Below are 72,089 nucleotides of genomic sequence, written 5' to 3' on the forward strand. Positions count from 1 at the left end.
CTGAAGCGTCTTTGATGGCGGGCAACGTAGTTATCATAGATGTGTTAGGGTTAGCATAGCTCTTCGTATAAACATGCTTACGTAGTGCAACCCTCGCATGTCTAGCCGCCCTCACGCCTATCTCAGGCGTGGGGGCGGCACCCTGCTTGTTCATCATCTAGTAGATCTGATCCGTTACGATTGCTCCTTGCTCTGCAAGGATTAGTTTAATATCTGCAATAGTTAGGCCTTACGAAGGGGGGGAGGATCCAGCGGCACGTAGGGTGGCGTTCGCAAGTCCTAAACAGGATGTTCCGATGATCAACGTCACGTTGGTTGTGTGGCCTTGTTTAGGATCGGCTTACGAGCACCGTGCGTGGCCGCGAGGCCCAACTTGGAGTAGGATGATCCGATTATGCGGTGAAAACCCTAAATCGTCGTAGATCTCATTAGCTTTATCTTGATCAAGCAGGATCACCAAGTATTCGTGCACCCCGTACGGATCATGGGTGGATCGGCTCTTTGAGCCGATTCACAGGATAACCTGAGAGCCGATCGAGGCTCTTATTTAATGTTTACGTGTATGCCATGCAGGAACTAAGCGAGGCATCCCCATCACCTTCCTGACCAGGTATAGGTCAGGTGGCACGCCCTTGCACTTCGCATCGCCGCGTGTGACCAGAAGAGCATTGCGGGCCGTTGCTCGGAGGGGTCTCAGCCAGCCGCAGCTCTAGGCTCTTCCCGGCTCTACCGTGTTGACAGGCCGCTGCCCGCCGGTGGGTTTTGGCGATCAACAGGTTCCCAACGGACGTGTCAACTACACGCATCGAGCAAATTTCTAGCGCCGTTGCCGGGAAGATCAAGACACGCTGCAAGGGGAGTCTCCACTTCCCAATCTCTTTACTTTGTTTTAGTCTTGCTTTATTTTATTTACTACTTTGTTTGCTGCATTATATCAAAACACAAAAAAATTAGTTGCTAGCTTTACTTTATTTACTGTCTTGCACTCTATATCAAAAACACAAAAAAATTAGTTACTTGCATTTACTTTATCTAGTTTGCTTTATTTACTACTGCTAAAATGGCCACCCCTGAAAATACTAAGTTGTGTGATTTCACAACCACAAATAATAATGATTTCTTATGCACACCTATTGCTCCACCTGCTACTACAGCAGAATTCTTTGAAATTAAACCTGCTTTACTGAATTTTGTTATGCGAGAGCAATTTTCAGTGTTAGTTACGATGATGCTGCTGCCCATCTTAATAATTTTGTTGAACTATGTGAAATGCAAAAGTATAAGGATGTAGATGGTGATATTATTAAATTGAAATTGTTTCCTTTCTCATTAAGAGGAAGAGCTAAAGATTGGTTGCTATCTCTGCCTAAGAATAGTATTGATTCCTGGACTAAATGCAAGGATGCTTTTATTGGTAGATATTATTCCCCTGCTAAAATTATATCTTTGAGAAGTAGCATAATGAATTTTAAACAATTGGATAGTGAACATGTTGCTCAAGCTTGGGAAAGAATGAAATCTTTGGTTAAAAATTGCCAACACATGGACTGACTACTTGGATGATCATCCAAACCTTCTATGCAGGACTAAATTTTTCTTCGCGGAATTTATTGGATTCAGCTGCTGGAGGTACCTTTATGTCCATCACTCTTGGTGAAGCAACAAAGCTCCTTGATAATATGATGATTAATTACTCTGAATGGCACACGGAAAGAGCTCCACAAGTTAAGAAGGTAAATTCTGTTGAAAAATCCTCTTCCTTGAATGATAAGATTGATGCTATTATGTCTATGCTTGTGAATGATAGGACTAATGTTGATCCTAATAATGTTCCGTCAGCCTCATTGGTTGCTCAAAATTCTAGGCCATATCCTGCTAATGGTAACTCTTATGGTAGATATGTTTCACCTAATGAGGAAAAGATGTTAGAAATTGAAAGATCCACCAAGAGCTTTATGCAATCACAATATGAGCAAAATAAATTATTTACTAAAACTATGAATGAACAATCTACCTTGTTGAAGAATATAGGAAATCAACTTGAAAATCTGAATATGGAGATTTCTAGGTTGCAAACTAAACTTGCAAATGCTGAAAACCGAATCTCATACATGTCTGCGTCACAATCTTCTTTAATTAATAAAATGACTGCTAAACCTGAGGATATTGAAAATAAAATTGTTACTACAGCAAATGCCATCCAAGTTAGAATTAATGAGAATATAAGATTAATGGCTGAATTGCGTGCTAGGTGGGATAGAGAAGAAAATGAAAAACTAGCTAAAGAGAATAATGTAGCTAAAGTTTGGACTATTACCACCACAAGTAATGTTGATTCTTCACATGTTGCTGCACCTCCTACTATTAATGGTAAAATAATTGGTGTTGGCAATGTTTCTACTCCTAGTGCAAAACGCACAAAACTGCCTGAAATTGCTAAAACTGCTGAAATTGCTTGTGATAAAACTGCTGAAATTTTTTCCAACCTTGGGGATGATGATCCCATTGCTGTAGCTCATAATGATTTAGATTTTGATGATTGCCACATCTCTGAAGTTATAAAGTTCTTACAAAAACTTGCTAAGAGTCCCAATGATAGCGCTGTAAACTTGGCTTTCACAAAACATATTACGAATGCTCTCATAAAAGCTAGAGAAGAGAAACTAAAACTTGAAACTTCTATTTCTAGAAAGCTAGAGGATGGTTGGGAACCCATCATTAAAATGAGGGTCAATGATTTTAATTGTAATGCTTTATGTGATCTTGGTGCAAGTATTTCTGTTATGCCTAAGAAAGTCTATGATATGCTTGACTTGCCACCATTGAAAAATTGTTATTTGGATGTTAATCTCGCTGATAATGCTAAAAAGAAACCTTTGGGGAGAGTTGATAATGTTCATATTATGGTTAACAATAACCTTGTCCCCGTTGATTTTGTTGTCTTGGATATTGAATGCAATGCATCTTGCCCCATTATATTGGGAAGACCTTTTCTTCGAACCGTTGGTGCTACTATTGATATGAAGGAAGGTAATATTAAATATCAATTTCCTCTCAAGAAAGGTATGGAACACTTTCCTAGAAAGAGAATGAAGTTACCTTATGATTCTATTATTAGAACAAATTATGATGTTGATGCTTCGTCTCTTGATGTTACTTGATTTACACTTTCTGCGCCTAGCTGAAAGGCGTTAAAGAAAAGCGCTTATGGGAGACAACCCATGTTTTTACTACAGTATTTTTGTTTTATATTTGAGTGTTGGAAGTTGTTTACTACTGTAGCAACCTCTTCTTATCTTAGTTTTGTGTTTTGTTGTGCCAAGTAAAGTCTTTGATAGTAAAGTTCATACTAGATTTGGATTACTGCGCAGTTTCAGATTTTTCTTTGCTGTCACGAATTTCGACCTGCCTCCCTGTAGGTATCTCAGAAAATTAAGCCAATTTACGTGCGTGATCCTCAGATATGTACGCAACTTTCATTCAATTTGGGCATTTTCATTTGAGCAAGTCTGGTGCCTCAATAAAATCCATCTTTACGGACTGTTCTGTTTCGACAGATTCTGCCTTTTATTTCGCATTGCCTCTTTTGCTATGTTGGATGAATTTCTTTGATCCATTAATGTCCAGTAGCTTTATGCAATGTCCAGAAGTGTTAAGAATGATTGTGTCACCTCTGAACATGTTAATTTTTATTGTCCACTAACCCTCTAATGAGTTGTTTCGAGTTTGGTGTGGAGGAAGTTTTCAAGGATCAAGAGAGGAGTATGATGCAATATGATCAAGGAGAGTGAAAGCTCTAAGCTTGGGGATGCCCCGGTGGTTCACCCCTGCAAATTCTAAGAAGACTCAAGCATCTAAGCTTGGGGATGCCCAAGGCATCCCCTTCTTCATCGACAACATTATCAGGTTCCTCCCCTGAAACTATATTTTTATTCCGTCACATCTTATGTGCTTTGCTTGGAGCGTCGGTTTGTTTTTGTTTTTGTTTTTGCTTGAATAAATGGATCCTAGCATTCGCTGTATGGGAGAGAGACACGCTCCGCTGTTGCATATGGACAAGTATGTCCTTAGGCTTTACTCATAGTATTCATGGCGAAGTTTCTTCTTCGTTAAATTGTTATATGGTTGGAATTGGAAAATGCTACATGTAGTAATTCTAAAATGTCTTGAATAATTTGATACTTGGCAATTGTTGTGCTCATGATTAAGCTCTTGCATCATATACTTTGCACCCATTAATGAAGAAACACTTAGAGCTTGCTAATTTGGTTTGCATATTTGGTCTCTCTAAAGTCTAGATAATTTCTAGTATTGAGTTTTGAACAACAAGGAAGACGGTGTAGATTCTTATAATGTTTACAATATGTCTTTTATGTGAGTTTTGCTGCACCGTTCATCCTTGTGTTTGTTTCAAATAACCTTGCTAGCCTAAACCTTGTATCGAGAGGGAATACTTCTCATGCATCCAAAATCCTTGAGCCAACCACTATGCCATTTGTGTCCACCATACCTACCTACTACATGGTATTTCTCCGCCATTCCAAAGTAAATTGCTTGAGTGCTACCTTTAAAATTCCATCATTCGCCTTTGCAATATATAGCTCATGGGACAAATAGCTTAAAAACTATTGTGGTATTGAATATGTACTTATGCACTTTATCTCTTATTAAGTTGCTTGTTGTGCGATAACCATGTTTCTGGGGACGCCATCAACTATTCTTTGTTGAATATCATGTGAGTTGCTATGCATGTCCGTCTTGTCTGAAGTAAGAGAGATCTACCACCTTAATGGTTGGAGCATACATATTGTTAGAGAAGAACATTGGGCCGCTAACTAAAGCCATGATTCATGGTGAAAGTTTCAGTTTTGGATATATATCCTCAATCTCATATGAGAATAATAATTGTTGTCACATGCTTATGCATTAAAGAGGAGTCCATTATCTGTTGTCCATGTTGTCCCGGTATGGATGTCTAAGTTGAGAATAATCAAAAGCGAGAAATCCAAAATGCAAACTTTCTCCTTAGACCTTTGTACAGGCGGCATGGAGGTACCCCATTGTGACACTTGGTTAAAACATGTGTATTGCGATGATCCGGTAGTCCAAGCTAATTAGGACAAGATGCGGGCACTATTAGTATACTATGCATGAGGCTTGCAACTTGTAAGATATAATTTACATAACTCATATGCTTTATTACTACCGTTGATAAAATTGTTTCATGTTTTCAAAATAAAAGCTCTAGCACAAATATAGCAATCGATGCTTTCCTCTTTGAAGGACCATTCTTTTTACTTTTATGTTGAGTCAGTTCACCTATCTCTCTCCACCTCAAGAAGCAAACACTTGTGTGAACTGTGCATTGATTCCTACATACTTGCATATTGCACTTATTATATTACTCTATGTTGATAATTATCCATGAGATATACATGTTATAAGTTGAAAGCAACCGCTGAAACTTAATCTTCCTTTGTGTTGCTTCAATACCTTTACTTTGATTTATTGCTTTATGAGTTAACTCTTATGCAAGACTTATTGATGCTTGTCTTGAAGTGCTATTCATGAAAAGTCTTTGCTTTATGATTCACTTGTTTATTCATGTCATTACCATTGTTTTGATCGCTGCATTCATTACATATGTTTACAAATAGTATGATCAAGGTTATGATGGCATGTCACTCCAGAAATTATCTTTGTTATCGTTTTACCTGCTCGGGACGAGCAGAACTAAGCTTGGGGATGCTGATACGTCTCCGACGTATCGATAATTTCTTATGTACCATGCCACATTATTGATGATATCTACATGTTTTATGCACACTTTATGTCATATTCGTGCATTTTCTGGAACTAACCTATTAACAAGATGCCGAAGAGCCGATTCTTTGTTTCTGCTGTTTTTGGTTTCAGAAATCCTAGTAACGAAATATTCTCGGAATTGGACGAAATCAACGCCCAGGGTCCTATTTTGCCACGAAGCTTCCAGAAGACCGAATGAGAGTCGAAGTGGGGCCACGAGGTGGCCAGACACCAGGGCGGCGCGGCCTAGGCCCTGGCCGCGCCGGCCTATCGTCTGGGCCCCTCGTGCCGCCTCTTTACCTGCCCTTCCGCCTACAAATAGCCTCCGTCGTGAAACCCCCCGTACCGATAGCCACGATACGGAAAACCCATCGAGACGCCGCCGCCGCCAATCCCATCTCGGGGATTACGGAGATCTCCTCCGGCACCCTGCCGGAGAGGGGATTCATCTCCCGGAGGACTCTTCACCGCCATGGTCGCCTCCGGAGTGATGAGTGAGTAGTTCACCCCTGGACTATGGGTCCATAGCAGTAGCTAGATGGTTGTCTTCTCCTCATTGTGCTTCATTGTCGGATCTTGTGAGCTGCCTAACATGATCAAGATCATCTATCTGTAATACTATATGTTGTGTTTGTCGGGATCCGATGGATAGAGAATACTATGTCATGTTAATTATCAAGTTATTACCTATGTGTTGTTTATGATCTTGCATGCTCTCCGTTATTAGTAGAGGCTCTGGCCAAGTTTTTGCTCTTAACTCCAAGAGGGAGTATTTATGCTCGATAGTGGGTTCATGCCTCCATTGAATCTGGGACAGTGACAGAAAGTTCTAAGGTTGTGGATGTGCTGTTGCTACTAGGGATAAAACATTGATGCTATGTCTAAGGATGTAGTTATTGATTACATTACGCACCATACTTAATGCAATTGTCTGTTGTTTTGCAACTTAATACTGGAAGGGGTTCGGATGATAACCTGAAGGTGGACTTTTTAGGCATAGATGCATGCTGGATAGCGGTCTATGTACTTTGTCGTAATGCCCAATTAAATCTCACTATATTTATCATGACATGTATGTGCATTGTTATGCCCTCTCTATTTGTCAATTGCCCGACTGTAATTTGTTCACCCAACATGCTTTTATCTTATGGGAGAGACACCTCTAGTGAACTGTGGACCCCGGTCCTATTCTTTACATCGCATACAATCTACTGCAATACTTATTTTACTGTTTTCTGCAAATAATCATCTTCCACACAATACGGTTAATCCTTTGTTACAGCAAGCCGGTGAGATTGACAACCTCACTGTTTCGTTGGGGCAAAGTACTTTGGTTGTGTTGTGCAGGTTCCACGTTGGCACCGGAATCTCTGGTGTTGCGCCGCACTACATCCCGTCGCCATCAACCTTCAACGTGCTTCTTGACTCCTACTGGTTCGATTAAACCTTGGTTTCTTACTGAGGGAAACTTGCCGATGTGCGCATCACACCTTCCTCTTGGGGTTCCCAACGGACGTGTCAACTACACGCATCAGTGCCCAGATCCAAAATGACTTTTCGCATGCAAAAGACTGTAGATTCATGGTATAGAAGAGCAAAAGAAACCCATCACTCAATTTTCTTGTCAATGAATCTCCAAATATAAAAAATAAATTAACAAATTGATTTTTCCTCTGAATCCCAATCTGAGTAAACAAAAGCTTGATCAATTAACTTAGTAGGAAATTAGAAGGAAACTATGAATTAGATTTGTTTATGTGCTTCGTATGAATTGTATGAATAAGTAAAAAAATCAGATTTACACCAATAATGATACACTTACGGGTTGTTTCTACGGGATCCTACTTACGGGCATATGTGGAGGAACGTGGGGAGGTTTCAGTTTCTAATCTCACGTGATGAAAAAATCTCCTCCAACCGAATGATTCCACCTCATCCCATAAAAGAACCCCATAACAAAATTTGCGTAAGTGTAGCTTTATTGGATTTACACTATATAATTGGTGTATGATTCAAAAAACAATATCTCCATTGCATATACTAGACCCTCGCGGTGCCCCTGGTGGGCGGCAATTAGGTAGATCTTTTGCTGATACGGTCGATCAAAATGCACATTCTTTTAGAAAGGATGACGGTAAGCACATCATGAAGTTAACCGTGCATCGTGATACAGAAGAAGGACTTCGCAATCAGACTAATAAGAGAGTAGGCATAACACTATCTCAAGCTGCGACAGAGCACACACACGCGCGATATCACATACAATCAATATAACACGGTCCTACACTGTTATGGTTGAGCAGGTCTTAGAGGGAATCCTAAGGACGGGCGGTTCATTGTTTCTCTACTACTCAAAAAATACTAAACTGGTTCCCTATTCCCCCAATACGTTAAACCGTTTCGTCGTTTCCTTAGTCCAACATTAGTCACATGTCGCTTCGTTTAAAGTCTCTGCCCCACGGTCGTCTCTGCCATCTTTCCCATGAGCCTTCGTCCAACCTCTCACGACCCTAGCGCAATCTCCGCCCTGACCTCCTCCGCCATAAAATAAAACCATATCCATCCCTCCTCGCGCAGACTACGCGGCTCCCAGATCTCGTTTCATCTCCTACGAAGACGCCACCGTTGCCCCTCGCGCTTAAGGATGGACGTACGGGCCAAGTTTTTAGCTCAGCCTGAGCTTTTCCCGGCTCGCTCTGAGTTGAGCTCGGCACGATGTTGAAGGTGACCGAGTCGAGCCCAATAATCTGGACCGCCGCGAGCTCGTGGCTCGGCCAGCTAGGCTCGTTCCAGCCCAAAAGCTTGCCGTTTCTGTTCTCTGTCACCACGGTTCCCAGCAACCTTCAGCTTCTTATGACAAAATATTGCGCCATAGCATGTTCATAATAGTTTCAAATACGGGTGTGGTATTAGATTCAACAAATGATCAAGGTAAATATGTCGTTGTCTTCTTTCAATAGCTGCAGATAAACTGTTCGACGAAATGTTTTTCGTATCCCTGCTGCCATGCTTCTCACTGCCTCTGCACTCTCCCTGCTCAGGTGATGTGCTCGCACTCGACGTCCGGCCACCTCTGCCATGCTTCTCCGTTGTTGTAGATGGTGGAGCCCACATGGCAGTGACACAACTATGGTTGGCTCGCGAGCTTCTCTGAGCTCCACAGAGTTTGTGCAAGGATCGGGCCGAGCCCATTTTTCAGACCAAGAGGCAAACGAGCCACCCGGAGCCGAGTCAATTTGCGGCAAGCTAAACGCTGGCTCGCACCGATAACTCTTTGTTTTCTACAAGACATTTCTTTTAGGGACCCATTATGTATTTCGCACCAGGGCCCCAATTTTTTGGAGATGGCCCTGGAGGAGGAGCGGGCCTGCAGGTGGTGTACCAGAAGCGCTCCCTTTTCCGGTAGGCCAGTAGGCATTTCCTAGAATTGGTTGGAAGTTCATGCATATCCCAGCTGGAAGTTCACCATGCCACGCTCCCACTTCAAGCGCATACCCAAGCTAGTTAAATAGCAAGCACAATATTATATGGATTATCATGGTTGTTTTGTTCCCTACTAAAGTCTGTCATGAAATTAAATTCTTGAACATTTTCTCCGCTTTTCTGCTGGCACTACAACGATTGAGGTCAATGGTCACGCCGGAGCTGTGTTTGACCCACTTGCATGATTTTATCATGATTCCTCGGCGTCCGCCCTCTTGCTGGTGAGTCTATGAAGCCTAGCTCCATTCTTGTCCTTTTAGAATTGGATCTGACCCGGTCGCCTCCATCGATTTGTGACCTAGATCGCCGTGAGCGGATAAGCTCAACGGGGGGAAACGAGATGGAGCCTCGAGAGATTACTTCCAATAGGTAAATGCATCTCTTTTTTTACTAAATTTTATCACCATTTGGTTCTCATTCGATTCTAGTGGCTCACACTTCCCGCGCCATTCAACACAGGGGTGATTGTGAGCGGCAAAATTTACAATTCAATGTCAAGTTCTTTCCATCTAAAGCCAAACTAGGTGATGCTAGCGTGCGGAACATCGAGAGAGATACATTTGTGAGTTGTGAGGTTGAATTTGCAGAGATTGACCCACAAGAGCTGCAGAAAATGGGAGAAGAGGCCATGAAGAACGTGGTGGAGAAAATTGGGCAGTGTGTTCTTTGGGAGCCAGAGTAAAAAAATTGCATTGTTACGGTTTGAAAATTGGAAGGACGAGTGTTTGAAAATTGAGAATGGAGAATGGAGAATGGAGAAGAGTTGGTTGGAGAAATTGATCTCCAAGATGGTTGGAGAAGAAAAGAGGTTACTTTTCATGCGGAGCTCGTCGTCATAGCACCAGTGGTTGACACTATAATGGATAAATTTTGTGGCATTCCAGTAGATGATAGAGATAAAGAGAAGGCTGCTGAAGCTAATTTGGCTGATGTTGGTAACATACATTTTTCTGTTGGCTGATGTGGATAGAGAGATGATGGAAAATGTTGTAGACAATGTAGATGATGCACTGAGGAGTTAGTAACTGTATATTGATACAGCTACACACATTGTGATTAGATTGGTTTTTGTCGGCTGACATCCACGTCGAGTAGGCGCTACCTTATGACACACTAGGTGCAAAATATGTTCGAACAATATGGTGAAAATGGATTTGATTAACATTAGTGTTACTTTTATCATGTTGGCGTCTAGCTGAAATGTACAACTAGCAAGACTTGGCGTTCCCATCAAAACCTCTACAATAAGTCTACGTGGTCTTGGCACCAAACTTATTCTCGATCGCATATGTCTTAAAGCAAATCATAAGCTCCCGCCCATATTTGGAAACAACTTTCCTACCGCAGTAACATAGTTTTTCTTGTGATACGTACAGGCCGGTGCATGCGTGGATCGGCCATAGAAGTCTACCCCACGGTCATAGGCTGGTCGATCTGTTCGTACATATGTCGCTGGATCGATCAGCCAGTAATTTTTCTAGATGTGTCAGGAAGAAGTTCTAGAAGCTTGGCGATGGATAGATTTTTGAAACGGCAGCATGCAGCCGTGACTTGCACAAAAGAAAACCGAAGCGAATAGAGTAAATTACATAGTCATGAAACTTGTCTGGATTTGACCATTGTATTCAGAGGAACCTGAAATTACGAGCATTAATGTCGCACGAGTGTGTCACGTACGATCACCGCTGGCGCTAGCGTTACGAATTACATTACATCAAGCAGGATGGCTCACCTGGCAGGGAGTGGTGGTTCGAACCGGCATCATTTTTTCATAGTACCCCCTTGGATATGTTACTGCAGGGAGGAATGCGTGGCCATGTTTGCTTTGAAAAACGACATCAGTACATAATATTCAGTGTAACATAGGAGCAAATACAAATTGGACGAAAAAATGGAGAGAAAACTCACTTCTTTTTTGTCGACAATGAACGCTTTATTACTTGAAGTAAGCATTACACCCGGTCTCTGCATACGTCGGATGGATACAGCCATTCCAATCCACAAAAATCAGCCATAACTGAAGATCTCAAGAAGAACAAAAGATAAAAGTAAACACGCCTAAGGTGAAGGTGGGCCAATCCGTAGCTCACGCTGCCATCCATGTTGGAAAAAATATCCCTTGTCATATCCTCTAACCATGTAGAGAACTCCGTAAAGTGGTCGCGATGCTCCACACGCTGTAGAGGCGACCACATCGGAGAAAAGTTGTGCAACGGTAGATAACCTGCAAAAGAGAAAATAATTTATTATTAAAAACCTTGTCATTTCTACGTAGCCAAAGAGAACAAATAAGTAGTTTAAACCTAGGATCCACACCATTGCTCTCATCTTAATAAGTAGTTTAAACCTAAGATCCACACCATTGCTCTCGTCCTAATAAGTAGTTCAAACCTAGTATCCACACCATTCCTCTCATCCTAATAAGTAGTTTAAACCTAGGATCCACACCATTGAGCCAGTTGCCGAATATATTCGCAACACTTTAAGGTGGATATAAGGTAGAACCTATATGGATGGTGTTTTGCAAGGTTATCTTTTGTGCGAATAACCCCACGACGAAGATACCACACAAACACCTTAGTTTTAAGTGGTATCTTCATTTTCCAAGAAAAATTATTATTATCAACTAGAATATCGATCAGGCTGGATTAAAATACATTACATTGAAGCCACCGAGAAAACACCACTCTCAGTGAGATTCCAACGAAAAAGATCTTGCCCCTGAGTCAGATGGACTGAGTCCACACGATGTAACAAAGCATTCCACGATGCTTGTCTAGGCCCAATGAGACTTCATCTGAACGACACATTCGGTGACACAGTTTTCATCACCTTAACGAGTGAATTACTCTTATGCCGCACAATATTATACAATACCGGATATTGTTCTTGGAGCGTGATATTTCCCAACCATTTATCCTACCGGAATCTAATCTCCGTTCTATCTAATAGAGAAAAATCCATATGGGAAGAAGCTTCTTCGTCACCATAAGACCCACCCATAAATGAGAATCCCTAGGTTTTCAAGAAACTTGAGATAACGCATTTAAACCGATGTACTTTCTCTTAAAAAGAGTTTGCCAAATTCCATTCTCCCTAAGTAGCTTGAATAGCCATTTACCGAGGAGGGCCCTGTTTTTGAACTCAAGGTTTTGGATTCCAAGTAGATTAAAGATTAAGTGTCGACTACATGCATGAGGGAATTTATTTTCGTACAACCTTGATGCGATATATGAAACACCATTAATGCACTCAATCACGTGCGGTCCTTGTAGTCACAATAGATTGTCGACTAAGTACAACAGGATGTGTAAATACAGCTGAATAAAATGGAATAGTTCATCAAGCAGCATGGTCTACGCGAGCCACATTTGTCAAGATGATCTGGTTACCAAGTGGCGGGATACTCTGCTCGTTCCTGAAGTAGTCGTTGGGATCTATCTGAGCCTTCGCCATTGCCAGCCTCCTGAAGTTACCCTTGTAGTATTTCTCGCCCCACACCCTGCCCGCCTCGAAGCTCGTGACGTTGCCACCGCCGACGACGTTCGCGCCGAGCGAAAGGTCCTTGTAGTTCACGTACGCCTCTCTAGGGTTCTTGCTCACGTGCGGCGTCATGAACGCGTACAAGTCCCTGACCCATCCCGTCCGCGCCGCCTCCTCGCCGGCGCTTCCCCAGAAGTTCATGTATTGCACGTTGTACAGCACACCAGCGCGGTGCGGGAACGGCGTCTCCGATTCCGAGACGCTGGCGATCTTGCCACCGTAGGGGTCCAGGATCATCAGCCCGGCCGTTGGCCTCGCGAGCCAGCTGGTGAAGATCTGCAACCATATGTCCCTGGGGATGGCTTGTCGGACGTAGTCGGACGTGGCCTTGTTGAAGACGGTGTCCCCGGAAGCGGTCCGCTTCAGGAGGTCCTCCACGGTGGCGCCGCCGCCGAGGAAGATGTTGGCCACCGACTGTAGCCAGTTCATCTCCTTGCAGTGCGTCCGGTCCACACCGAGTTCCGGGAAACGGCTGCTCATCACCGGCAGCAGCGCGTCGCAGGTGCCCAGGTACAGGGACTGGAAGTTGGCCACCTGTCCCTGAGCGACCACCCTCACGAGCAGCTCGTCGGGGAGAGACGGGGCCACCTCTTGCCACTTGGCCAGGATATCGACGGCGCCCTGCTCGTCGGGGAGAGACGGGGCCACCTCTTGCCACTTGGCCAGGATATCGACGGCGCCCTGCTCGACGGACCTTTCAACGGTGAACACCGTCACTGTGGGCGGCACGGCCACGAGCTTCACCTGCCACGACAGCACGATCCCGAAGCTCCCGCCAACGCCCCCGCCGCGGATGGCCCAGAAGACGTCCCGCCCCATGGCCTTCCTGTCCAGGATCCGCCCCTTGGCGTCGACCAGCGTGGCGTCCATGACGTGGTCGGTGGCAAGGCCGTGCTTGCGCAGGAGCATGCCAAAGCCGCCACCGCTGAGGTGGCCGCCGACGCCGACCGTCGGGCACATTCCCGCCGGGAATGCGAGACGGCCGCTCACCTTTGCGATGGCATAATAAAGCTCCCCGAGTATCGCGCCGGAGTCCACCCACGCGGTGGCCTCTCGCCGGTTGACTCGAACGGAGCGGAAGCCTACGAGATCGACCACAGCGAACGGCTCCTCCGCGCGCGCCGACCTATACGAAAGGCCCTCGTAGTCGTGCCCACCGCTGCGCACACGGAGGCGCACGCCGTGGCGGCGGCCGCAGACGACGGCGGCCTGGACGTGGGATGCGTTCGTCGCCGTGACGATGCAGAGCGGCCTCACCGTGGCCGGCGTGAGGAACCTCGGGTTCCGTACGGATGACGCCAGGACCGACGCGATCGGCGGCGAGCTCCGGGTGAAGAGGAGCTGCTCGGGTATGGCCCTAGAGAGGCACAGGAGGAAGTTGTCTGAGGAAGCATGGGCAGAGATAATGAAGAAGCTCGAGATGGCGAGGAGCATTGCTAGCGCCATGGTTCCCCACGAGGACGCCGAGCTCAATCTGCATGCTCCGTGAACATTGCTAGTGGTGCACGTCGTGTACTTAGAGTAAGTACGTAGAGCCGGACGACTAAAATTTGAGCCTCCGTGGCTAATTAACAGCATTGTTTTATTTTTGGCGGGAAGTATAAGTATCTTTACCTACTAATAAAGGAAGTAAGGTTTCTCCCCTAATTTTCGTCCGTTTTTTGTTTGCCCATATTTTCAAATGAAAATTACGTTCAATGCCACCGCCTGAGTTAAAACGTCGGATGCAAAGGAGGGTACGATCAGAAAAAAAACACCCCCCCAAATCGATCGCTCGCTCACGCGAGCCCCCGATCCACCCCTGCGCACAGGGTTCCGCCGCCGCCTGCTTTGCTCGTGATACCGATGGAGACGCCGGCCCACGACCTGGTCCCTCCTCCGACGAGGCAGCTGCCTACCGCCGCTTCGATAGATCTTTTCCTCACGCAGTGAGAGGGCGGCAGAGTTGACCACCACTCCACGATCATTGTCCAGGGAGAGAAATCCAGATCTCGCGATTGGAGACGGAGGATGATGAGGCCACACCTCCCTCAATCCGGCCACCACAGTCGGTGGTGGCGTGGGTCAGGCAGGCCTACATCGTGGAGTTCATGCCCGCGGAAAATGATTCGGGGAGCGCGTTTCTTTTCTCTCCTTCGCAAGCTACATGATCTGGGAACTCATTGGGAGCTATTTTCTGTAGGAGGATTGATCGATTGCGTCGAACTGCTGCTCGGCTCGCCGGCCTGCCGGAACACGAAAAAACGATGCACGTTGCACGCTGCCGCTGTCTACTGGGCGTCGATTGGGAGCTATTTCTCTGAGAGGATTGATCGACCGGTTCTGTTTTTTTTTAGCTGATTGATCGGTTGTGTAATCTGGTTGTTGTGTGCGTGCGATGGATTGAAGCCCACAAAGAAACTGCGTTGGTATGATGTCTTTCTACTTTTACAGAGAGCCAGCTACTCCCTGAAATTCTCTTGTGCTACCAACAAGCGTCCGAGAAATCAAATCAGTTTTAAGCGTATCCACTTGCGCAGGGGTGACGTGCACCTACTGTCGGTTCTGAAGGTTTGAACATTGATGTTGATTTGAGGAGGCTATCCCTTTTTCATGTCAATGAGGCAGTGGTTTCTTGATTTCTATATACATCACATAAAGGTGAGAACGGTTTGAAGTGAAGATAAGGATGGTTTGAATTAAGCATATTTAGTATGTCAAAAGGATGAGGGGCTTCCTTAGTTGATTCTCGAGACCTCAACTCTGCCGACAGTGAGTATGGAAGGAGGGTTGTGTCAAAGTGGCGGAAGGAGGACAACAATGACACAAATCTGTTAGTGTGCATCTCTCCACGACTAGATCTAGCATCGAAGATGGCGAGGCATAATTTTGGAATAAGCTAGCCTCAGGTCAGCTGGATGCAGCTTTCTATGGTGTTCTAGATGGTGTTGGCTGAAGGGTGCCAACGAGGCCGCCTCGTCGGTCTTTTTGGTGCAAATATCTTGGCTGCAGGCCGTTCGTCCGATGTTGAGCGCCTCTTATGTGCTTCGTGACCCTTTGAGCATGAGTTTTCATCTAGCTCGGTTCATGGAAAGGTGAGCATATTTTTCTGCATTTCTGAAGAAAAAGATCGGTGGTGTTTCTCTATGAAGCAAACAAATACTATCAATTATTGCGTAGAAGCAAGCTGATCCTGTCATGATGATATGCTGGTCCCTACGTTCTAGGGACAGTGAATAATTCTGGCTACTATTTGCTAGACAATAGCTAGCAGCTGCTGCTAGATATATACATCAATTTTGACTGAATTTTTCTAGAGGATTGCTTGTACTGAATTTTGTTACACCATTGCTTGTGCTAAAATTTGTTAAACGATTCCTTGACCCACTCTTTTGTATGTAGCTTGATGCGCATGAGCATGTCATCTACCCGTTGCTAAACAGGAATGACAGCCTAACTAATCATGTTTAATGGATAAGAAAAGAGAAAGGAAATGCTACGATTTGACTAGGCCATAGCTTCTAGAGTGAGAGACAGCTACTGATTGTCATCAACTGATTTCCTACTGAGTGCTTGCATCTACTGATTTGGGTAAATAATGTGATTTTATATATTTCTTTGACTAGAGAAAATAAAAGAGATAGAGATGATTGCTATATATATATTTGTGTTGATTGTTTTCTGTTGATATATATATGCTCTGTTTTCTCTGCAAGGTACACCATTTTTTCTCCCAACCCCATGGACGCATGACACCTAATTGAGCAATTACCTTATTTAACTGCAGTCCATGATTACAATTGATTGTATGCACCTAGATAGGAATCATGGATTCTATTACGAAATCTATTTTGCCTACTACGTTGAACTCATGAGTTCTGTCATGTCGTTTGTATCAATCAAATAAGAATAATGCTTTCTCAGGCGTGACTTCAAATATTTGGAACTGTATTGTGTGTTTATGTATTATGGAAAGTGCAGTTCATCTCCCTAAACATGAGAAGTAGGGTACACTTTAGGGAGGACTTGAAATAACTGCACATGGTAAGAGAAATAGGGATGGGCAATTAATAGCAACAACAAAATAGCAAACTAGATCATGGGAAGTAACTCTTTACCGTACATGTGTTCTTAAAACAAAGACAATTCTATGTTCTCCGGTGTTTGTGTGTGATCATGGAGTAGATCATGTGTGTAGCAAGTCTTGCTGCTGAAGCTGAAGATAGATTTCAGGATACGGAGCATGCATGCTCTTCACTTTACCTCCAATGCGGTAAATTAGTATTTTTCAAAACTATACAACACATAACTGTAGTTTATTGATGGAGCTATATTACGTCATAACTCATAAGACTCCTTAAGATTGATTACGTGTTTGAGATGTTTTCCGCCGAGTGCAAGTATACTAGCTAGCTTTATTTTCAAATTCAGATGAAAGGCTGCTTATTTCAGAGCAATATAAAATACTTCACAACTATGAGTTGACTAAACTATGGATGAGATATATATACCTAAATTGTGGTGGTTGCATGATTGGAAAGTTGAGGGACATGCAAGAAGAGAATAAATTTTCAGAAGATAATTTTATATTTATTCGTGTCTATATATTTTTGCTCTTCCTGTGCAACGCACGGCGGTACCCCACTAGTCCAGCCTGTAGGATAACCTTGCCAACGGACGTTGTTGTGTCTAGCGTCAAAACTATTTTCTAAAATTCGTTGGATAGTTCTGATTAGCTCTGATTTTTCTCCTTATCTATATTCTTTCTCCTCTTACCTTTGCGCGTTTTGAGTCTTCTCTCTTATCTGAGTTTCTGAGTCTTAGGTTCCGACGCGGGTTGGACGATCTTTGCCCCTCACCTGTTAGGTCCGATCTTCGGAGGATCTCGACGAAAGCGTATCATCAACAACGGAACAACGAATTCTTGTTAGTGGTGTCGCCCAATCAGCATGGATCAAGAATTCTTGTTAGTGGTGTCGAGGAGATCGACACGTCGCCTGAAGACCCGATAGTTCACCTCTCTCCCCCGTACCTTGAGGTGGGATCTCGGGGCGCGATCCCTTGTTAGTGGTGTCGATTGTAACGGCCCAGGGTAGGACCCCTAATAGATAATTGTTTGTTCTTTTTCTTTATGCATCATCATGCATCCTGCATCATCACATCCATGTTTTTTTTAACAAATAAAAATTATTTTATAAACCCTAAACTATTTTCTTTTCATCTCATATGGTTTTAATAAAAACCTTCTCCCTTCTTTCATTTAAACAAAATCTCTAACCCCTTGGGCTGTGGCCTCTCTCTCTCTGTGGCCTCTCCCCTTGTGGCCCATCTCTACCTTTGCTCCCAGCAGCCCACCTCTGCAGCTCCTCAGCCCACCTAGTCTTTTCTTTCCTCTGGCCCGTACCCCTTGGAACACCCTTCTTTTCCTTGGTCGTTTTCTTCCAGCCGAGCGAGCACATGGATGGCGTGAGGCTGTGGTCCTCACCACCGCACCACCACCTGCTCCCTCCTCCCTCTATTAATCCATCCCCGAACCCTAGGGCTCTCCCCTTCCTTCCCCAATCTGGCCACATCCACCCCGTTCCCTCTCTCTGTCTTCTGTTATTTTATTTCGCAAATCTGTGTATTTCATATTTGTCAAAATCTAACTTGAAATAAAAATATTTTATATATAGAAGTTTATCTGAAAAATGTGTAGAGTTTGATTATGATTATGTCATCCATATTTTTGTTTGCATCTAGCATCATGTCTTGACGTTGTAGTTTGCATCACACATAATAACTAAACGCGGAGTATTTTGGAATTACATGATATGGTTCCTCGCTCCGATTAATATTGAAGTAGCGCACCCATGCCATATCTTTGCCATGCTAATCAACATTTAACTTTGTCGGTATAAAATGCAACTTCAACTCTAAATTGTTTGTCCGGAATTCCGATTCCGCTTAACCTTGAATAAGATGCATTGCACCATCGTTGCCATGTCATGCATATCATCTTGATCATGCCGATTCTTCTTCCGTAGTTGTAAGCTTTGCATCTGTTGTTTGTTGTAGCTTTTGCTTCTTCTCGGATAGGATCACGAAGTGGTGTTGTGAGTACGACGAGTTGTTCGACAAGTTCTTCTACAACTTTTCACAGGCGAGCCCACCCCTTCACCTATTTTACTTTTACATGCTCTTTTGATCTATTGCTATCCTTGTGTTGCGATTCTGTTGTGTCACGTGTCCTATCCACCTGTTACCTATATGTCCGAGATACACCTCCTCGCCCTACCTATTGTTTGTTGTTTGCCAGCTTTGCGAGTCGTAGGCGAGTTTAGGGTCTTGTTGATATCTCGAGATGTTCGGGATATCTTGTTGGGAGGGTATCACATGCTATATCAGTTGTTGGAGATACACATGCTTTACTTTATTGTTAACAACTAAAATTGTAAGCAGAGGCATCTGTGAGCCCCTTTGCGAAAGCATCGGAACTTTGACTCGCTAATGTCCCCTAGGATCCGAGTTCTTGTTATCTGTTCCGAGATTGAGCGCTCTACCCGTACGTGGGGGAGTGGGACCCCCATCACCCACTACCTTTCCTCGAGTCTGTTTATTGGGAGCCACAACCTTGGTTTTATTTGTTCATATGCACGATATGCACGATTTACTTCCTGTTGCCTTCGGGTGTTTATATTATGTACTGTACTCATAACGTGGAACGATTAGCGACAGCAGGTTGTTCACACTTAGCTTAGCCGTTGGCACAAACCTCTGGGTCCGTATCGGAGTACGGCCGAACTTCGTCACGGGTAGCTTAGTTGGGTGGCTCCCATTAAACTTTCTCTTGCATTGGGAACGGTCTTGATGTGAGACTCCACCTGTAGTAAGTGGGTTCGAGCATGCGTATGGTTACATTTGGGCAACCCCTGCAGGGTGTACATCTTATCGATAAGCCGTGTCCGCGGTTATGGACGACTTGGAATTGTATGGCTTGATCATAGAACAACTTACACCTTATACTTGTTGTTAATAATCTGATAATAACTTGTGTAGTAATATAGCATTACCACAACCGATACCTAATAAAATTTGTCCACCGTTGAGTGCCTTTTACATTGCCTCTTCGCTTTGTTGAAGGGGATATGTGTAATCGGCTGGGTTATGTTTGTGTAGTATTTATCTGTTACCTTGTGCGCTCTCTTATCTTCTCTGAGTAGACGGATGTTGTAGCGTGTCTCTATTGGATAGTAGCTTTGCTGCCGCTAAACTCCACATATAGCCGGGTGAAGTTTATACCGCCCACCAGCGAGCATAGCTGGTCTTGTCTCGCAAGTACGTGCCAATGGTACTTACCCTCGCCTTTCTTTTCTTTTTGTCTCCTCCCCCTTTTGTCGGCAACCGATGGCCCGACTTTGACAGGTACGAGACGACGACGTTAGCAAGGTTACCCTTCCGGCTTGGCCTGGGCAGGGTTATGGACGCCACTGGTTATCTTCAGGACTCTTAGTCCAATTTGTATCTTGTCCGTACTCGGACGTATTCGATCTTCTGTATGATTTGGATCTTTGTATTGTATATTTGTATCTTGACTCGTTGGAGTCATTGTTGTAATATATGAATCTTGTGGGCTCTATTGTAATCCTGTTGTAATGTTACCGCTCGTGTTAATTCCTCTGGCATCACGTGTGTGATTCATCGCGCACGTCGTGTCGGAGGGCGTCTCTGAATCGATATCATGCGGATTTCGGCGGGTTCGCTGGGATCCTCATGGTACCGGTTCCGGGGCGTCACAAGTTAAACAGAATTCCATAATCAAGAGATTGTTATAGAATTTTTCAATTTGAGTAAGAATCCCGTTGAAAAAATGGAATTCGATTTTCAGGTGAATTAAGTATGAGTACTTAATTTGAAGCCGATCTGTATCGATCTGACATCTCCATCGTGATCCCATGTGACATGTATATAAATCGTTGAATACATCCATCTCGATCGGATCAGAATACTGCTTTTTTTTTAAACACAGTACAACGCAGATGCTTACAAACATGTACGTATAAACATCCATATGAACGCACACACACCCTACCCTTATGACACCTTCGAGGGACTGACACTGGTGGAAAAACAGGCTTTGGTCGCGGTTGGCAACTGCCATTAGTCGCGGTGGCGCAACCGCGACCAAAGCAGCGCGACTAAAGGCCCCCCCCTTTAGTCGCGGTTCCTTACGAACCGCGACTAAAGGCCCGTCCACGTGGGCCGCAGGCGAGCGCCAGGGCGGAGGACCTTTAGTCGCGGTTCTTCTGGCCAACCGCGACTAAAGGCCTCCGCAGGGTTTAGGGTTTTAGCCCCCCTCCCCCTAAATCTGGTTTCTTTTTAATTTGTATTGTTTTATTTCTTTTGGGTTTTAATTTTGAAGGAGTTTCACATATTCTACGGTACTGTATACATACATGCATATGAATGTACAATTTCAAACAAATTTGAAATTAGAACCAAAAAGAATTCAAGAGGAATATACAATATATATTCAATATCGGATGACCATATACAATATATATTCAATATCGGATGACCATATACAATTTTGAACAAGTTAGTTACAAATTCTGGTGCATATAAAGTTCTACGTCATCGTAATAGTGTTCTCCTCTAGGATCGATGACTTCCCTCGCCAACCATCCAGCTAGTTCCTCTTGAAGTGGTCGGAAGCGAGCTTACGGACTAAGCGTCTTCCGGAGGTTATTCCTCGGGATGTTGTTCTCACACGTCCGGGTCCCGCTCATTGCGGTATCTCCGGATCCTCTCACAAACATAGTATCCACATAGATTGGTCCCCGGTGGCTGAATATCCCAGTCGTCCGCACCGCCATTTTAAAATGTAGCTCTTTTTTGAATTCACCGACCTTGGTATCTACGAACCGTCTCCAAACCCTACGAGGCAAAGAAAATTAAATAAACAAGAGAGTTATTAATTAGTTACTTGATATTAGGAAATGATGAACGAAATAGGCCGATCGATATAGAGCGCAAATGAATGAAAATAATTACTTTTGCATCATTTTTCTCATGTCGCCCCAAAGCGCCGGATCCATATTCAGAGAGTCGTGGACGAGAACCGAGGAGGTCTGAACTTTAATTACCATAAGAATCCGGTGGAACCTGCGGACACGATACATGCACGATCATGCATAACTCATCGATTAGCCACATACCATGCATGAAGTAAACAAAAGAGAATGTGCTCAAGACAGAAACACTCACCCAAAATGGTAAGGAAATAGAATATCACTTTTCTCATTGCTGTTTTTTCTAATAAACCGCCACAGGTCATCCTCCACGTCGGCGGGTGGTGTTCTAACACATGTGAATTAACGATGTGTGGGTCAATGAACCCAACATCATGGATGTTCCTTATTCGCATTTCCCGCTTCTTCATTCTGCATAATAGCGTACACAACAAGATAGTTAGGACAAGCAGGGCAATGAACGAGATGGGGTAGAAACTAATAAATCACTTACGTAACGTAGCAACCGATGATAGATTTGTCGAGGTCGCGCAGATTGAACAGCTGGAACAATTCACTCGGATGAATTTGTACCCAAGTAATGTTTGAAGTGATGCTCATATCTAACTTCCGCATAGATATAGTCTTTGGCGTTTTTATGTTTTATGTAACCCTTGTACCAAATTAGCGACCTTTCATTTGTCGAGGTAGATCCTCTTCTGCGCAGGCTCGACGAGAGGGCCATTCTTCACATATGTAAATACTACGTCCTTCATTGGCGCCTCATCAAGGCCTAGCGATTGCACGAAGAGTGATACCTAACTCGGCCGCTTGTTCTCTCGCACTCGTTACGGTCAATCCTGTCTTGCTGCCGCAGCTGCTATGATATCGGGGTCATCCGGATCGGCGGCTTTCACTATGAGCGGGGCGATCGATTGTTTACTTTGTTCCCCGAGCTGGGCAACTTCTTTCCCCTTTTCTAATTTTGACTCGGCCTCCTCCTCCAAGGCTTTCTTCTCCGCCAACTCTTGGTTCCTCTTGAACGCGAGTGCTTGCCTACGAAGTTCACGTAAATAGTCGTCAGGCAGATTCTTCGCGGCTTGGGACGGTGTGTTCAAAAATGACTTAGCCCTGCTTTTGCTTGTCGAATATGCCGGCTTGGGCTCGCCCTCTCTTTTATTCTTGCACACCTCCTTCCATTTCTCATGCAGAGCAGCCACTGCCGCTGCATATACCTCGACACTAAGATCCCAAGGCCTCGGGATGAGAGGCTTCAGTGATGGATCTGGTATCTTTTATTTCTTAGGTACATAAGGGTACGGGTTAATAACCCAGGACTGCTTCTGCTTCTTCGCCGGAGGTGGATTGGGGCGGTACCGGTGTCGATCACCCGCCGGACAAGGATCGGGGCGGCGTCGTCGGCTGACGTGAATGAGGTGTATTAGGTGAAGCACCACCGCCACCGTCACCGCCACCGCCACCGTCACCGCCACCGCCACCGTCACCGCCACCGCCACCGTCACCGCCACCGCCACCGCCACCGTCACCGCCACCGCCACCACCACCACCGTACGGGGGTGGACTTGTTGGCGCCTCGCCTGGAAACTTGATAAATTTCTTCTGCCATAGAATGAACTGGCACTTGACATCTCCAAGTCTTTTCACCCCTTCAGGTGTAGCAATGTCAATGTCCAGGTCCTCAAACCCTTGGACTATCTCCTCCACCGTCACACCAGCATAGCCATCTTGAATGGGGTTGTTGTGGTGGAGTGCTCCAGTGGTAAAGCATCGCCGATGGCTACCTTCATGGACATGTTCCCGATAGGATAATACAGGATGACATGCTTTCATCTCCTTTATATCGTCCACGGGGTAGCGAGGAGGCTCCGGTGCAGTAATTTCGACCACCAGAGGCTCCGGTGCAGTAATTTCTATCGTCGGTGCACCAGCCGGTGAGGCCTCCGTGGAAGCCACGCTGCTTCTTCTCCGCTGCTGGCTTCCGAGATCCATTGGATGATCTTCAGCATGCTGCGCCCGAGCTGCATCTCTTTCGGCGACTAGTACACTCACGGTTTTCTTCATCACATCCATTTCCGTTACCAACTTCGCCACAACATCTGCATCCCGATCCATCTTTCTCTTACGGCTTCTAACCGTACGGGTCATCGTTACGGGGAACCCTACTTTCCACGGAATGGGCCCCATGCCTCGTATACGTCCTCCGTGTTCGGGATTCCCGAGGGCTTTTGTCGGGCGTCGTTCTCTCTATTGAACCTGATCCTCCCTCTTGAGCCTCCTCATTGCCTCAATAAGCTTTTTGGTGGGTGTAATTATTTTGCCCTGGTAAACACACTCCCTGTCTCCGGGTTCAGCGATCCCCCATGCCGTACCACCAGCTTTTGGCCCTTGGGTCCCATCCCTCCGTACCTGGACGGATTCTCGCGCCCTCGGCTCGTTCTCCATCTTCTCCCACTTAGGCTGCCAAAAGCGATACCCTCCTGGCCCCATTTTATGATTGTACTCCTTCTTGGCCGCATTTTCCTTATTTTTTTTCGATAGTTCAAGGAACTGCTCCGATTTCTTTTGCTTCACAAATTCTGGCCAATCATGTTGCAGTTTCTCATATTGTCCTTTGAAATCCGGAGTCTTGCCCTGGTTGACAAAGTCATGGGCTAGATTTTGCTTGTATTTCCGGAATCGTTGGCCATCCTAGAAAGAGCGAACTGTTTGACTAGCTTGCGCCTCTCCTTGTTTTCCGCAATCTTGTTAGCCTCCTCATCGTATTTGCGGTATTAGGAGGTAGAACGAAATGTTCCATAAGCTTGTTGAAGCAATCTTTTTTGTTCTCTTATCGACAAAAGTGAAACCAACACGTGCCTTCTTTGGCTCATTCCACTCACGGCGGGTGATCGAGACGTTGTCTCTAACAACGGCTCCGCATTGGCTGACAAACTTGGTGGCGTTCTTCTTTGGGCTCCAGCGGCTGCCGGTTGCTTCGTCGACAACATCGATGGTGCATGTTTCTCCTGGTTTCATCGTCTTGGTTGCGCCACGCTTCGACGACGTACTCGATTTTTCGTCGATCCGGACGCGGGCTAAAATAAGAAAGAGAGTCGCGCGCGTTAGTACACACACATTTATTCAAATCAGTTAGTTTGTATCACCAGACGCTAGCTCAATATGTATATATATACCTCGGCGCCGGAGGTGGTTGCTACTTCCAATTGAAGATCGTCGTTTATCGTCGTTCCTTCGGCATCATCTGCTTGCTGACGGCGCCCTTCATCTTCACACTCAAGGTTCAGATAAGAAGAGATATCATCTTCTTCTTCTCCGGTCGGCACAAATGGAATATCGCCTTTTATGATGCCGAACATATGGTCTTCAGCGTCCGGATCATAGTTGTCGAGAATCGGGTCAGCTCTATCGTCCGCCATATGTCGGTCTGAAAACATGTAGTCAAAACAAATTAATTGTGTATATGCCAGCATTATCATATCTCTTCTACATATAAAGAGAGAGGGCGACGAGGGAGGCGAGAGGGGGACGATGATCGCGTGACCGAGAGAACGGTGGTGGTGGCGAAAGGGGGACGCATGACCGCGTGACCGAGAGACCGGTGGCGGTGGCGAAAGGGGACGCGAGAGACCGGTGTGGCGGTGACCGAGAGACCGGTGTTGTTCTACATTTTGGACGAAATTCACTACAGATGATGTGTGTAATTGTTGTGTATGAGATTAATTGTTGTGTATGCAAGATAACTGTGAGTAAATTAACAATGTTAACAATATAATGTAAAATCAATAAGTTTACAACATTAATTTGTTCTACATTTTGGAAAAAATACTACATATGATGTTGTTGTGTATGCAAGAGAACTACTGTAAGTAAAAATAACAATGTTAACAATGTAAAATTTATAAGTTTACAACATTAGTTTTTTTGTATTAATTAGCAACAAAAACAATTTTGTTAAGTTAAGTTAAATTTTTAGTTAAGTTAAAAAAACAAAATTAACAAAATTTAACAAAGTTTACGATTGTTAAATTTGTTAAATTTGTTAAATTTGAAAATTGTTAAATTTGTTAAATTTTGTTAACTTTGTTAAAGTTTACGATTGTTAACAATTGTTAAGTTAAGTTAAATTTTTAGTTAAGTTAAAAAAAAAAAAAAACAAAAAAAAAAGAGAGGCGGGGCGCCGGCCGTCTCTCTCTCTCTCCCCGCGCCCTCGATCTCTCTCTCTACGGCGCAGCGGGCGCGCGGCGGGCAAGCGGCGGGCAACAGCCGGCGGCGCTGCGAGTGGGGCGGCGCGCGGTGGCGCCGGCAACAGCGCGCGCGCGGCGGCGGTTGTGGATCGGCGCGACGGGCCGGGGGACGGCGAGATCGACGACGTACGGCGGCGGCTCGCGGGCGCGGCGACGGCGGCGTGACGACGACGGCGACAGCGGCAGGCGACGGCAGGGCTTCGGCAGCGGAGAAGGAGGCGACGGCAGGGCTTCGGCGAGGAGTTCGATCGTCTGTCGCGCGGAGAAGAAGATGGCGCGGCAGCGGTTCGACGCTGACATTTATAGTCCCCCCCCTTTAGTCGCGGTTGGGGAGGCGACCCGCGACTAAAGGGTACCCTTTAGTCGCGGTTGGCCTCGCCAACCGCGACTAAAGGTATTCAGCGGGTTTTCCCGTTCCGCAGCGCAGAGACCTTTAGTCGCGGTTGGGGAGGCGACCCGCGACTAAAGGTCTTTTTTCAAATTGCTTTTCTTTTTCAAAATCATAAAATACAAATAATATATCAAAAAATCAGAAAAATAAAACTAATTCAATTCAAAATTTTAAAAATACAAATTATATATCAAAAAAATCAGAAAAATAAAACTAATTCATTTCAATATGTTAAAAATACAAATTATATATCAAAAAATTAAGAAAAATAAAACTAATTCAATTCAATATGTTAAAAATACAAATTATATATCAAAAAATCAGAAAAATAAAACTAATTCATTTCAATATGTTAAAAATACAAATTATATATCAAAAAATTAAGAAAAATAAAACTAATTCAATTCAATATGTTAAAAATACAAATTATATATCAAAAAATTCATAAAAATAAAACTAATTCAATTCAAAATGTTAAAAATACATATAATATATCAAAAAATTCATAAAAATAAAACTAATTCAATTCAAAATCTTAAAAATACAAATAATATATCAAAAAATTCATAAAAATAAAACTAATTCAATTCAAAATCTTAAAAATACAAATAATATATCAAAAAATTCATAAAAATAAAACTAATTCAATTCAAAAATTTAAAAATACAAATTATCAAAAATTCATAAAAATAAAACTAATTCAATTCAAAAGTTCGTTGGCCCCCTCTTCCCGCCTCTTTCCGCCGACCCCTCTTCCCTCCTCGTCTTCCCGCCATTTCTTCCTCGTCTTCCCGCCTCTTTCTTCCCGCCAATTGTTTCCCGCCAATTTCTTCCGGCCTCTTTCTTCCCGCCAAATTTTTTCCCGCCAATTTCTTCCCGCCACTTTCTCCCGCCTCTTTCTTCCCGCCTCCTGTCTTCCCGCTCCCATTTTTCCCGCCATTTGTCACTACATATAGGTAGCCCGGCTTGGCCAAGATCACATCTCTACAATCTCTCATCACTCTCTCATGGCTTCCACCGCACCCACTCTAACCTACCAGCAGTGGAGGAGCTTTGCGCCTCGAACTACCCTTGCCCTCCGGCTACCGCGTCCCCGCCGGCCGGAGCCTAAGCGCCGGCGGCGTGCCGGTCCCTCCCGTCCCTCGTGTACCGCGCGCCGGCGGCCATCACGAACCACTACTACCTCGACCTCACGCCGGAGCAGCGGATGAATCCCCGCCGGCATCCCGATAACCAGCATACTTGGGACGCCTTCTTCATCAATCGGCGTGAGAGGGCGCTCGCTGTGTATGAGGAGGACGGTCCGCCTCCCGGAAACTTCCACGAGGCCGGCCGTCGGCTATGGTGGTACGGCCGGACTCGCAGAGCGTCATGGACTACATCACGGCCGGCGATATCCCCCGCTGCGCTACCCTCGATTCGAGCCACGAGCGCCGCCCGACGACAGCGACGACGCAGCCGACGACGACGCCAGCAACTTAGAAGGCGACGACTACCAGGACAACGGCGGCGGCTATGAAGACTACGAGTATGCATATTATACGCCTAGGCAGGAGTATGACTAAATCACTCCAAATTTCATGTATGCAGGAGTATGACTTAGTCACTCCAAATTTCCTATATGCAGGAGTATGACTTAGTCACTCCAAATTTCATGTATGCAGAGTATGACTTAGTCACTCCAAATTTCATGTATCATCAGTGCTATCTCGAGTCAATTGAATCATTCGAAAATGGACACCAAACACATCACGGGTAATATAATTCACATGATTCATTCAACAAAGTTTGGTACAATAAATTATTACACATCATTTCTTCCCTTGTGTCCTCGCTTGCTTACGATTGTGCCGTATCCATGGAGCATCCTCATCATTTAACTTAATGCTTGGGTCGGTGTTCACTTTGAAGGGCGGAATTTCAGCAAACATATTATAATCTTCTGACATGTCTGTCTTGTCCTCCACTCCCACGATGTTTCTTTTCCCTGAAAGAACAATGTGGCGCTTTGGATCATCGCATGATGTACTGATCGTTTTCTTATCTTTCCGTTTCCTCGGTTTGCTACTCATGTCCTTCACATAGAAAACCTGAGCGACATCTTTCGCTAGGACGAATGGTTCGTCAAGGTAACCAAGATTGTTGAAATCCACCATTGTCATTCCGTATTGCTGGTCCACCTTTACCCCACCTCCTGTTAGCTTGAACCATTTGCACCGGAACAAAGGGACCCTAAAGGAGGGTCCATAGTCAAGTTCCCATATCTCCTCTATGTAACCATAATATGTGACCTTTTGCCCATTCTCGGTTCTTTGCATCAAAGCGGACACCACTGTTTTGGTTGGTGCTCTTTTTATCTTGGGCGATCGTGTAAAATGTATTCCCATTTATCTCGTACTTTGGAAAGTCGTTATAGTCGAAGATGGTGTCTTGGCCAACATGTACGGTGATCTACAACCTTATTGTCACTCATTAAATGTTTTCTCAACCAAGCTGCCGAAAGTCTCCATGTGGACCTTCCTAATCCAGGATTCGGGCTTCCTGTGGTTGTCCGAGCGTAAAATATTCTTGTGTTTCTCAAAGTACGGAGCCACCAAGCTGGAATTGGTCGGAAGCTGTGTGGTGTGCTTGATCGAGAGAATGGCCGTCCATACATATCATTGATTTCCTTCCGATCGTGCCTTTTCCACTTAGTCTCCCCTCGTGCCACGATTGAGGAAGACCAATCGGCTTAAGGTCAGGAACAAAGTCAACACAAAACTCAATTACCTCCTCATTTCCATAGCCCTTGGCGATGCTTCCTTCTGGCCTAGCACGGTTACGAACATATTTCTTTAATATTCTCATGAACCTCTCGAAGGGGAACATATTGTGTAGAAATACAGGACCGAGAATGGAAATCTCATCGACTAGGTGAACCAGGAGGTGCGTCATAATATTGAAGAAGGATGGCGGGAACACCAACTCGAAAGCGACAAGACATTGGATCACATCGTTCAGAACCGTGGTAGAACTTACGGATTGATTACCTTCGAGAGATTGCATTGAGGAATGCACATAGCTTCACAATGGGCGATCGAACATTTTCCGGCAGGAGCCCCTCAAAGCAATCGGAAGCAATTGCGTCATAATCACATAGCGATCGTGAGACTTCAGGTTTTGGAACTTTTTCTCCGCCATGTTTATTATTCCCTTTATATTGGACGAGAATCTGACAGGACCTTCATACCGCTCAGGGCATTCAAAAAGATGACCTTCTCTTCTTTGGTCGTAGCGTAGCTGGCACGACCTTGAAACCGTTCAGGATGCCGGTCATCGTGGTCTTTCAAACTTTGCTGGTCTGCCGTGCTTCCTTTGTATCATTTGACTTCCCATACACACCCAAGAAGCTTAGGATGTTCACGCAAATATTCTTCGTAACGTGCATCACGTCGATTGCAGAGCGGACTTCTAGGACTTTCCAATATTCTAGCTCCCAGAATATAGATTTCTTCTTCCACATGGCTACGTGCCCGTCAGCTCCTTCGAATCGATTGTCCGCCAGGACCCTTTCCAAAGATGACTTTCAAACCCTTGACCATATCAAATACCTCAGCACCGGTGTGTTCCGCAGGCTTCGGCCGGTGATCTGCCTTGCCGTTGTAATGCTTGCCTTTCTTTCTTATCGGATGACCTTTCGGAAGAAATCGACGATGCCCAAGGTACACGTTCTTCTTACAATTTGGCAAATGTACACTTTCAGTCTCATGTAAGCGGTGCGTGCATGCATTGTATCCCTTATTTGACAGTCCCGAAAGGTTACTAAGAGCAGGCCAATCGTTGATGGTTACGAAAAGCAACGCTCGTAGGTCAAATTCCTCTTCTTTGTGCTCATCCCACACATGGACAACAGGTCTGCCCCACAGCTGTAAAAGTTCATCAAATAATGTCCTTAGGTACACATCGATGTAGTTGACGGGTTGATTCGGACCTTGGATGAGCACTCGGCATCATAATGAACTTCCGCTTCATGCACAACCAAGGAGGAAGGTTGTAGATGCATAGAGTCACGGGCCAGGTACTATGGCTGGAGCTACGCTCGCCAAAAGGATTCATGCCATCCGTACTTAGACCAAATCTTATGTTCCTTGCGTCGGCTGCAAAATCTTTGAACTCTCTGTCGATCTTTCTCCATTGCGTTCCATCTGCGGGGTGTCTCAACTCCCGTCCGACTTACGGTCCTCTTTGTGCAATCTCTACATCTTGGCATGCTCTTTGTTCCTGAACAGACGTTTCAACAGTGGTATTATAGGAGAATAACACATCACCTTGGCGGGAACCCTCTTCCCGGGTTTCTCGGCCCTCAACATCGTCACCAGGGTCATCGCCTCGATCTTATAACGCAATGCGGTGCATACCGGGCATTCATTCAAATTCTCGTATTCACCGCGGTAGAGGATGCGATCGTTGATGCATGCATGTATCTTGAACCTCTAAACCTAGAGGGCAGACAACCTTCTTTGCTTCGTACGTAGTGGCGGGCAACTCGTTATTCTTTGGAAACATATTCTTCAACATTTTCAGCAAGTTTTCAAATGCCGAGTCAGCTACACCTGCTCGTGCCTTCCATCTCAGCAAATCCAGTGTGCAGCTCAGCTTTTTCAGACCATCATCGCATCCGGGGTACAGCGCCTTCCTGTGATCCTCTAACATGCGATCCAAATTCTCCCTCTCTTTTTCAGTTTCAGCCGTCTCCGTGCATCAGCAATGGTCCGACCAAGATCATCAACGGGATCATCACGTGCCTCTTCTTCACCTTCCCCTTCACCTTCCCCTTCACCTTCAGCATCCTCCATGAAAGTATCACCGAAATGAGCAAGATAGCTTTCATCGATGAAATCATCCCCTTCTTCATCTTCTTCCATTATAACCCCTCTTTCTCCATGCTTGGTCCAACAATTATAGCTTGGCATGAAACCGTGCGAAGCAGGTGCATGTGAACATCTCTTGAGGAAGAGTAACCCTTCCGATTCTTACATTTAACACATGGACAGATAACAAAACCCCCGCTTGTTCGCATTAGCCACTACGAGGAAATCTTTCAAACCCGCACTGAACTCGCCGGAGAGTCGGTTACCGTACATCCATTGTCGATTCATCTGCATTATTATAATATAAAATATATAATTAACCATCATGCATTTGTTAAACTAACTAGCTACAAACAATATAAATTAAACAATGAACTACACACACATGCACATTTTATCAACGACACATCAAAGGTTCAAGTTGCTAACCGCGATCGAGGAGGAAAAAATAAATGAGAAAGCTCAAGTGTGGCTCCAACACTTCATATCATGTTTGTTTCATGCTCTTGGGGCATTTCATCAAACACCTTATGTGCATAAGAGGAACCAAAAGCAAACCTAACACCCACTTGTGAAGCTTGTGAAGAGAATGGCACCAAATGGCTAAGTGTTGGCTGCTGGGTGGGTATATATAGGGGAGGGGCTTTAGTCCCGGTTGGCCTGGCCAACCGCGACTAAAGGCCTTCGGGCACCTTTAGTCGCGGTTGGCCTGGCCAACCGCGACTAAAGACCCCCCACGTGCACCGGCTGGCCACCGAGCGCCCTGGGCCCAGGCCTTTGGTCGCGGTTCTCCTCCCGAACCGCGACTAAAGGTGCCATTAGTCGCGGCTCCTTTACCTTCGCGACTTATGGGGCTTCCCGGAAGCCTGTTTTTCCACCAGTGTGAGCCAGCATATCTTAAGGTTGACGAAGTCACCACTGGCGCCTCCATGTTGACAGGCACGCCACCTACCACTGAAAGCATAGTGCCGATTTAAATCCTGGAATAAATCCAGGATAATGCAAACACCCATGCCAAGTCGAGGACTTGAACCTGGGTGGGCTGGTTCCACCACAAGGGACCTAACCACCAGAGCCAAGCTCTGTTTGCAATAGTCCACGTACTGCTAGTGCACATTTAAACCATTTTCCCTTTTCTAATAGGCACAGTCGGTCCAAGAAGAGGCGGCCCATCTTCCTCCTTCTAGCCGCTACCGCCGTTGGGGTCGGCGGTGGCGGCCGCGTCCGGCTTCCAAAGGCAGGGGCGGTGGTGGCGCGTCCATGGACTACCCTTCGCGCGGAGGCGGGGTCTTCCGGGGGTGGCGATGGTGGACGGCGGGTCTGGTGGCGGTGGCCTTCGTCTACTTCACCTAGATCATAGCGGGAGACGCGGTGGTGTGGCGGAACTCGGCGGGAGAAGGACGGCAGTAGGATCACTACTAACTTCCACCGGTCGGGTTGGAGGAGGAAGATGGACCGCGGTTCCCAGCCATGGCGGCGGCGTGGGGGCCGGCCGTTCCGGCTTTCATGGTGGCGGTCCTAGGGTTCTTCTTTCGCGAAGATGGAGACGTTCCGGATGCTGATATTTCTTCATCTAGCCGGAGTGATGAGTTTCGGATGACTCTGACAATGAATAAAACAGTGCATCTTTTGCCTGGAGTTCGTAGGATCGGGTGGTATTCGGTCCCGCGCACCCATGCTTTTATTCCGACCGTTTGGTTCCGGAGGGGAGCGGCGCGAAGCTCTGTATTGTGTTGACACCAAGAGACTTTTGCTCTATGGTGAAGTCAGAAGCAGAGAATTTCATGAAGGTGGGATTGGAGGATTAGCTAAAGATGGTTCTAAGTCTCCGCGATGTTGAGGAACTTGCTTCGTGTTCCGGGATTCACAGCAGTGATATAAAAGTGGGGACGGCAGCACATATGAAGTTCAGAATCCTACCTTTCAAGGTGAAACCCCAAGGTCTAGCCTTAACTGATTGTGCCTGGCAATGACCTTGTTGGGGGCATTGTTTTAAGAGCGGGGACTATCTTCAGGGTGAAAACCTAAGATCTTTGATCGGGTGACGATGACGCTGGTGCACTGTTCCCTTCTTGGAGGCGTCGCTTTTGGAGAATGTATTTTAGGTGTTGTCTAGGGGTGGATGTATTACTGTTGTTAGGCCTGAGATAATATAACGGGACTTTTCTTTCTTAGTTTTCTTTTATGCTGTGTTTGGATGTCTAGAATTAGGCATGGAATCAGGGAATCTGGAATTTGGGGTCACTTTCCACCGTTTGGACTGGGCTCAGAATCAAGGCCTGGAAACTTGACCAAATTCCACGGCACCGCTTCGTCGCGTGTAAACGTCCCGGAAAACTTTCCGAGCTCCTCCCCTCTGAATCGCGTGGAATCAGGTCGCGAGGCTGCCCGCGTACCCCTTCGTCGCTCCAATCCTCGCTCCAGAAAAACAGAGCGAGCGCGCAGCTTCCTCCCGACGGAGCGCATGCTGGCCACCGACGGCGCGCAGGTTGGCCCCCTTCTCTTCTCCCTGCCTCGCCTCCCGCTGCACGGGCTTCCTCCTCCACGCGCCCCGCTCGTGGTCCTATGCCCCTGGCCGTCTCTCTCCCCTCCCATCCTAACCCTAGTCTGCGCCGTTGGAGGCAGACGGCGAGCACAGGTCAACGGCGGCGGAGGCGCTCGGCGTCAGCTCTTGGACAGCAGACGCAGCACTTGGCCCCTAGCAGGCACTCCGTCGGGATGAACCTGCAACGACACTTGGCTCAGGGAGGGCGGATCCAGGCGAGTACCGCACTACCGCGTCGGGGAGGGCGGATCCAGGCTAGTACCGCGTCGGGGAGGGCGGATCCAGGCGAGTCCCGCGTCGGAGACGGCGGCCGCCTCGCCGGCAAGTGTCGGCCGGAGCTGGGAACGATGGGGATGAGACCCTCTGCCCTCATCGTTGAATTCTTTATTCGATTTTTTTAATATGGGAACGATGGGTAGCTGTGGTCAATTTCTTTTGTACTGTGTGTGCTAAATAATATATATATATATACATTCTAATATATATTTTTACATGTACACAAATTTATTTATATTGTTCAAATTCAACAAAACACCAAATTCCAGGGTTTGTACATCCAAACAGGATTTGGAATTGAGTTCACCCTTCGATTTCAACATGAAATTCCGAGCACATCCAAACAACTGAATTCTATTTCAGAGCCAATTCATTTCCATCTTAGATTTGGAATCTGAAAGTCCAATTCAATTCCATAGAGGATTCTATGCATCCAAACACAGCATTATATTTTTTAGATGTGTGCATCCATACTGTTATTAGGGTGTTGTGTCATTGCAGAGGATGTGTGTAATTGGTATATCTTGATATTAATATATTTCCTTTATCAAAAAAAATAGGCACGGTCGATTTTTTCCTAAAAACCCGATTACATCATATAGTTTTTCGCTCCATTCCAGATTAATTTAGCTGGATACATCACACAAAATATTTTTCGTCCTATATCTGCAGATGGCTAGGGTGAGATGACAATTGCCGCCTTTGGAACCTCTCCTCTTGTCCCTCCTCATGATGTTGTTGGAGGACGCAGCCGGGCGAATCTCGCGTGACATCCGTGATCTATTCCAATTCTCGCAAGGCGATATGGCATGGATGGACATACCTTCGATTCGATGAGGACATTGTGGTGTCGGATTTCTTCTTTGGCATCGTCGTGTTTGGGGTGTGGCATGGTGGATTGGTGGCCCAACGTTGATCTAATTCGTCATATGCTATGTGAGACGTTTAATATTGTATCATCAAGCTATATATGTTACTAACGTTAATTCTGAACGTGCCCCTTTGTCACCACTTAAGGTGGATCGAAGGTGTGTGACGCTAACTTTCAGACAAATTAACAAAACACTTGAGTCATGCAACATTAAGATAGAAACGTTATCACCAACATATCACACCTTAACTACTCCCTCTGATCCGTTCCTATGTGTCTCTAGGTGGTCAGTTTGACCTATATAATATAAATTATATCACAAAAACTTATACCATTATAAATTATAAATTATAAAGTTTTGAATGATTTTTAAATAATATATACATCATATTTAGTTGGTAAATTGACAACCACATATATGCGAAGGACATACCGGACCGAGGGTGATTGGAAGGTAGAAACAATCCAGACGATTGCACACACCTCTTTGTTCACTGCAGATTCTCGCATCAGGTATGTGGAAGGTTTCGTACACGGACCAAGGCTAAGTCCCACATTCCTAGTGACAACTTCAGGAGCACAGAAGAGTGGTGGCTGGAAGCTAGAAAGGGGGCGCCAAAAAATCTGCGGCGAGACTTCGACACGATTACCATTTTGGTACATTGGAGGCTATGGAAGGAACACAATGCTCGTATTTTCCAACAAATGCTCAGCCAGTTGGACAAGGTGTTTGAGCTGATCGTCGAGGACCTTTGTGGAGGGCGGCTGGTTGCATTGTAAACTTCTAAGGGGTGCCTGACGTTGTACGAACCCTTCCTTGTGGTTTTAGAGTGCTGGTGGTCTTTTTGTCTGTTTTCCCCCTTTTCGGCCACCTCAGCCGATGTTGTATCAAGAACATTATCCTATCGCCACATCAATTATCCTACCGCCACGTCATTCAATTCTAGACATGTGTTCCACAATATAAAGCAGACTATATTTAAGATCACTAGTGTATTTTCTTTTTTAACAAGGGAAGGGACGCAAAGGTCTGAGATGTTGCATTAATTAAGAGAGGTGGGGATAATACCAAGTCCTCACATTCTACAGGCATGATACTAAAACAAAGATTAGAAACACAATCATGTCCTTCACCACCGATCTCGTGTCGAATCTTCTGGTCGTGGCTGCCAACTCTGTCGACGGGGACCACACAACTACGATACCACCAGAGAGCAACATGCTGGAGTTGAAGAGCATTCTGTTGGAATACCGGTTGAGAGGTTGAAGATGGGATGACGCTAGCCAAGAATCAAAAGATCAGCCACATTAGTGAGAGCTCCGAGTGGCCACCATTCGACCATAAAATCCTGTCGTTGGAGCACCGTCAAGGATCATATACAAATAATTTGTACAAATATTTTACTGCCAGTCAACGAAAGAATGCAACACAGATCTACAGTTCCCAACCACCATCTATAGTGACAGAATCATACTTGTGAAAACTGATTTGGTGTGACCAACTAGAACAATAAAATCATCACTTTCTTATTTGTTTGGATCTCACTTCTTATAGTGCCTCAAAAATGTGTGATGAATAACTAACTAAGTGACAAAGTGCAGGATCTTCGCCACCATATAAGAGCTTGTTAGAGTTCTTCCAGGAGGTGTGATAGTATGCCTCATTGTGTTAAATCTAAGATGTTAATAGTTGAGACATTGGAGAGAGCCAAACACTTCAATCATGGCCTGCGAATCATGAGGCGTCGGCCTCCATGCACGCCATGTCATAGTCAGCCGCTTCCCTAGTGGCTTTTTGGTGCAAGACAGTACCATAGTTGGTGCCCTCTGTCACTCACTCAACAGTGGAAAATAGGGCGATGATTTTTGTGTGTGTCGGTGTCTGGTGCCGTACTCGATACATGCTGCAGACACAGTCGACGCATCCGCACAACACACATTATGTGCATGTAACATCCTTTATGGTTCCTTCGGAAGTGGCTACTAACGCGATGACAAAGAGGTCGAGCACAAGCTTGGTGTAGATGGTTCACTGCAGGAGCTGCCATCGACATTTGGGATGGAACAAATGACCTACAAATAGATCAACCATGAGCCTTCGATGTGCTTGTAGCGTTCTGAATTCAATCACCGGGAGCGTGCCCTATGTCTGGCGAGGTACCAGTTGTGTGATTGTATAATCTCATCATGCTTGTTGAGATGTTGCCGTCATGATCTATCTCTGTTGCTTCCATACTAAAATTCAATGTAAAACTGCACTTGCTTGGTGTTCTAGGTTTAGCAGCAGTAGTATGCAAGTGAGGACGGTAGCACATGTGAAGTTCAAAGTCTTACCTTTCAAGGCGAAAATCCAAGGTCTAGTCTTAATTGATTGTGTCTAGCAATATACTTATTGAAAGCATTGTTTTGAGAGCGGAGACTATCTTCAGGGTGAAACCTAAGATCTTCGGATCAGGCAAGTGGAGGTGTCGCTTTTGGAGAGCCTGGAGTTCAGGTGTTGTCTTGGTAGTGGACGTATTGTTGCTACTAGGGATAGAATACCGTAGTGGGGCTTTTTGTTTCTTAGTTTTTTTTTTTTTTTTTGGATGTGTGCATCAGTACTACCATTATGGTATTGCGTTGTTGTAGAGGCATGATGTCATTTGTATCTCTCGATATTAATATACTTCCTTTATCTATAAAAGTTTTCACTGCGGTCTTTGATGATTGAGAATGTGCATGCACATGGATGTATGAGATACATTTTGAAGTGAATCGTCATGTACTAGTTTCTTGTTTGTAAGAATTGCTGCAAAAATGTGCGAGTCCGAGGTTAATTTGGCCAACTCTTGGGCAATGGCTTGCACTTTCTTCTCTTGCGACACATTAGCTTTGGTAGATTTAGAAAGAATGGGCTGAACATATGCAATATAGAATATGATAAATCATGCGATGATTTCTAAAAGGGGAAGATGAAGACAGAATACAAACAATGTGTACCTCTACTGCATTTCTCCAATCTGAGAACACTATTTCTGTGACCAAATAAGCAACATGGGTTTTTCTATATATCCATGGAGAAAAATTTCATGTACTATAATGAAAAGGGTCATTTTCAGTCTGATTGCCCGGATCCAAAGGGAGAGAGAAAATAAATCTTGCCAGAAAGGAAGAGGGAGATCCAGCCCTTTTTTTCCCAGAAGGGCAATTTTTCTCAATTTAGAGAAAGTGGTGCCAAATCTTACAAGTGACCGCGAGACATCGTGGTACTTGGATACATGAGATTGATCGAGCCATCAAGGTCAGAGTCCGTTTCGGAGATGGATCAGCAGTAGAGATTTGTGGGCGTGGCTCATTGCTATGTCAAAGCCACACCGAAGAGCACCGACTACTGTCGGATGTTCATTTCATTCCGAGGCTAATTAAGAGTAACATCATTAGAACTGGATGAAATCGGTTGCAAATACTCGGCAGAAGATGGAGTCATGGCTGTGCTGGATCAACATCGGAAGTTGTTAGTTAAAGTGAACAAAACAAGAAATAGGATGTACATTCTGAACATAAGCCATGTTGAACCAGTGCCTACTACGCACGCAAAGGAGACCTCTTAGCGCTGTGGCATATGAGGTATGATCATGTAAATTTTCGTTCACTCCGTTCACTCACTGGTGGAAAAAGGGCCTTTGGTCGCGGTTCGCAACTGCCATTAGTCGCGGTTGCGCAACCGCGACCAAAGTAGCGCGACTAAAGGCCCCCCCTTTAGTCGCGGTTCCTTACGAACCGCGACTAAAGGCCCGTCCACGTGGGCGGCTAGCGTGCGCCTGGGCGAAGGACCTTTAGTCGCGGTTGGTGTCCCCAACCGCGACTAAAGGCTATTTCGTTACATTTTTTTAATTTATTTGTGTTTCTAATTTTTTTTCACTCCGTTTTTTTTTCTATTTTTTTCAGAATTTCTATTATTTCAGTTATTTGCATAGCTGAGTCTCTATCTCTAACTACACTTATCTCTAGTCAAATTACTTACTCGTGGTCCCACTTCCCGCTCGGTCACCCATCCTCCCACTACTCCACCTCTAGCACGCTTAACTTCCGAGTTCCATTCCGTTCCGCATCCAAGTGCTTCGCGCGCATGTATGTGATAGTAGTATCATATCAATCCTATTAACATGTTGATCGATGTCACATTTCTTTATTGTTTGAATTTCAAATAATTCTTTTAATAAACAAAAGTAATGATGTAATAATAATCTTGAATGAATAAATAAACATTAACTTTTTAATTTGTATTATTTTTAATTTTATTAATTAATTAATTTTTTTTTTGCCAAACCTAGAATCTAAAAATTGGGTATAAATGATAGTAATCTTTATGCAGGATGAAATTATTAATTTTAGGTTTTAAAAAATTTTAAAAATATAAAATCCATAATTTATAGAAAAAACTAAATCTTCCTGCTTTTGTATTTCCATTTGGAATTTTGAGAATCTAAAAATTGGCTAACCGGGTAAACCCTGGTGAATTCGGATGTAACTTTTTCCCAGGATTTTTTTGATATATTATACGTTTTTTTCCGACGTCGTATGCAAAAGTTATTACGGTTTTACCATTTTTTAACTTTTTTTGCAAAAAAAGTGAAAATTCGAATTTCTTAATTTCTCCGAGTAGTAGGTTGCATAACATACAAGAATCTGAGAACAATTTTTTTTGAATTTTCTATCATTTTCTTTTGTATTTTACAAACCAAAAAAGGCGATCCACGGGGGGGGGTGCAGGTGCGTGGGAGTAAAAACTCGGAAAAAACCTTTAGTCGCGGTTGGGGACACCACCCGGGACTAAAGGGGTACCCTTTAGTCGCGGGTGGTGTCCCCAACCGCGACTAAAGGTTTTTCCGCCAGCCGCATCCCTCCATAGCCCTTTAGTCCCGGTTGGTGTTACCAACCGCGACTAAAGGGGTACCCTTTCATCGCGGATGGAGCATTTGTCGCGGGTCGCCTCCCGAACCGCGACTAAAGCCCCCTTTAGTCGCGGTTCGAATATTTCCGGGACTAATGGGGGTGGACGGAAGCCTCTTTTTCTACTAGTGACTACCAGCCGAAGGCTTGTTCAAGGGGAGGCCACTACGGGAGCAAGTGGATCAAATATGTGATGGTTGCATGTTGGCAAAGCAGCGTCGATTACCATTCCCAGCTGAATCAATGTTCGTCATGGTGTTGCTTGTTTGTCATGGTTTCACCTCAATGACACTACAAAAATAAGAAGTGAGCTAGGGGAGTGGATGTACAACCTAGCCACAAAGATTCAAGTCTCCAAATGACGTATATTTTGGGTTTTAATTATTTAAAATTAAAAAAATCGCTATAGGAGCTTTCCCTACTGCATTTCTTTCAAAAAAATGACACTATAAAATTTATAGTTTATAAAAGGATTATATATAAAAATAATAATGGTAGTTTTAACAACATCAATGGAAATATAAGGGTCACACTTAAGTTTGTTAGATAAAAAGTAGTAAATTGTTAATTACTGTGCATCAACTGGTAAATATGAGTGAAGGGCATACTTGGAGAACACTTATTTGATGTGACCGGACTAGAACAATGAAATCATCACTTTCTTATTTTTTTCCCTCTCACTTATATATAGTACCGTAAAAATGTGTGATGAAAACCTAATTAAGTGACAATGTGTATGACTGTGACACTATTTATAGCTTGTTTAGTTCTTTGAGGGAAACAGAAGTATGATAGCACGCCTCACTATTCTAGGACTTGAGACATTGGAGGTAGCCAAAGAACTCAACCATAGCCCATGGCTTCCCTAGTGGCTCGCCGGTGCAAGACATGCCAAGACTGGTGGCCTAGGGCCTAAGTCACTCAACCCATAAAGCGATCCACGATTGAGTAGATGCTGACCCTGGTGGCGGGAGCGGTGCAGACGACCGGCGCTCTCATTTGCCCTGTGCCCGTACCAGTGTTACTGGTTCCAGAAGTGGCTACAAAGGCGGGACTGTCGTTGCCGTTGTTTGGGGCCTGCCACTCATGTTTGGCCTAGAACAAGTGAGACATATCGATCGGTTGTAAGTGTAGCCGGTGCTAGGAAAGTGCCCATAGACTCATAGAGTCCCGAGCTCATTCACCAGGAGTGTGCACCCATGCGAGAGACGCGATTGGAAGTCGTCAGGACGAGGTACCAATTACGTGATCGTGATCGTGATCGTATACCGACGGCAGCTGTTCTGCCGTGGGCACCTGTCGGTCTTCTTTCTCCAGAGTCCAGACCCGTCCGGTTTTCACCTGATTCCTGTAGTGCTGCTTCTTCAGAATTGAAAACATCTCTAGCAGCCATCATGATATATCTATGTTGCTACCGTACGGGTCTGGAGAAAGAAGAAGAAAAAGGAAGAATAAGAAACATGGGCCGGGCGTTACCACAAAATAACTTTAGAGCATCTCTAACAGACACCTTAAACGGACGAAACTGAAAAACGGAAATTCAATCTCCTGAAAATCAAAAAATCAATTTTTAAGTGGATTCGGAGGTGGCGCAGAACAGCACCCGTATTCGGAACCGAAAAAAAACAAAGTTCAAATATGACGGTCAAACTGATCATCGCAAACAAGTTCAGACAAGTGAAATTCGAATTGCATAGTTGTGATCACAAAATACATTACATATAGATCAGCCTCCCCCGCGCTTAGATATTTATCGGCCCTACCGGGGCCTCTACGCGCGGCGGAGGATGCCGCCATCGGCGAGCTACTCGGAGTCGAGATTGACGACCTCCTGCTTCACATGGCGGATGGTGACCTCCTTCTGCACCGCCTCAGCTCGTACGCGCGCGCACCTGACGGACGGCGTCCGCCTCCTCGCGGCGGAAGCGTGCGCGCACCTCGGCTTCCGAAATGACGGTGACATGTTGGATCATCGTCGCCTCCTCCTCATCGTTGAAGACGTAGTCCGCCAAGGTAAAGACGGTGTGCGCCGGCGCCACCTCCTCCATGTTGCTCTCGTAGACGGGTAGCGCAAGGAAACGACCCCATGCGACGAAGGAAGAGCCCTCGCCGCTATTGGTGTAGTGGGCTAGCTTCCTCGACGGCGTCAGCCTCCAGTTTCTCCAGCGGCGCACGCTCCGCTTTCGCGCACCCACCGAGTGGTTCCATTTCCGCCGCCAATCCGACCGCCTCCCGTCCCGCCGTTGTCGGCGCCAATACTCGTATGAAAATATAGTTGAACACTTTGACAAGGAATACACAATTCAACGTGTGTATCCATATTGTGCGGAAGGTTTGAACGATGTGTCTATTATCAAGAATTAATGTGTCCTTCTTGTTTTGGATATCCACCGCACAATACTTGATGTTTTTTTTCATGAGAGATGATTGGATTGAAACCTCGTATAAAGATTTTTCTCCTCGTTGATGAAAAAAACCTATTTGCACGCGAGAGGGGAGAGACAACATGCCATCGTACATTAGTGTCGATGGGTGGCAGCCTGGTCACCGTCTGCCGATCTGTATGCAAAAACGGCTATCGACCGAACATGTTGTGCCGCCGGACAATGGCGGTGATGAGCGGCAGCATGGCCACCACCCGTCGATCTATATGCAAGATGGCGTTTGGCTGAACACGCAAGAACAAGGCTAGCTAGCTAGTAGAGTAGCAGGTGGATATATGCATCAATGGGTAGCTCGTTGTGCCCTTGGGCAGCTGGATAGATCGTATCTGATGCTTCATTACCAAGGCGAAATGTGCTACTCCAATAAAATCACCATGCCAACATGTTGATGGAGTATTTAATCTGTGGTGCTAGCTTACCCAACAACGATCAACTTAACCTATGAGATTGGCCAACAAAGAACACCCACGGCGCTATGTGCTAGGAGACCGGATGAATGGATTGGTTTATTTGGCTAACCGTGAGTGGATATACTGTCCACACCAGGTTATATTGGTGTTTTTTTCTTTGACACGTTAATGTCCGGCTATACATGTACATAAATTATGGTTTAATAAACTTAGGTAATTGCTCGCTAAATCACAGATCAAATCTCTAAAATAATAACGATGATGTGGTTTAGGTATAATTATGGGAAAAGTCGGTTGTGCATCTCTGTAAACTGATGTCTTGAAAAGAATGTAGTACATTTATATTAACGTTAAACTTAAGAAAAATAATATTTAAATTAGTCTAGTGCATGAATTGGAAATTAATTAGACTTAACGTTATTTTTGAAACATGAAAGTGCTACATGAAAAAAAGAAATAGAGCTAGAATCTAATAGAACTAATTACGTGCGTATAAAGTAATGCTTTTAGACTCCTTTTAGGATAGAGACATGTCCGTGTCAAACATGAGATACTGCGTAGGTCCAAAATATATGCTGGTATATGTTATGTAAGCTCTTTTAATTATAGATCTACAGTTAAAATAATTTTGATGATGTGGATTTACGTAGTGTCTCTAACAGTTAAAATAATTTTGCTAGAGAATTATATGTGGGTCAAATGCTATCCTGTTTATTTGATGATAAAATCTTAAAATATCACAGAATTGTACTTGGAACAGTGATTTGGTGTGACCAACTTGAACAATAATACCGGCACTTTCTTATTTGTTTGGTAAAGTGTACATAGCACTCGGAAGTCACACGCTCTGGGTAGTGCGCACCTTTGACTCTAGCTGCCGTCCCGGGACTCCCGAGACAACCTCAGTAATGCATCCAACAAGGGGATGACACCGAAGCGCCACCGGTGCCTGATCCAACAACTGCATCAAGGGTTTACACTGGTGTCCGGGATGGGGTGGAGCAAACAGGGACTCGACGACGCGTTCAAGAAGGTGACGACACCCGCGGGCTTCACCATCGTCCGCAACTATGCATGCTTTTTCCCAGCCCTAACTTAGACCCTGCAGCCCACCGAACGGAACAAAACAAGAGCCATCATAGGCAAAGACACATCTAAAAAAACACTTCATGAGTTTCATCGATCTCAGCCTTTAATGTGTTGAAAGTTTGGAGAGGAGGAGGTCGCATTGAAGCAAAAGTACTAAGTAAAACAAAGGATAATAAAAACTAATTATACTCCTTGGTAAACATATGCCAAAGCGTGCAATCAAGATGGCTGAATCTTCTAGCTCGTATAGATACATTGCCTAGTATTCTTGGGAGAATTGCAGGGCACTGCAGTGCCGCCGACACGACCGCCCTTGCAGTCCCACGCCCGTGACTCGGTGCAGCTTTCCCCGCGTTGCCAGTAGGAGCTGGTCTGGGTGTGCCATTTGAAGTCAAACACCGCTGCCTCCGCATCCAGCACGGGTGTCCCGGCCACCCAGGCTATGATGGGTAGCTCCGCCAGTTTCCGTGGCCTGGCGCACGTCTTTGGCATCTTGCCGGCCATTGGCGGACGCAGCGGGGGGGCCGGGGGGGCCGTGGCCCCACCCAGAAATTCGGCCCGCCAAGATTATATCCCATGGAAAAAAAAGGCCAATTAGCAAGGACCCTGGAAGAGATAGCGTCGAGGTGAGAGGTCACGCACATCCTGCGATTCCCCACGCCCCGAGCGGCCGATTCCCCGACCGCCGTCGCCCGCCGGCCTCGCCCGCTCCCCGCCGTCGCCGCGCCCGCCGGCCTCGCCGCCTCCCGCCGTCGCTCGCCGCTCAGGACTTCGCCCGCCCTCAACTTTTCTCTGCTTCGTTCGCCCGCTGTCGCCCGCCGGCCTCGCCTCGCCTCGCCCGCCCTCGCTTCGCTTCTGCCCGATCCGCTGTCCGCCCCTGTCCCCTGATGGCCTGATCTTCCCAAGACAGTAGGCCACGACCAGAACTCCAGAAGTGAGCCCCTGATCTGCATTTCTACCATTCACCATCAGGTGAATGATACCATTGTTGAAACTTTCATGGCAATGCGAAACCGTAGATTGAAGAAATGATGTAAGTTTCTAATTATGCTATATTCTACCATGTAAGACCCTTGTAATATTTTGAACTATTTGTATTGTAATCGTGCACATTTGGTATATGTATTGAACTCCAATGCAATGAATTTATCTTGTATATTGTTCATTACTTCATTATGCAAAGATTTTTCACAATTTGGGGGTGCGCAAAAAAAAATTTTTGAGGTGTGCCCCCCCTCCAATTCTTTCCTGCGTCCGCCACTGTTGCCGGCGTCGGTGGACGCGACCTGGACGCCACGGTAGAACACCTCCACGTACATGCCGGGGTAGATGCACGCCTTGGCGCCATGGCTTCGGGAAGCGACGACGAGGGTGAGGTTGAACGTCCTGTGGTCTAGAACCGAGGCCGAGTCTATGGCGACGGAGTACCGCTCGTCGGGCATGTAGTACAAGCACATGGCCATGATGCACGCAGCCGCGATCACGACGACAGAGACGAGGACCGACATGAACTTGATCTTTCTGGCTTGCCTCCTATCGTTGTCCCCTGTCTCCGTACCGGGACCATGACTCTCGACGTCGTCCACCATCCCGGTCATCGGCTGACTGCCCATGTGTGATTTTTTGTTTTCTCTAAGCTGATCGAGGAGGCCTGGTGTCCAGCTCGTTTGACGATCTTGGTCTGGCCTTGGCCGCTGCATCGTATATATCGGACAGGCAACCTCACCGGCTATCTTACGGAATCTCAGGAAAACATCTTCTGAAGAACCTGCCGGACAATTTCCCCTGACCACTCTCGTAAGGAACGTCAATTTATAGCTACTAGGAAAGTGTTTTTTTGGGACGTACATGAATAACGCGGAAACATAAAGGACTACATGCATATTAGTATTCAGTTTCCTAAAATTCAGTTATTCATGGCCCAGGAATATCAATTTCCAAAATATCAGTTTCCTAAAAATCGATTTTTTAATTAGTGTTTTGGGACGTACATAGACTAGCTAGGAAACAGATGAACCTGCGGTTATGGAAGCTCAAGATGATTCGTCGAGATTAGGTCATAGACTTTCAAGAGTCGGCGAGAACCAACCTGTGCTTGGATAGTTAAAAGGGCAGTGGCATCTCGTGCCCACCAGAGTTTAGAGCATCTCCAGCTGCGTCCCCCAAAGGGATTTGGGGCGCGTCAGACGAAATTTCATTTTAAGCCATGCGCCCCAAAGGCTCCTTCCGTCCGGGGCGACCCAATACGGACATACGGTGTCCGCGCCCCGAGCCCGTTCCTGCTTCATAGGGGACGCTCTAGGAACGCATGACACAACGAAAAGCGAGACGCGGAGATGCTGGACCGACGCGTCATCGACACATAAAAATTCGACCCCCTCTCCCGCCACATCACGCCTCTCCCGCCACATCACCCCTCTCCCGCCACATCCCGCCGTGCATTTCTTCCCTCCCAACAGATTTCGCCACCTATCCCGCCGATTCATTTCTCCCTCCATGGCGCTGCCGATAGGAACCAAAAAGTGGCCAAGAAAGCGGCCACCAAGCCGCCGGGCAATGAGACGAAAGGGCCAAAGGCGCCCTTCGCGAAGCCGCGGAAGGCGCCGGCTGCGAAGAAGAAGCCAGAAGGCTAGACCGACGATCAGTGGGACCAAGACTACCTGCGCCGCAAACTGTCGACGGCGGAAGGGGCGGCAGGCCGCGCAGCTGGAGAAGAAGTCGGTGGCGGCGCGTGCGCACAAGCACGCGCTAGCCGCGTGTATCACGGCTACCAACGCGAGCCCATGGAGTACGTTGGGGCCAGCGTACATTCCGGGAGTGGTATCCCCGTCGGCATCTGCCTTCTACAACTGAAAGGACACGGATGTCGCCTAGAGGGGGGTGAATAGGCGATTTAAACTTTTACGAGATGGGCTTAACAAATGCGGAATAAAACTAGCGTTTACTTTGGCAATCCCAAAGCCTATATACTAAGCAAAGGTTCACCTATGTGCACCAACAACTTATGTTAAGCAATACAAGCAACTTATGTGATAGCAAGATATATATAACTTCAAGCACGATGACTATCACAAGGTAAAGTGAATAAGTAAAGAGCTCGGGTATAGAGATAACCGAGGCACGCGGGAGATGAAGATTTATCCTGAAGTTCACACTCTTGCGAGTGCTAATCTCCGTTGGAGAGGTGCGGTGGCTTAGTGCTCCCGGACGCCACAAGAGGCTCACCTTGAGGTGTGGTTGCTCGATGCACACCAATGCCACAAAGGCCTCACCCCAAGATGCGGTACTCACAGCACACACCGAACGCCACGAAGGCGCCTCACCTAAATCTCCGGTGACCCTCGCCACAAAGGCCTAGGTCACGGTTCCACTAAGGGATTTCCTTCGAGGCGAAAACCGGACCTTACACAAAGATTGGGGCACACATCCACAACTTAATTGGAGGCTCCCAATAAATCGCCACAAAGGCCTAGAATCCGTCTAGGGTTTCAAGAACCCAAGAGTAACAACCTTCTTGTTTTCACCACCATGAATCACCGTGGAGAACTCAAACCGATGCACCAAATGCAATGGCAAGAACACCACAAAGATGCTCAAGTCCTTCTCTCTCAAATTCCAACAAAGCTACAAAAGCTATTGGGGGAATAAGAGAGGAAGAACAAAGGAATTCACAAAGAACACCAAGATCAATATCTAGAGGGTTCCACTCACAAAGAGATGGATTTGATTGGTAGAAATATAGATCTAGATCTCCTCTCTCTTTTCCCTCAAATGGGGGCAAGAATCATGGAGGGATTGAGAGAAAGAGCAAGCTTCTCTAGTTCAACAATGGAGGAGAGAGAGAGTGAGAGAAGCACCAGCCCAAGGAGGAAGAAGTGGGTATTTATACCCCCCCCCCCCCCCAGAAAATCGAGCCGTTAGGACAAAACGAGGGCCGAATATTCCGGCCTAAGTTGGGGCAGGAAAATCCCCCCCCCCCCCGGAAAATCCGGCCTTGGGGAATTTTCAGACAAAAGTCCTGCCCCTATCCAGTGAGCATCGCCAGAAAGTCCTTAGCCGATTTTGGGGGCGGGGGGGGGGCGGATATTTGCAAAAAATCCGGCCCGGATTTTCCGCCCCCTTGAAAACTGGCAGAGACAGTAAACTGAAACGGGCTTAACTTTAGCATCCGGACTCCGATTTTGATGATCTTGTGCTTATTTTGAAGCTAGGAACAAGCTCTACAAGATCATGCAGGAAACCATCATAGTAAAACAAGGGAGGATAGAAATAAATGATGAAAAGTTTGACCTATCAAAAAAGTACATACTGGTAAAACCTCCATCCTTGAAAATGCAACAAGTTGCCCGTGCAAAAACCATTCTTGATGAACTAGAGCTTGTCATGAGAATAAGCACAAGCTCTAAATCATCACATGGATAAGATCCAAATAACAACCAAGAATTATGATGAACCAAATTCGAAAACGCAACAAGTGATCTATGCGAAATCCGTTTTCGATGAACTAGAGCTTGTCATGAGAATAAGCACAAGCTCTAAAACATCACATGTATAAGGTCCAAATAACAACCAAGAAAGATGATGCAAGGATGCAAAGGTTTGAGCTCTCTCCGAACGATATGATCGAGTTACTCACTCGAGAGCCCTCTTGATAGTACGGCAACTAAACTATAAACCGGTCTCCAACTACACTATGAGACCGGTGAGAAAGAAACCCTATCAAGAGCAAACCTTATACTTGCGCATTCCACTTGAGCTCGATGACGATGATCTTGACCTCAACAAGATGGAACGCCTTTCTTGATTGTGCTTTCTTGACGAAGTCTTGTGGATTGCTCCCCCATAATCCACCATGGGAGAGCTTCTTCTTCGGCGCATCTTCACATATCCATGATCACCATATGGATTGCTCCCCCATAATCCACCATGGGAGAGCTTCTTCTTCGGTGCATCTTCACATATCCATGATCACCATAAGGATGGCAAGACTCAAGCAAAGGATCTCTTCGAGATGGCTCATCTTGAACTTGCACTTCAATTCGTTGATGTCTTGAAGTTAACCTTGAGAGCTCACTTCATCTTCATCTTCAAGACATACTTGACACTTGATATCCTTCATCAATTTCTTATTCTTGCAACCTTGAAGCCAACATATGGTTCAAGCATTTCTTCATGGCAAGCTTCAAGCTTATGATCACTTCGAGTTGGCTCATCTTCACTTGCACTTCATTTCTTCATTCTTCATCATGTTGATGTCCTGAAATAACTTGAGAGATCACTTCATATTCATCTTCAAGACATACTTGACACTTGATATTCTTCATCAATTTCTTCTTATTGCAACCTTGAAGACAACAAATGGTTCAAGCATTTCCTATGGACAACACCTACAAATATAACTCAATGCAAACATTAGTCCATAGGGATTGTCATTAATTACCAAAACCACACATGGGGGCTCCATGCACTTTCAACAACGACGGCTCCTATGCCACTCCCGGGTGCGTAACACCCAACTTGTCGCCGCGGTACGAGGATACGCTGCCGCATGACGGCTTCAATCCCAACACTGTGTTCTACTCCCCGGCGTACGACCAAGCGCCCCATCGCGAGCCAGGCCCCGGTGTGGACCGAGCCCCGTTCACTGGCCGTAGGGGCCCGCTCGAATTCGAGGGCGCCGGTGGTGAGGAAGAGGAGGAGGGGGAGGACGAGGAGGGGGTGGAGGACGACGAGGACGAGGACAAAGAGGGCGGAGATGAAGAGGATGAGGAGGACGAGGGTGTAGGGTTCGTAGCATAGAAAATAAAAAATATTCCTACCACGAGAACGAATAAACCAAGATTCAATCCAGGAGAAAAGCCAAGATCTAATCTACTAGATGGTAGCAACAAGATCAGATCTACATACCCTTGTAGATCGCTAAGCGTTAACGAGGTTGTACTCGTGGTTGATGCAGTCGATCACTTCCGCTCTCAAGAGCGAGAAGATCCCTCCAGTGCTACATTAATCGGGCAACACATCCTTACTTGGTCACACGTACGGTGTTGATGACAACGTCCTTCTCCCCGTTCCAGGGGTTGATGGTGCTTATCGTTACACAGACTTCACACTGTTGGGGAACCCCAAGAGGAAGGTATGATGAGCACAGTAGCAAGTTTTCCCTCAGTAAGAAACCAAGGTTTATCGACCAGTAGGAGAAAGGCGTGATTTCTGAAGGTGTTTCTAACTGACTAGTGACAGGGCGCACTGCCGGCGTCAGCAACAACGTGGAACCTGCACACAACACAACCAAAGTAATTTGCCACAACTTCCAGTGAGGTTGTCTATCTCACCGGTTTAATGAACACAAAGGATTAGACGTATCGAATGGAAGGAGATGTTTGCAACAATTAAAGAGAACATGAATTGCAGTAAGTAACAGATCAGGATTGTAGTGGTTGAATTTATCAATATTAAGGAAAAAGGACCGGGGTCCACAGTTCACTAGAGGTGTCTCACCATAAATATAGATAGCATGTTGGGTGAACAAATTACAGCTGGGTAATTGACAGAAAATCGAACATACATGACAAGATGATTACTATGAGATTTGATTGGGCATTACAACATGATACATAGAACGTACTCCAACTGCGTCTATGACTAAAAATTCACCTTCCGGATAGCAACAACACATCTACAATCTTAGAAGTTATTGTCACTCTCCTAGAAAACTAGAGGTATGAACCTACCATCGAGCATAAATACCCCCTCTTGGAGTCACAAGTATCGACCTGGCCAGAGTTTCTACTAGCAACGGAGAGCATGCATGCAAGATCACAAATAACATATGACATGAATATATAATCGACCTCAACATAGTACACAATATTCATCGGATCCCAGCAAACACAACATGTAGGATTACATAATGATGATCTTGATCATCTAGGACAGCTTACAAGATCTATACATGAAGCACAAATTGGAGAAGACAACCATCTAGCTACTGCTATGGATCCATAGTCCAGGGATGAACTACTCAACATCACTTCGGAGGCGGGCATGGCGATGTAGATGCCTCGAGCGATGATTTCCCCCTCCGGCAGGGTGCCGGGAAGAGCTTCAGAACCCCCCCCCCCCCAGATGGGTTCTGCGATGGCGGCCGCGATGAAACCTTTCATGGATAGGGGCTCGGGTGTCTGGGGTTTTCTCGAGATCGTGAATAAATAGGCGGAAGGGCGAGGTCGGTGGAGCCCTGGTGGGGCTACACCACCCCTAGGCGTGACCAGGGCCTGGGCCGCACCTAGGGTTGGCCTAGCTGCCCCTGGCGCTTGTTCGTTCCCCCTTCGGTCTCTGTCTTCATTACAGAGAAATATTGACTTCGGCTTTTGTCCCGTCCAATTCCGAGAATGTTTCTTGTACAACTTTTTTGAAACCAAAAACAGCAGAAAATAGGGAACTGACGTTGTGGCATCTTGTCAATAGGTTAGTGCCGGAAATCATGTAAAAGTGCAACAAAATGTAAACAAAACATGTAAAAATTGGTGTAAAACAAGCATGGAGCATCAAAAAATATAGATACGTTTGAGACGTATCAAGCATCCCCAAGCTTAACTCATGCTTGTCCTCGAGTAGGTAAGTGATAACAAAATAATTTTTGAGGTGACATGAAGCCAACACAATCTTAATCAAGCACGTAAAGCATTGTGAGATGGGATCAAAGTACTTCTCCACATAGGCATGATAGATATAATTCAAAACTATGTTATAACATGAAGAGTAACTCAAGCAAAGGATCATGCATAATAGTGCATTGAAAGCAAATGTTTGTTTATGAGCATAGAGAAAACATAGTAAAGTGGTACTCAACATGTACTTTATGGAATAACATAAATGCTAGGACACCTTCAAAGTTCAGAGGGTGACTAGATACGAATAATTTAAGAACAAGCAATACCACAATCATGAATCAATCAATAATAGTTTTGGGACTCTGCACATTGCACTAAGAATGACAACTATGCTCTCTTAATCGGTGCATAAAGTAGAAGATGAAGACTCAACATAAAAGTAAAAGAGAGACTCTTTGCAGAGTACGCAAGATAAACAAGTTTGAAAAATCTTTCAAAAAGTATGGTACTTATTAGCTTTGAGCTCTCATTACCCCCATCATAAGAATCTTGAATGGTTAAAGTTAATGTGAGTCAAAAATGAGCTATATGCTTGCAAATCACAAGTTGAAAATCTCATGCCCCTTGAATACGAGTACCTACACCTCATGCTACTGAACTTAGGTCCCAAATAAGTTCTTGTCATTGTAAGTATACATGTATCATAAAGAACGCAGCAGGGGTACCTCTTGCCCCATGATATGGAAGTACTCTTGTAAATAAGTGCAATCCCACACCAAAATGACAAGACAAACAGAGAGTGAGCATCTCAGCAATTTTTTTATTTACTATGAGTATAGTTTTTTTTATTACAAATGCTTCACGGAACGCTCACTATATGGAATGCTGCAAACTTCCACCATGAATGATGCTTGGCTTGGGTTAGCGACCCAGCGTTTCTCTAACATGTATATAAACTCCATGGACTTACAAGTTTCTATTCTATTTCGCATCGATAGGCAGCCATAAGAAAAAGATCATGATATCAACTAAATAATAAGTGCAATGTTGAAAGTGTTCCCCATGAAAGCATGGTTATACTAACTCCCAACTTGCAATTTGCAACCATATAAACTTCATAATATAGGAACAATGATCAATTTTATTAAGTACAAGAAAGTAAATGTGCCATCAAGTTCATGAGAGCTTTACTGACTAATTTTCTCATGCCAAAATTTAATTTGGAAGATAAATAAAAACATGATGAATTACTTGGAATAGAAATAATGCTACTAGGTAGATATGGTGGATACATTGTAGGGATTCGTTGCATAGAAAACAAAAAAAATTCCTACCGCGAGAACGCAATCCAAACCAAGATGCAATCTAGAAACGGGAGCAACGAGGGGATGATCAAGACTCACCCTTGAAGATTTCCAAAGCCTATAAGAGTAGGCTCTTATTGCTGCGGTAGACAATCACTTGCCGCTTGCAAAAGCGCGTAGAAGATCTTGATCACGGTGCCACGATCGGGCAGCACCTCCGTACTCGGTCACACGTTCGGTGTTGATGAAGACGACGTCCTTCTCCCCGTTCCAGCGGGCAGCGGAAGTAGTAGATCCTCCTCAGAATCCCGGCAGCACGACGGCGTGGTGGCGGTGGTGGTGGAGAACTCCGGCAGGGCTTCGCCTATGCGCTGCGGGAGTTTGTATGTGGAGGAGGGGAGGCTAGGGTTTGGGGAGACGGGGCTATGGGCGCCGGCCTCAAGGGGGCAGGGGTGGTGCGGCCAAGCCATGGGCTGCCCCCTCCCTCTCCTCCTCATTATATAGGTGGAACCCCAAGGGTTTGCCCAAAGTCTTCGAATAAGACCCCAACAGAAAAACTGCCTTATGGACGAAACCTAGAGGGACAGGGACTCTCCCCTTCCCCCTTTTCTTGGCCGGCCAAGGAGGTGGAGTCCACCATGGACTCCACCCTCCCACTTGGTTGGCTGGTTAGGGTTTGTGGAGTCCCTCCGGGACTCCTCCTTCCATAGTGATTTATTCCGGATAATTTCTAGAAACCACCTTCCATAAATTCACCGAATCATTTCCAAACTTGGAAAGTGACTTCCTATATATATGAATCTTATTCTCCAGACCATTCCGGAACTCCTCGTGATGTCCTGGATCCCATCCGAGACTCCTAACAAAACTTCGAACTCCATTCCATATTCCATATCTACTTAAACGACATCAAACCTTAAGTGTGTCACCCTACGGTTCGTGAACTATGTAGACATGGTTGAGAACTCTCTCCGACCAATAACCAATAGCGGGATCTGGAGATCCATAATGGCTCCCACATATTCAACGATGACTTCAGTGATCGAATGAACCATTCACATACGATACCAAATCCCTTTGTCACGCGATATTTTACTTGTCCGAGGTTTGATCATCGATATCTCTATACCTCGTTCAACCTCGTCTCATGACAAGTACTCTTTACTCGTACCGTGGTATGTGGTCTCTTATGAACCATTCATATGCTTGCAAGCTATTAGATGACATTCCACCGAGAGGGCCCAGAGTATATCTATCCGTCATCGGGATGGACAAATCCCACTGTTGATCCATATGCCTCAACTCATACTTTCCGGATACTTAATCCCACCTTTATAACCACCCATTTACGCAGTGGCGTTTGATGTAATCAAAGTACCTTTCCGGTATAAGTGATTTATATGATCTCATGGTCATAAGGACTAGGTAACTATGTATCGAAAGCTTATAGCAAATAACTTAATGACGTGATCTTATGCTACGCTTAATTGGGTGTGTCCATTACATCATTCATACAATGATATAACCTTATTATTAATAACATCCAATGTTCATGATTATGAAACTAATCATCCATTAATCAACAAGCTAGTTAAGAGGCATACTAGGGACTCTTTGTTGTTCACATAACACACATGTATCAATGTTTCGGTTAATACAATTATAGCATGGTATGTAAACATTATCATAAACATAAAGATGTATTATAATAACCTCTTTATTATTGCCTCTTGGGCATATCTCCAACAGTCTCCCACTTGCACTAGAGTCAATAATCTAGTTTACATTTGTAAAGATATAACACCTTGGCCTTCTGGTGCTTTATCATGTTTTGCTCACGGGAGAGGTTTTATTCAACGGATCTGACATGCTCAGAAACGTATGTATTTTGTAATTCATTTGCGTCTCAGCGCATCACTCATTTCCAAATGAGTCGGCATTAAATATGTTTGGTCTTCTGGTGGAACCTTAATTCCGCGGTCTGAAATATGTCACTAATATTGTCACACACAATATAGCTTCAAAGTTCTGACTCTGTCGGAACTACACCAAGTTCTCAAAGAACCTCTTGACTTTAACATCCTTTGTCATTGTCAAAACAATGACATACTCTGCCTTCTTTTGTAGAATCCGTCATAATATTTAGAACTCTTCTAAATCTAGCATAAACAACTTCTAGCTCATTGTGCTACCTTTTAAACAACACTTAGTCTAATTTGAGATTGAAATCTTATTTTCATATGTGACAAAAACAAATATTGGTGCAACACCTTACAGCAATTTGTTTGTCATTTCTCCATACAAAACTATATATATATATATTTATATCCTTGGTTCTTCTTAAGTACTCAAGAATATTCTTACTGTTTTTCAATGATCATCACATGAATCATTCTGGTACATGCTCATAACATTTTTAAGAGTACGTGCTATCTGATTGTGTACATATTATTTGTGATCTATAATCACTCATGTGTTTTTACTCATTGAGTGTCAGATACACTCAAGTCTTGTAAAAACTTCACATGACAAGAACATTTTCTTAATATTTCTATATTGAAATACTTCAATATCCATTCTATGTACTTTGACTTAAACTTATTATGTGTTTCAATCTATCTTCATAGATCTTGACACTAAATTTGTTTCTGTCCATATCTTTTCATTGAAGTTAATTTCTCAATGAAACCTTTTTAATCAAGTATATAATTACATCATTTATAACCAACTATATGTCATCTACACAAAGTATTATAAATATGTCTCAGCACTCCCACTTAATTTCTTGCAAATGCAAGCCTCTTCATCGTTTCTGATGAAATCAAAAACTCTTTGACTATTTCATCTGGTGAAGATTCCAACTCCGTGATACTCACTTCATCCAATTGAAGTTCGTATACCTATCTAGTATTCTACAGACTAGCAAAACAATTGGTTGTATCTTGTATACACCTTTAATACACACTTCTGTTAAGTAGTGTATTTTGCCATCCTACTAGCATATCTCATAAAAGAAATATGTAGTGATTACTAGAATAATCCACATAGACTATAAGCATTGCTACGGAAGATCTAATCTTATCGTAGTCAACTCTTTGAACTTTGTCGTAAACAACTTTTCGACAAGTTGAGCTTCTTCAAGGATATTTCATCCAAGTCCATCAATTTCATAGATCCATTTACTTTCAAAAAGTATTCATCTATCTTGGATTTCATGGCGTATAGCCATTTTAACGGAGTTAGGGCCCATCATAACTTCTTTGTTTGTAGTTGGTTTATCATTGTTCAAAATCAATCCTTTGTCCATAAATCATTTATTTGATCACAAAGTAAACCATACCTACAAGGTTCAATATGTACTTCAATCTCCATGGCTAAAACACTTTGTAGTCATGGGAGCCATGATCGTCGTGGCCGCTTCCGAAACCAATTCCGATGCTGCGCTACTCTGATCATTATGCTCAGGTTCATAAACCTTATCAAATTATATTGTCCTCCCACTCAAATACTTCACTAGAAACAATTTCTCGGAAATAAGAAACATTGACAAACACTTTTGTCTTTATCTCGTGGGAAGAATTCCCAATTAAATCTCTGGGATAACCAACAAAGACATTCATCCGATTTTGGTTGTAAACTCTTAGACCAAAATTTAAAGAAAAGACTATTAGGGTTTATACCCATACCATAACTTGTATGGTGTCATTTCAACGGATCATGATGATGCTCTATTCAGTGTAAAAGTGGTAGTCTCTAAAGCATAATCCACAAAAATATAATGGCATTAATATTTTATCTCATCATTGACCCAACAAGGTTTGGATACATCTCTCGGATACTTCATCATCACTATGATACTCCAAGAAATGTGAGTTGTAGAACAATTTCATAACTCTCTTAGATGTTCGCTAAAACTAGTAATTCAAATATTTCCACTATGATCCAATCATAGATATTTGACTTTTCTATTACGATGATTTCCACTTCATGCTGAAATTTATTTGAATCTATTCAAATGTTTCAAACTTCTTCCTTATCGAATATATCCACATATATATACTCAATTCATTGTTTGAAGTTTTCATGAAGTAGAAGAATCTCCCGCACACAACTATGTCGAGTGAACCACATACATCATCATGTATGTTTTTACTAAGTTAGTTGTCCGTTCAACTCTTGGCCTATGAACGGTATTTTAGTCATTACTTTTAGAAAAGATTTTGCAAGCGCCAAACGATTCACAAATCAAATGACTCCAAAAATCCATTTGCATGGAGTTCCTTCATGCGTTCCTTTCTAACATGACCTAAATGGCGGTTCCACAAATAAGTCGAATTCAAATCATTTGCCTTATGGCATTTTAGCGTCAGTGTTATGTATGTGTGTTTCACCATTAAGATTTATAATAACTTATCCATCGTACATGGAGTAATGTCATAATTTGAACAACTCATTGTTTTCATTTGACCAGAGCAAAATAACAATTATTAAGTTCTTTATTATAAATTCTAAGGGCTAGATAGAATGCTTAACGACGAACATAATAACACTTTATTTTGTTCCAGACGTGCATTCCTATCATATTCCTTGTCAGTCACTTGGCCATTGTATTCTTGTATTGCGTTGTTTTGTATGACACTTCATACCAACCAATATAGTACTAATACCCAAGAATTTCATAGTGTGATTTAACTAGGAATACAACCATAACATGTATATCATTTATATACACCTGAGCTAGACTTTCTAGTCTTTTCTTTTCTTTTTACCAAAATATCTTTTGCAGTTTCTCTTTTAGCTTTCCTCATTATTCAGAAAAACACTTTAACATTATTAACTTCTAGGTTTGTTGGTCAAATACCAATAACCTTGAGGTTCTTACTTTAAATTGATCATCATATGACAAGTGTTTCAGATTTCACTATTAGTAACTTTGTAATATGATGAACAATTTCACTCATAATTTTATCCATCATTTCATGACGACTTTCCGAGACCATGTCTGTACATGCTAGGCTCGTAAAGTTTTAACCTTGGTATTCGCATGTGTAAATCTGGCTTGCACCCGTTGTATGCACACGTAGAATCTATCACACCCGATCATCACGTGATGCTTTGAAATGACGAGTCTTAGCAACGATGCATACTAAGGACGATCACTTCATGGATATGCGAAAATCGTTAGTGTCCCAATAGTTGGAGGATTGGGACGCCTTGCGTCTTCAACCTTCGTACATTTCCATAAAACTTATGAGTTTATGTAGTCTCACCAAATTATATTCTATCATCTTGCAATAAGGTCTTAGATATCACATATATCTCATACCTTGATTATTTCTGAAAACTAAATTTTCAGCTCCTTACTTTTCAAACATATTTGAACTTTCAAGTTTCACGGAGACAAGATAACTTTAGGTACTAATTGAAACCATAGTTTTTTGAATCAACAATGTGAGGTTTACTAAAAGTTTGCAATAGAACTTAATCAATTCTTGATTCTTTAACAATACGGTACCAATCCGTAAAGTTTCTTGTCAGATTTTATCAGTATTTCTATCTCAATAACAAGACTAGCGCATGGTAGAAAGCGGATGCCAATACTACAAAAATTAATTCAAAATACTACTCAGACTATGTTTATGATAATTAGTTCATGTTTTAATCTAATTACTAATGAACTCCCACTTAATACAACATCCCTCATAGTTGTTAAGTGGTACACGATCCAAATCCACTACACCAAAACCGATCATCACGTGAGATGATGTAGCTTCAATGGTGAACATCAACATGTTGATCATATCATCCATATGACTCGTGTTCAACCTTTCGGTTTCCGTTGTCCCGAGGCCATGTCTGTACATGCTAGGCTCGTCAAGCAAACCCAAGTATTCCGCGTGTGCAACATGGCTTACACCCGTTGTATATGAACGTTGAATCTATCACATCCGATCATCACGAGATGCTTTGAAACGACGAACTTTGGCAACGGTGCATACGAGGGGAGAACACTTTATTATCTTGATATTAATGTGAGGGATGCATAAAGGATTAACATCACATGCAATTCATATGTGATATGATATGGCCCTTTTGTCTTTGCACCTTCGATCTTCATCTCCAAAGCACGGACATGATCTCCATCATCAACGGGCATGATCTCCATCATCGTCGGCGTAGCGTCAAGGTCCATGGCGCCGTCTTCATGGTTGTTCACCTCATGTAGCAACTATTACAACTACTTTGAAATACTACTCAACATGAAAATTTAAAGACAACCATAAGGCTCCTGCCGGTTGCCACAATACAATAATGATCATCTCATACATATTCATCATCACATCATGGCCATATCACATCACCAAACCCTGCAAAAACAAGTTAGACGTCTCTAATTTGGTTTGCATATTTTACGTGGTTTAGGGTTTTCGAGTAAGATCTAATCTACCTACAAACATGAACCACAACGATGATACTAGTGTTGTCAATAGAAAGAGTAAATTGAATCTTCACTATGGTGGGAGAGACAGACACCCGCAAAGCCACTTATGCAATACAAGTTGCATGTCGAACGTGGAGCAAGTCTCATGAACGCGGTCATGTAAAGTTAGCCCGAGCCGCTTCATCCCACCATGCCACAAAGATGCAAAGTACTCGAACTAAAGACAACATAAGCATCAACGCCCACAAAACCATTGTGTTCTACTCGTGCAACCATCTATGCATAGACACGGCTCTGATACCACTGTAGGGATTCGTTGCATAGAAAACAAAAAAAAATTCCTACCGCGAGAACGCAATCCAAGCCAAGATGCAATCTAGAAAACGGGAGCAACGAGGGGATGATCAAGACTCACCCTTGAAGATTTCCAAAGCCTATAAGAGTAGGCTCTTATTGCTGCGGTAGACGATCACTTGCCGCTTGCAAAAGCGCGTAGAAGATCTTGATCACGGTGCCACGATCGGGCAGCACCTCCGTACTCGGTCACACGTTCGGTGTTGATGAAGACGACGTCCTTCTCCCTGTTCCAGCGGGCAGCGGAAGTAGTAGATCCTCCTCGGAATCCCGGCAGCACGACGGCGTGGTGGCGGTGGTGGTGGAGAACTCCGGCAGGGCTTCGCCTATGCGCTGCGGGAGTTTGTATGTGGAGGAGGGGAGGCTAGGGTTTGGGGAGAGGGGGCTATGGGCGCCGGCCTCAAGGGGGCAGGGGTGGTGCGGCCAAGCCATGGGCTGCCCCTCCCTCTCCTCCTCATTATATAGGTGGAACCCCAAGGGTTTGCCCAAAGTCTTCGAATAAGACCCCAACAGAAAAACTGCCTTATGGACGAAACCTAGAGGGACAGGGACTCTCTCCTTCCCCCTTTTCTTGGCCGGCCAAGGAGGTGGAGTCCACTGATACGCGTACAGCACGCGACCGTTGGGAACCCCAAGAGGAAGGTGTGATGCGTACAGCGGCAAGTTTTCCCTCAGTATGAAACCAAGGTTTAATTGAACCAGTAGGAGCCAAGAAGCACGTTGAAGGTTGATGGCGGCGAGATGTAGTGCGGCGCAACACCAGGGATTCCGGCGCCAACGTGGAACCTGCACAACACAAACCAAGTACTTTGCCCCAACGAAATAGCGAGGTTGTCAATCTCACCGGCTTGCTGTAACAAAGGATTAGATGTATAGTGTGGAAGATGATTGTTTGCAGAAAATAGTAGAACATTATTGCAGTAGATTGTATTTCAGTATAGAGAATTGGACCGGGGTCCACAGTTCACTAGAGGTGTCTCTCCCATAAGATAACAGCATGTTGGGTGAACAAATTACAGTTGGGCAATTGACAAATAAAGAGGGCATGACCATGCACATACATATTATGATGAGTATAGTGAGATTTAATTGGGTATTACGACAAAGTACATAGACCGCTATCCAGCATGCATCTATGCCTAAAAAGTCCACCTTCAGGTTATCATCCGAACCCCCTCCAGTATTAAGTTGCTAACAACAGACAATTGCATTAAGTATTGCGCGTAATGTAATCAATAACTACATCCTCGGACATAGCATCAATGTTTTATCCCTAGTGGCAACAGCACATCCATAATCTTAGAGATTTCTGTCACTAATACGTCTCCGACGTATCTATAATTTCTGATGTTCCATGCTTGTTTTATGACAATACCGATATGTTTTGTTCACACTTTATGTCATTATTATGCGTTTTCCGGAACTAACCTATTAACGAGATGCCGAAGTGCCAGTTCCTGTTTTCTGCTGTTTTTAGTTTCAGAAATCCTAGTAAGGAAATATTCTCGGAATCGGACGAAATCAATGCCGAAGATCTTAGAATCCCCGGAAGCATCCAGAACACACGAGAGAGGCCAGAGGGGGGCCACAGGCCCACCAGACCATAGGCCGGCGCGGCCCAGGCCCTGGCCGCACCGGCCTAGGGTGAGGCCACCCTGTCAGCCCTCCTGCGCCGCCTCTTCGCCTATAAAACCCCTTTCGACCTAAAAACGCAGTACCAATTGACGAAACTCCAGAAAGACTCCAGGGGCGCCGCCACCGTCGCGAAACTCCAATTCGGGGGACAGAACTCTCTGTTCCGGCACCCTGCCGGGACGGGGAATTGCCCCCGGAGCCATCTCCACCGCCGTCTTCACCGCCATCTTCACCGCCATCGCTGCCTCCATGATGAGGAGGGAGTAATCCACCCCCGAGGCTGAGGGCTCCGCTGTAGCTATGTGGTTCATCTCTCTCCCATGTACCTCAATACAATAATCTCATGAGCTGCTTTACATGATTGAGATTCATATGAGTTTTGTATCACTACTATTCTATGTGCTACTCTAGTGATGTTATTAAAGTAGTTTTATTCCTCCTGCACGGTGTAATGGTGACAGTGTGTGCATCCGTGTTAGTACTTGGCGTAGGCTATGATTATGATCTCTTGTAGATTATGAAGTTAACTATTGCTATGATGGTATTGATGTGATCTATTCCTCCTACATAGTGTGATGGTGACAGTGTGCATGCTATGTTAGTTCTTGGTGTAATTGTGTTGATCTATCTTACACTCAAAGGTTATTTAAATATGAACATTGAATATTGTGGAGCTTGTTAACTCCGGCATTGAGGGTTCGTGTAATCCTACACAGTTAGCGGTGTTCATCATCCAACAAAAGAGTGTAGAGTAGTCCTATTATGTGATCATTGTTGAGAGTGTCCACTAGTGAAAGCAGGATCCCTGGGCCTTGCTTCCAAGCATCGAATCTCCGTTTGTTTCATCGTTTTATGCGTTACTACTGCTGCGTTACTACGCTTGTTTCTTGTCCTGGGCAAAGCACTTTTCTGGTGCCGTTGCTACTGCTTATATATATTCATACCACCTGTATTTCACTATCTCTTCGCCGAACTAGTGCACCTATTAGGTGTGTTGGGGACACAAGAGACTTCTTGCTTTGTGGTTGCAGGGTTGCATGAGAGGGATATCTTTGACCTCTTCCTCCCTGAGTTCGATAAACCTTGGGTGATCCACTTAAGGGAAAACTTGCTGCTGTTCTACAAACCTCTGCTCTTGGAGGCCCAACACTGTCTACAGGAAAAGGAGGGGGCATAGACATCAGTCACTTCCCCAGATTCACGGAGACATGAACCCACTATCGAGCATAAATACTCCCTCTTGGAGTTACAAGCATCTACTTGGCCAGAGCATCTACTAGTAACGGAGAGCATGCAAGATCATAAACAACACATAGATATAAATTGATAATCAACATAACATGGCATTCTCTATTCATCGGATCCCAACAAACACAACATATAGAATTACAGATAGATGATCTTGATCATGTTCGGCAGCTCACAAGACCCGACAATTAAGCACAATGAGGAGAAGACAACCATCTAGCTACTGCTATGGACCCATAGTCCAGGGGTAGACTACTCACACATCACTCCGGAGGCGACCATGGCGACGTAGAGTCCTCCGGGAGATGATTCCCCTCTCCGGTAGGGTGCCGGAGGCGATCTCCTGAATCCCCCGAGATGGGATTGGCGGCGGCGTCGTCTCTGGAAGGTTTTCCGTATCGTGGCTCTCGGTACTGGGGGTTTCGCGACGAAGGCTTTAAGTAGGCGGAAGGGTAGGTCAGGGGGCGACGCGAGGGGCCCAGGAGACAGGGCGGCGCGGCCAAGGGTGGGGCCGCGCCGCCTGCCCTCCTGGCCACCTCGTGGCCCCACTTCGTTGACTCTTCGGTCTTCTGGAAGCTTCGTGGCAAAATAGGAACCTGGGCGTTAATTTCATCCAATTCCGAGAATATTTCCTTACTAGGATTTCTGAGACCAAAAACAACAGAAAATAGCAACTGGCACTTCGGCATCTTGTTAATAGGTTAGTTCCAGAAAATGCACGAATATGACATAAAGTGTGCATAAAACATGTAGATATCATCAATAATGTGGCATGGAACATAAGAAATTATCGATACGTCGGAGACGTATCAGCATCCCCAAGCTTAGTTCTGCTCGTCCCGAAATGTAAACGATAAACAAAGATAATTTCTGGAGTGACATGCCATCATAACCTTGATCATACTATTGTAAAGCATATGAGCTGAGATCAAATCATTCAAAGCAAGTATCTATATTGATATAAGAGATGATAATGCAAGAGTTAGACAAGCTAGAAGTTTTCATGAACTATTGCTTCAAAGACATGCAACCGTACAAAGTTCATTAAGGATGTATTAAGTATTTAGCATAGAAGTTCTATCCTTCATTCCAAGCATCAAGTAAATTTTCACAACATAAGAAGGATTCAGTCAAGTAAACATAAACATGAACGTCATGAATCAACTGTTTCGAAGTCTACTCAACCGGTGAGCGCAAGCATTTGGTATTAGCACCAGGATGTTACGGCATAAAGAACGTTAATGGGGGTTTGGAAGGCCAAATGGAAGAAAGGCTTGCAAAGCTGTAAATGACCATTAGACAAGAGGAAGCCTTATGATCGATGCTATGCAAGGAGTAGTGATTGCCATGCAACGGATGCACATAGAGCTATATGTGTATGAAAGCTCTCCAATGGAACTAGTGGGGGTGCATCCAACTTGGTTGCTCACGAAGACCTAGAGCACTTTTGAGGAGGCTCATCATTGAAATATACAACCCAAGTTCTATAGTGTAAATTCCCCACATAGTTATACTAGTAAAACATGAAAACTCTCTCATATGAATGTAAGAGCTAAACATGAGCACAAATGATGACTATGAATAATGCGGGTGCTGAAACATGAGCACAAGTGTGGATAAAAGATAGTAATGCTGCCCCCTTTTTTTCTTTTTTTCTCTTTTTTTCTTTTTTCTCTTTTTTTCTTTTTTCTTTCTTTTCATTTTTTTTCTTTCTCTCTTTTTTTTTCTTTTTGATGGCCTCCACGGCTCTTTTCATTTTTAGGGGCAACATCCTAATATGACAACACACTTTTTGGTACAAATAACTCATAATGAATGAAACATGATGTATGAAAATGTATGCCTCTGCCAGTGTAGCAGGATGTGCAATGATCTAGCGTAACATGGGTAAACCACACATCAGCTGTATATGATCATGCAAAGCAATATATAAATAATAAATGACAACATGGCATGTAATGTAAAATGGATGTTGCATGGCAATATATCTCGGAACAGCTATGGAAATGCTGTGGTAGGTAGGTATGGTGGCTGTTTTGAGGAGATGTATGGGCTTATGTGTAGGAGAACAAGAGAAAGTTCCCCCACGGGTTTGGATGTACCGGCGAAGTATGCACAATTCTCAATGTGAGCAAAAGGCAATGCACAGTACCGAAGAGGCTAGCAAATTTGGATGGTGGAAGTGCCAAAAACCGTAGCTTAACATTAGTCAAAAAGAACTCACAAGCTTATTGCAAACAACTATGTGTTCATCATTAAGAGCATGATTAAAATTTACTCCAAGGAGGGCCGTTCACGGTGGCACAAGTACCCCGCTAGCTCCCTCGACCTTCATCACAACTTAGTTATTACGATGAACTCTCAGACATGGAAAGCTATCAAGTCCAACTACGCCTTCAACTATTTAAATAGAGTTTGTAGTACGGCACAAGCTTAAAGATAACAATCCACTACTAATTTTAACTTATTTATCCAGCAAGCCTTACCATCTAAATACCTCAAAACATTTGCAAAGAATCAAGTTATCAAAGCTCAATGTTCTACAAGTATTTTATTATACACTACCACATGCAACATTTCCCGTTTCCAACCATACAACAATTTAAGGAAGAAGAAACTTCGCCATGAATATTATGAGTAAAGCCTAAGGACATATTTGTCCATATGCAATCAGCGGAGCGTGTCTCTCTCCCACACAAAGAATGCTAGGATCCATTTTATTCAAACAAAACAAAAAACAAAACAAACCGACGCTCCAAACAAAGCACATAAGATGTGACGGAATAAAAATATAGTTTCAGGGGAGGAACCTGATAATGTTGTCGATGAAGAAGGGGATGCCTTGGGCATCCCCAAGCTTAGACGCTTGAGTCTTCTTGATATATGCAGGGGTGAACCACCGGGGCATCCCCAAGCTTAGAGCTTTCACTCTCCTTGATGATGTTGTATCATCTCCCTCTCTTGATCCTTGAAAACTTCCTCCACACCAAACTCAAAACAACTCATTAGAGAGTTAGTGCACAATCAAAATATACATGTTCAGAGGTGACATAATCATTCTTAACACTTCTGGACATTGCACAAAGCTACTTAAAGTCAATGGAATCGAAATATCCATCGAGCATAACAAAACAGGCAATGCGAAATAAAAGGCAGAATCTGTCAAAACAGAATAGTTAGTAATGACGAATTTTATTGAGGCACCAGACTTGCTCAAATGAAAATTCTCAAATTGAATGAAAGTTGCGTACATATCTGAGGATCACTCACGTAAATTGGCATAATTTTCTGAGTTACCTACAGAGAATTTTGCCCAGATTCGTGACAGCAAAGAAATCTGTTTCTGCGCAGTAATCCAAATCTAGTATGAACCTTACTATCAACGACTTTACTTGGCACAACAAAACACTAAACTAAGATAAGAAGAGGTTGCTACAGTAGTAAACAACTTCCAAGACATAAATATAAAACAAAGTACTGTAGTAAAAACATGGGTTGTCTCCCATAAGCGCTTTTCTTTAACACCTTTCAGCTAGGCGCAGAAAGTGTGTATCAAGTATTATCGAAAGATGGTGCATCTACAGCGGGGTGTGGAGTTTTCTCAACCATGCATAGTATATTGGATACATAAGTTTTAGCGTCTCCCTTTTCATTAGTCTTGGGCTTGCTACTCTCATCAAACAAATTTTCAGGAACAAGCCAAGCATAGTTATTTTCTAGTGCTTCATGCATTGCTAGGAGCTTACATGGTATTGGTGCTTTAATCTCCCCACCATTATTAACATTATTAGTGTACCTTATTCTCTCCATGTCCATTTTTTCAAGGAGACTAACAAAATTGGTATAAGAACCAAGCATATTATATTTAGCAAAGACCTTTCTAGCCTCTCTTGCTATACCACCAAATTCTCTAAGAAGGGTTTCTAAAACAAAATCTTTCTTTTCCCCTTCTTCCATATCACCGAGTGTAAGAAACATGTGTTGGATTATAGGATTGAGATTAACAAATTTAGTTTCCATCATACGAACTAAAGCAGCAGCGGCAATTTCATAAGTAGGAGCAAGGTCTACCAAGTGTCTATCTTCAAAATCATCAACGGTACTAACATGGTTGAAAAATTCTTCTATATTATTTCCCCAATTATAGACCCGCGCCCTACCGGCATGTCTTTTACGGTAAAATTAAAAGGAAACATGTTGAAACAAGTAAAGCAAATATAAGTAACTAATTTTTTTGTGTTTTTGATATAGAGTGCAAAACAGTAAATAAAGTAAAACTAGCAACTAATTTTTTTGTGTTTTGATTTAGTGCAGCAAACAAAGTAGTAAATAAAACTAAGCAAGACAAAAACAAAGTAAAGAGATTGGGATGTGGAGACTCCCCTTGCAGCGTGTCTTGATCTCCCCGGCAACGGCGCCAGAAAACAGTCTTGATACGCGTACAGCACGCGACCGTTGGGAACCCCAAGAGGAAGGTGTGATGCGTACAGCGGCAAGTTTTCTCTCAGTATGAAACCAAGGTTTAATCGAACCAGTAGGAGCCAAGAAGCACGTTGAAGGTTGATGGCGGTGAGATGTAGTGCGGCGCAACACCAGGGATTCCAGCGCCAACGTGGAACCTGCACAACACAAACCAAGTACTTTGCCCCAATGAAACAACGAGGTTGTCAATCTCACCGGCTTGCTGTAACAAAGGATTAGATGTATAGTCTGGAAGATGATTGTTTGCAGAAAACAGTAGAACAGTATTGCAGTAGATTGTATTTCAGTATAGAGAATTGGACCGGGGTCCACAGTTCACTAGAGGTGTCTCTCCCATAAGATAACAGCATGTTGGGTGAACAAATTACAGTTGGGCAATTGACAAATAAAGAGGGCATGACCATGCACATACATATTATGATGAGTATAGTGAGATTTAATTGGGCATTACGACAAAGTACATAGACCGCTATCCAGCATGCATCTATGCCTAAAAAGTCCACCTTCAGGTTATCATCCGAACCCCCTCCAGTATTAAGTTGCTAACAACAGACAATTGCATTAAGTATTGCGCGTAATGTAATCAATAACTACATCCTCGGACATAGCATTAATGTTTTATCCCTAGTGGCAACATCACATCCATAATCTTAGAGATTTCTGTCACTTCCCCAGATTCACGGAGACATGAACCCACTATCGAGCATAAATACTCCCTCTTGGAGTTAAGAGTAAAAACTTGGCCAGAGCCTCTACTAATAACGGAGAGCATGCAAGATCATAAACAACACATAGATATAAATTGATAATCAACATAACATGGTATTCTCTATTCATCGGATCCCAACAAACACAACATATAGAATTACAGATAGATGATCTTGATCATGTTCGGTAGCTCACAAGACCCGACAATTAAGCACAATGAGGAGAAGACAATCATCTAGCTACTGCTATGGACCCATAGTCCAGGGGTAGACTACTCACACATCACTCCGGAGGCGACCATGGCGGCGTAGAGTCCTCCGGGAGATGATTCCCCTCTCCGGCAGGGTGCCGGAGGCGATCTCCTGAATCCCCCGAGATGGGATTGGCGGCGGCGGCGTCTCTGGAAGGTTTTCCGTATCGTAGCTCTCGGTACTGGGGGTTTCGCGACGAAGGCTTTAAGTAGGCGGAAGGGTAGGTCAGGGGGCGACGCGAGGGGCCCAGGAGACAGGGCGGCGCGGCCAAGGGTGGGGCCGCGCCGCCTGCCCTCCTGGCTACCTCGTGGCCCCACTTCGTTGACTCTTCGGTCTTCTGGAAGCTTCGTGGCAAAATAGGACCCTGGGCGTTGATTTCGTCCAATTCCGAGGATATTTCCTTACTAGGATTTCTGAAACCAAAAACAGCAGAAAATAGCAACTGGCACATCGGCATCTTGTTAATAGGTTAGTTCCAGAAAATGCACGAATATGACATAAAGTGTGCATAAAATATGTAGATATCATCAATAATGTGGCATGGAACATAAGAAATTATCGATACGTCGTAGACGTATCATCCACCATGGACTCCACCCTCCCACTTGGTTGGCTGGTTAGGGTTTGTGGAGTCCCTCCGGGACTCTTCCTTCCATAGTGATTTATTCCGGATAATTTCTAGAAACCACCTTCCATAAATTCACCGAATCATTTCCAAACTTGGAAAGTGACTTCCTATATATATGAATCTTATTCTCCGGACCATTCCGGAACTCCTCGTGATGTCCTGGATCCCATCCGAGACTCCGAACAAAACTTCGAACTCCATTCCATATTCCATATCTACTTAAACGACATCAAACCTTAAGTGTGTCACCCTACGGTTCGCGAACTATGCAGACATGGTTGAGAACTCTCTCCGACCAATAACCAATAGCGGGATCTGGAGATCCATAATGGCTCCCACATATTCAACGATGACTTCAGTGATCGAATGAACCATTCACATACGATACCAATTCCCTTTGTCACGCGATATTTTACTTGTCCGAGGTTTGATCATCGGTATCTCTATACCTCGTTCAACCTCGTCTCATGACAAGTACTCTTTACTCGTACCGTGGTATGTGGTCTCTTATGAACCATTCATATGCTTGCAAGCTATTAGACGACATTCCACCGAGAGGGCTGATACGTCTCCAACGTATCGATAATTTCTTATGTTCCATGCCACATTATTGATGATATCTACATGTTTTATGCACACTTTATGTCATATTCGTGCATTTTCTGGAACTAACCTATTAACAAGAGGCCGAAGTGCCAGTTGCTTTTTTCTGCTGTTTTTGGTTTCAGAAATCCTAGTAACGAAATATTCTCGGAATTGGACGAAATCAACGCCCAGGGTCCTATTTCGCCACGAAGCTTCCAGAAGACCGAAGAGGAGACGAAGTGGGGCCACGAGGTGGCCACACCCTAGGGCGGCGCGGCCCCCCCTTGGCCGCGCGGCCCTGTGGTGTGGGCCCCTCGTGCCGCCTCCTGACCTGCCCTTCCGCCTACTTAAAGCCTCCGTCGCGAAACCCCAGCATCGAGAGCCACGATACGGAAAACGTTCCAGAGACGCCGCCGCCGCCAATCCCATCTCGGGGATTTAGGAGATCGCCTCCGCACCACGCCGGAGAGGGGATTCATCTCCCGGAGGACTCTACGCCGCCATGGTCGCCTCCGGAGTGATGTGTGAGTAGTCTACCCCTGGACTATGGGTCCATAGCAGTAGCTAGATGGTTGTCTTCTCCCCATTGTGCTTCATTGTCGGATCTTGTGAGCTGCCTAACATGATCAAGATCATCTATCTGTAATTCTATATGTTGCGTTTGTTGGGATCCGATGAATAGAGAATACTTGTTATGTTGATTATCAAAGTTATGTCTATGTGTTGTTTATGATCTTGCATGCTCTCCGTTACTAGTAGATGCTCTGGCCAAGTAGATGCTTGTAACTCCAAGAGGGAGTATTTATGCTCGATAGTGGGTTCATGTCTCCGTGAACTGGGAAGTGACAGAAATCTCTAAGATTATGGATGTGTTGCCACTAGGGATAAAACATTAGTGCTATGTTCGAGGATATAGTCACTGATTACATTACGCGCAATACTTAATGCAATTGTCTGTTGTTAGCAACTTAATACTGGAGGGGGTTCGGATGATAACCTGAAGGTGGACTTTTTAGGCATAGATGCATGCTGGATATCGGTCTATGTACTTTGTCGTAATGCCCAACTAAATCTCACAATACTCATCATAATATGTATGTGCATGGTCATGCCCTCTTTATTTGTCAATTGTCCAACTGTAATTTGTTCACCCAACATGCTGTTTATCTTATGGGAGAGACACCTCTAGTGAACTGTGGACCCCGGTCCAATTCTCTATACTGAAATACAATCTACTGCAATACTGTTCTACTGTTTTCTGCAAATAATCATCATCCACACTATACATCTAATCCTTTGTTACAGCAAGCCGGTGAGATTGATAACCTCACTGTTTCGTTGGGGCAAAGTACTTTGGTTGTGTTGTGCAGGTTCCACGTTGGCGCCGGAATCTCTGGTGTTGCGCCGCACTACATCCCGCCGCCATCAACCTTCAACGTGCTTCTTGGCTCCTACTGGTTCGATAAACCTTGGTTTCATACTGAGGGAAAACTTGCCGCTGTACGCATCACACCTTCCTCTTGGGGTTCCCAACGGACGCGTGTTGAACGCGTATCAAGCTCTTTTTCTGGCGCCGTTGCCGGGGAGATCAAGACACGCTGCAAGGGGAGTCTCCACATCCCAATCTCTTTACTTTGTTTTTGTCTTGCTTAGTTTTATTTACTACTTTGTTTGCTGCACTAAATCAAAATACAAAAAAATTAGTTGCTAGTTTTACTTTATTTGCTATCTTGTTTGCTATATCAAAAACTCAAAAAAATTAGTTACTTGCATTTACTTTATCTAGTTTGCTTTATTTACTGTTGCTAAATGGCTACCCCTGAAAATACTAAGTTGTGTGACTTCACAACCACAAATAATAATGATTTCTTATGCACACCTATTGCTCCACCTGCTACTACAGCAGAATTCTTTGAAATTAAACCTGCTTTACTGAATCTTGTTATGCGAGAGCAATTTTCTGGTGTTAGTTCTGATGATGCTGCTGCCCATCTTAATAATTTTGTTGAACTATGTGAAATGCAAAAATATAAAGATGTAGATGGTGACATTATAAAATTAAAATTGTTCCCTTTCTCATTAAGAGGAAGAGCTAAAGATTGGTTGCTATCTCTGCCTAAAAATAGTATTGATTCATGGACTAAATGCAAGGATGCTTTTATTGGTAGATATTATCCCCCTGCTAAAATTATATCTTTGAGAAGTAGCATAATGAATTTTAAACAATTAGATGCTGAACATGTTGCACAAGCATGGGAAAGAATGAAATCTCTGGTTAAAAATTGCCCAACCCATGGACTGACTACTTGGATGATCATCCAAACCTTCTATGCAGGACTAAATTTTTCTTCGCGGAATTTATTGGATTCAGCTGCTGGAGGTACCTTTATGTCCATCACTCTTGGTGAAGCAACAAAGCTTCTTGATAATATGATGATCAACTACTCTGAATAGCACACGGAAAGAGCTCCACAAGGTAAGAAGGTAAATTCTGTCGAAGAAACCTCTTCCTTGAGTGATAAGATTGATGCTATTATGTCTATGCTTGTGAATGATAGGACTAATATTGATCCTAATAATGTTCCGTTAGCTTCATTGGTTGCCCAAGAAGAACATGTTGATGTAAACTTCATTAAAAATAATAATTTCAACAACAATGCTTACCGGAACAATTCTAGTAACAACTATAGGCCATATCCTTATAATAATGGCAATGGCTATGGTAATTCTTATGGGAATTCTTACAATAATAATAGGAACACACCCCCTGGACTTGAAGCCATGCTTAAAGAATTTATTAGTACACAAACTGCTTTTAACAAATCTGTTGAAGAAAAGCTTGGGAAAATTGATATACTTGCTTCTAAAGTCGATAGTCTTGCTGCTGATGTTGATCTTTTGAAATCGAAAGTTATGCCTAATGAGAATCATCATAATAAAATTGTTACTACAGCAAATGCCATCCA

General features: G+C 44.2%; 1 protein-coding gene across 1 annotated transcript; it reads right to left on the minus strand.

Moving 5' to 3' along the window:
• Window positions 1-12,446: 12,446 nt before the first annotated feature.
• On the minus strand, window positions 12,447-14,363 carry LOC127329864 (berberine bridge enzyme-like Cyn d 4). Its single transcript, XM_071825105.1, has one exon. The coding sequence runs from the start codon at window positions 14,275-14,277 to the stop codon at window positions 12,631-12,633; it is 1,647 nt and encodes a 548-aa protein (XP_071681206.1). The 5' UTR covers window positions 14,278-14,363; the 3' UTR covers window positions 12,447-12,630.
• Window positions 14,364-72,089: the final 57,726 nt, after the last annotated feature.

The sequence above is a fragment of the Lolium perenne genome, chromosome 2, assembly GCF_019359855.2.
Source record: "Lolium perenne isolate Kyuss_39 chromosome 2, Kyuss_2.0, whole genome shotgun sequence".
In the NCBI taxonomy this organism is placed as follows: Eukaryota; Viridiplantae; Streptophyta; class Magnoliopsida; order Poales; family Poaceae; genus Lolium; species Lolium perenne.

Bases quoted from the DNA above. Each gene is read 5' to 3' on its own strand.
- LOC127329864 (XM_071825105.1), bottom strand. From the start codon at position 14,277: ATGGCGCTAGCAATGCTCCTCGCCATCTCGAGCTTCTTCATTATCTCT.